Source organism: Saccostrea echinata, unplaced genomic scaffold, assembly GCF_033153115.1.
Source record: "Saccostrea echinata isolate AGI-Se365-2 ecotype Australia unplaced genomic scaffold, CSIRO_AGI_Sech_v1 ptg000030l, whole genome shotgun sequence".
NCBI lineage: Eukaryota > Metazoa > Mollusca > Bivalvia > Ostreida > Ostreidae > Saccostrea > Saccostrea echinata.
In genome coordinates, this window is record NW_026889779.1 from 20,117,895 (window position 1) to 20,177,504 (window position 59,610).

A 59,610-nucleotide genomic window follows, 5' to 3' on the forward strand; every position below is an offset into this window, starting at 1 on the left:
ATATGCTTCAATAATTAAATGATAAAAACTCGTGATGCAATTCATGCCATCTTGTTTACATTTGCTGATTTTTTTTTTAATTTAATTTTCTATTTTTCTGTCCAATGTTGAAAAAATAAATCCTTATTTTCACCTTGAAGGTCACATGCAGGTGAACATAATGTATAGTATTTTTTATAGCCAATCGGAGATCTAGGAATCATTCAATCATATAATAATGTCGTGCGAACGAGATAATTACCTCATGCAAACAAGATATTTAATCGGACAAACGAGATAATATCTCGTGCGAACGACATAATTTTTCCAACATAAAAAGTTAAAAAAGATTATTTTCATGTCCTAAATATTCAGGACAGGTATGGAAATTCAGATTCAACTTTGTCGTTGGGAAAATATTTAATATATGAAAATTCATATTGTTTATTTTACTTATATATAAGATGACAGGTACCCTTATCAACTATAGCATTTTATCAACAAATTGAAACCATCTTTCTTTGTTGACAAAAAAATATTGAGAATAATCATACTATAAAGAAAAAAAGCACTGCATAAATCTTTTATATATATATATATATATATATATATATATATATATATATATATATATATATATATATATATATATATATATATATGACTGCCGTCATGAGAAAAGGGCCCTTATCTTTTGACGTCACAATGCTCAGAAAACGACGTCAAAGTCGCGGTATTGTAAACACGGAACACTGTAAATTTTGTTGACTGCGTTTTTGTAGAAATACACGTGTAGAGAGAATGAAATAAAACTGGATTTCCTGGCTTGAAAAAAAAAATTAAAATCATACGAATTTCGAAGCGGAAAATTTTAATAAATAAAATTTTTACCATTTAGTACATGTATTTATTCAGGTTTCTGTGTAAATATTCTGTATAACATAATCCAAACGTTATGTTGAACACATTATCAGATAGAGCGATTAAAAGCGACGTCTATATATGATGCAAGGCTACAGATATACTAGTATATATATATTTTTTCTTTTTTCTTTTGACTGAGCTATTTGAAAATGCTTATATTCGACTTATACATTGATGCATTAATTATTCTTAGTACTGATAGGTAGTTAGTACATGCATTTATATTTTTTTCAGAGGGAGAGAGGGGGGACACTCAATGCACATACACATGTACGCGTTGTTTAAAAGTAAAAATGCTTCTTTCATTTTGAAAAATATATATTGTAATAATGTTATGACATATTTTATTTTTATTCCATTGCTCATCACATTAATGTGCGCAGTTAGACCAGTTCAAGTGTGTGGCGTCGTTTTCCAAGTGGAGATGGGGGGGGGGGGTTTATAATTAACAAACCTAAAAAGTCTCCAAAGGTATAGATACTGTAATATGGGAAATTTGATGTTCCTATCACAACAATGGAAGGTGTGTGTATGCGGCAAAAGGCCTTTTATAAATAATTAACACCATGAGAATATTCTCCAGGAAAAATTGGGGGGGGGGTTCCCTTTCCCCTTTGATTATACTGCCTAAGGATCAAAGAAAAGTGATGTGCGTATGTCTCTGGTAAATATGTAAATTTTGAAATCGGGCATAATAAACATGTGTACATAGCATAAAAACTTGCACTATCGAATGTTTTCAAAGTTTTTTGTGTCTTTTCCACATTATTTTCGAATTCATTGTATACTTGTACATGTAAGAAAGCTCAAATCGAGAACTAATAAACAGTGAAATTACACGATCCCGAAAAACAATAAAGCATGCACAAATTGCTGATAACTTTCATAATACGAAGTATTTGCTGTAACAAAAGTTGAAGTACACTGTTATCATAAATATCGAAAAAAGTATTATTCTTTGATAACAATTACCTTTTTCTATTTTGTTTAATTTGTTCTGATGAAAGTCAGCTTGAAATTAATTGAACTTGCATTTTGTTTAGGAATTAAGTGCAGTTAAGGTGGACCCCCCCCCCCCCCCCCTGTATGAAACAGAAGAAACAATAGATTAGGTTTTCAAGAAATTTACCTCGGATAAATGGCGATATGACGACAACCTTTGGTAGAAATAGAAAAAGTACTAGTAACAAGCTTAAGTGGTCGTGGGTTTCATTCAAAATGATATAAAAATTCTCAAATTGTCAATTTTAACATCAACCGCAAGCTCAACAAAGACAATCAACAGCGGCAGATCCAGAAATTTCATAACAGGGGGCGCAGTAGAAGACAGGGGCTCTGGGGTCTGCATTGAAGCCTCAAGCGGATGCAGAGCAAGGCCCTGCTGGGGTCCGGGGGCGAATCCCCCGGAAACTGACGAATTCTAACAAATAAGAGGTGTTTTTCCCTTGATTTTAGGATAATACAAACAATTTTTTTATTTAAAAATTCAAACGGGGGGGGGGGGGTGCACGCCCGGCGCTGGATCCGCCTTTGATCATGAAATCTATATCATTGGAAAAATAAAAAAAAAAATAATAAAAGAACCGGTAATGATTTGAGCGAAAAAGGAGACGGGTTTTCACATACAACTTTGTAGCTGCTGATCTGAAGCTCGTTGATCTGCACAAAGAAATTAGAATAGACAACCGGAGAGTTACAAGACGAACTATTGAAAATATAGCTTTATATTTGTTTCTTTCTGTGTACTACTATATTTCATTTGCCAGCTCAAAATATTGCGAACGATGAATTCCTAGCATGCATTCTACTTTTATTTCATGATCGTCTGAGAAATATGAGGATTTATTCAGTCAAGAAAAATCATATTTCCCGAGTCGAATTCGTTGACAAAAAGCATGACGACGACAGGGATATATAAAAATTTATGGCCTTGTCACTTGGCTGTCTGAAACCAATCAGATAACGCTTATATAGAACAATTATAATGAGGTTTAAATAATAAATTCTGTTGCTTCTTCTTTTAAAACTTTGATGCCTGTGAAATATGTAAGGAAGAATTTGATTTTTGTGAATAAATGAAATTAAGAAATGGATTAAAAAATACACACACACACGCGCACACCTTTCAGCGTTTATTAGCTAAAACATTACAGGTGATTGCCGACTATTTTTCTATGTTCGGCAGGTAAGAATTAATATATGATCGGATTTAGAAATATTTATTACAAAACTTCATTTTGAGATTACAGTAGCGGCCATTTTACAAATGTTTGATTTATTGTGTACAAATGTTAGTAACGTCGAGAAGAGGAAAATATTTGAAATTTCACAATAATTAAAGATATCATAGGTAAAAAAAAAAAAAAAGAAAAGAAAGAAAGAAAATAAAGGACAGAGGCATTTATAACAGCTTTTGATATCATATGATTTACTTAAAGAGAAATAAGTTGACAAACGTATTAATTTTCATACACGGGCTAAACTTTTATGAGACAATCCTAAGACCTGATTTTGTGCTTCTATTTTCTGTTTCTACTCCATCAGTAAGGCAGGCGCAGAAACAAAATTGTATGAACAATGAAAATTCAATTTCTTTTTCAGCGTATACAAAAGAAAATGCGCTTGGAATTTTAAATAGAAAACAAATATTTTGATATATGATTTTCATGTACTACGGATAAACCTTTTTGGAAACAATTTTACATATCATGACGTGATATTTGTCCATTAGAATTCATCTCTGATACAGAGAATACGCGAGGTTTTGTTTGGGTTGGATCTTCCCTTACTCCAGAATGTGTAGATTTTTTTTATATTTTAATGTACAGGTGCTTTATATATTCTTTAATTGAGCTAGAATAGAATGCCTAGTATGGAATTGTACAGTACATGCATTTTATTTTCGAATGAACATAATCCGTTTCTAGAGCCTGTCTAGCCCCCCCCCCCCCTCTCCTTTTCCCATGTGACTGGATCTGTAGAACAAAGGCAACTTCAGGGTTTATATTGACAGACTAGTAACTTGGAAGAAGAAATCAAATATCGGCTAGAGTTTATATGTATTATTAAGTTTATTTGAATAATTTAAAACCGAATTTAACGCTTGCGACGTCATTACGTCTTCATGGAATAACGTCAACGTTGTTTTGATGCGCCTTACTAAAATGGTCATAAAACAGTGAAAAAATGAGATATTTTTAAAGGTAATGTATTTTTGCATTCAGAAAGAGTCAGACTATCAAAATTTACCAAAAAGTCATTTTGTGAAATTTTGACCTTAAGGGCCCTTTTCTCATGACGGCAGTCATATATATATATATATATATATATATATATATATATATATATATATATATATATATATTAGGGATGTCAATTTTACTGGACAGGTTAGTCGAATAGTCGGAGGCTTTAGTCGAACGATAGTCGAGTACTCGTTGAAATTAATTTATCCTTTCTTTTCATACTACTAGTACATGTACCCGTTATTGATTTCTTACCTGAAGCCATTTGAATGTGTCTCGTCAATGACTCGTGATTGTTAAACAATTAAAGCGCAACTCTTATAAAAACAAAGAGAGCTTGCAATAAATTTTAATTATGAGATTTTTTGCAAACAATGAATACAATTTTAGAATGATTGATATTAATATCAGAAAGAAAACCTTTCAATTACGGTCATAACTGTCCCCCGATTTCCATGTATTTACAAATTTGTAACTGCTGTTTAATTATTCTTCATGAATTGATAATTGCATTATTCGAGATCTTACGGAATTGCAGGTTGAAACTTTAAAATATGGATCTGACATCTTTTAAAGCATGTCAGTGCATGTTTGCCAAACAAACAAATTCCTGTTGTACTCACGAGAACACTGAACCTGATACGTTAATAAATGAAGTCAGTTCCATTTTTACCCTTAATTTTTAACGAATAACCTACTAAAAATATTTTAATCGAAAGTCGGTATGGTCGAACGATAGTCGAGTACTCGAATATTCGTTGACATCCCTAATAAATAAATAAATATATATATATATATATATATATATATATATATATATATATATATATATATATATATATATATATATATATATATATATATAAAATACAAAAATATTTTCAACAGATTCTCGTACCAAGCTATCAGTAAAAATGTTTCAAATGCATTGTACACATTTTAACGTGTGTACACATGCACTGTACAAATTTCTGAAATTCTTGTTTACTTGATAAAGCTTCATGAGCTGAGACTTGTCATTATATATTGTCTACATATTGATTTATATCGATATACTTATATGAATGGCTGCTCAATACACACCCAAGTATATGGACTTGACCAGTTTGTGTAGATCGCGTATTTACTAAGAATACGTAAGGTAACATCATTTGGCGTCACACAGGTAAATTGAGAGTGGGAATGTTATTTAAATGTTTTCAAAATAAGGTCAGGTGTCCAGGCCATGTTTATGTTCACCAGTCCGGTCACTCAAGCATACATTAATGAACCACATATCTTAAAAGACAAACAAGGATATGCTGGCTCTGTTGATTATGTGAAGTCAGGTAAGTCAGTTTCTTATATATATACTGGTACCCTGTCAAGCGAAAAGCAAGTCCCTAATTTAGGTAAGTAAAATCAAATTTACATGGTAAAAAAATGCAATGGTCATCAAACATATGACAGAGAACACTCAGAAATGTTGCTATTTAAGCATGGAAGGTATTATTAAAATACAGAGAAAATGCAAGTCTGGTAAAAAAAAGAAGAAGTAAATTATACCTTCTCAAGGTTGGCAGACATTTAGAATAGCGGGTTTTTAATTAAAAAGACAAGTCATATACTAATAGCCATTCAATGTGTGCATTATAAATATTGCTTATATATAAATCAATCCTGTAATGCATAAGCAGGAAGAAACCAGGGCACTCTGCGAGCATTCTACTATAGTTGCAGAAACAATAAGTGATCGATATAGGGTGAGGTCAATCATAAAATGAAATTTCTTTTTCTAAACATACCTTGCCAATGAAGGATTTCATATGCATTGCAGATTCAAATTTGGATTATTAACACCTGTTGCTTGAATAATTTGTTCTTTATAACTGTGTTCGGAAAGCTTTAATCTAATGCAATAGCTGTAAAATGAAGATCACATGCAGATTTAAGAATACCCTAATGCAACATATATGCTAGTGTGGTCATTGTTAGGCCTGTAATCTATTGTAAGTGGACTTGTACTATTTCTAAGTCTATCTTTCATCTGGTAAAACAGATAAAATTGCAACAAATGTTCACCATGTAAGCGTAACATAAATATATTTTTGAGCCCCTCATGGCTCCTTTGGGTAGTAGAGATAGAAAATCCGAAATCTTATCCCACAGATACATGACAAAGTCAATCAGATGAAACAAATACAATTGCTACCGCTTAGTCAACAGGAATTAAACGGCCATTTACAAGCAAAAAGAATTTTTACTAAACTTTAAAAATATAGGGAGTGTTGGCAAGAATAGAGTCCACTAATGTAAGTAACCAAACTTTCTTTAATTCGTATACAGTGAATACAGATCAATCGGAAGCTGAAAGGATAGCAAACACCAACATATGTGCATTTCCTCCTTTAAATGCAAGTCTGCAGCATACAATTATAACATTTGCGGATCTAGGAATTTTTCCCGGGGGAGGGGGGGGGGGGGGTCAACACCAACTCAGCAACTGAAAACAAAAAAACATCTGACTACAAAACTTTTTGACAAGCACAAAAAAAATCTTGAAATTGAAATAGGTCTGGGGTTGATAGAGGTTGAAAAGTCTTGGGCTGAGGAAGAGGGACATATCATGTTTAGATTGAACTCAATGATTTCTGCCAAACTTTGGCCGTTTCACAAAGCTAATATATTTAGATTTTTTCAGAGTTTTAAGAAAGAAGCCATCATGTCAAGACTTTTTGTAGAGTCTGTCGACGAATGTCCACCCATAGAAGGAATCATCGAAGGTACATATTTAACATTGCTGCCATTAAATGTCAGTTCAGTGCACCCTGCTTTTCTCCTATTAATTCTGGTTTAACTCAGGTAGGGTACCTTCCTGGATCAAGGGCACTTTATTCAGAAATGGGCCAGGACTATACGAGTTTGGGAAATATAAGATGAACCACATGTTCGATGGAATGGCAGCGGTACAAAGATGGACGTTCCATGAAGGAAAAATCACATATCAACGGAAATTCGTCAATAGTCAAGCGTTTCAAAGAAACCAAAGTGCAAACCGTATAGTTTTCTCGGAATTTGGTACACACAAGGTTCCAGATCCTTGCCTGAATATATTTCAAAGGTATTCATTGTTTGTTTATAATTCTGCAAAAAAGAAATAAGTAGGAAACGATAGCATATTTGTACTAATTCCCTAGCGACCCCAGCAATTTTTAGAGGCTACTACAATGCACTCCGAGAATATTCTCTAGGACTATAAACCTTAGGTACTTGTTTCTATAATCAAAGTATATACATATTGTATATTATTATTATACACTATGGACTAAACTTTTTTAGAAATAAGTGCCTGTGCTTTATACCCAGTCGTAGGAATGACCATAATAAGTTTTTTTTTATGCCCCCGTAATCGAAAATTCGGCGGTATATAGCTTTTGCCCTGTCTGTACGTCTGTCTGTCACTTTGTCCGCAAAAACTTTAACATTGCCCATAACTTTTGATTGGTTGGAGCTATGGCTTTCATATTTCACATGTGTATTCCTTGTGACAAGACATTTCTTTGGGTACCATCATATTTGACCTTTTGACCTTGGAGTTTGACCCAGTTTTGCAAAATTTTACCCAACTTTAACCTTGGCCATAACTTTTGAACAATTGGTGCTAGGGCTTTCATACTTCACATGTGTAATCCGTCTGACAATACCTTCCTTTGGATACCAACAACTTTGACTTTTTGACCTTGACCTAGGAGTTTGACCTACTTTTGAACGGTTGGTTCTATAATTTTATACTTTACATATGTAATCCTTGTGACAAGACTTTTCTTTGGATATCAACAACTTTGACCCTTTGACCTTGACCATGAAATTAACCCAGAAACACTGGAGACTCTGCAAACAGGATAATTATAATTTTCTTCCTTTTTCTTTGATGTATGAAATATTATCATTAAAACAAATAGGTATTTTTATTAGTATATTCTTCAAATGAAAAGAAAAATTCACAGAGATCCTTTCATGTTTCAGATTTTTTTCGTGCTTCACACCTGATGAGGAAACAGATAACACCTGTGTCACAGTCTGGCCTCAAGAAGACAGGGTTTTTGTTTCCACGGAAACGGTCAAAATTCATGAAATTAACCCAGAAACACTGGAGACTCTGCAAACAGTATAATTATAATCTGTTCTTCTTTTTTCTTTGATGTAAGAAATATTATATGTTTTGTCCTCCCCAGAAGTAGAAATGTTTCATCTTTCTGTACATAGGTAAATTTGTCCGACTTTTTGACCATAAACACAGCCACAGCACACACACATTGGGACAACGATGGCACTGTACATCATTTTGGTTTCTGGTTCAAAGGAAAAGACCCAAAGTACACCTTATTCAAAATTCCACCAAAAGCAGGTGATTATGAAATTACCATTCCATTTGTATCACAGGGGCCATTTGCCTCATGTAACATACCCCTTTATGTCTTCTACAGAGGAATATATCAATAGCGTTTGTGTTCCCTGATGTCATTTGCTCAGAAACTAAAATAGCACGAATTAATCTCTGGAGTAAAAAAAATTAAACAAAAAACTTTTGCAGACGTAAAGGACGCATATTCTAATATCGACATTGTTGGGTCTGTGCCTAGCAGATGGAGGTTACACCCCGGCTATGTCCACAGTTTTGGAATCACGGAAGACTTCTACGTCTTTGTGGAGCAGCCCCTTGTGTACGACGTTTTGAAGTTTGCGACTATGAACGTAACCAAGACAAGAATTGAAGAAAATTTGACATGGTTTCCAAAAGAAAATGTAGGTCCAAGTTATATAATATAAATGTTAAGTATTTGAATGTAAACTGGGCTTCAAGCACAATTAAATATTCGGGGTGTATGGTTAGATTTTTAATTTTTAATTTAAATCAGAATATATTAAAGTAAAAAAAAATTACCCCCCCCCCAAAAAAAAATATACAAATCACTTTTCGGTGCAATAATATATTGGATCGTTTTTCAGACATTATTTCACGTGTTGAACAGAAAGACCGGAGAACGCCACAACCCCTCAGTGAAATACAGCGGAGACCCCATGTTTACTTTCCATATAATCAACAGCTACCAAGAGGAAGGTCAAGCAGGACATTTGTTTTATTTTTTTTAAGTTTATCTTTCAGAGGTTGAATTTTAAAAAAAAAAATAATGTTAATATTCAATTATATATTCATATACTTAAAATCTATACTGTCGATACGAAATTGAAATATTAATGTTATCCATTCTCAGATTTTCTTGTGTTTGATGTCTGTGCATTTAAGGACAACACAATCATTAAGACTTTGTACCTGAAGAACTTTACAGAGGAGAAGATAGCCGAAACAGTGAAAAACCTACCAAGACCTAGTGTTCGTAGATATGTGTTCCCATTAAACATCGATAAAAACGTAAGGTTTGATCACTCTATTTTATCCAAACATATAAGTATAACACTATTCCATCTTCATATTTCTTAACGAAGAAAACGAGAACTTTTAACTTTTAAACTTTTAAAAATTAAAATTTTCATGCTATTCAGACTCCATTGAACGAAAACCTAGTTACCCTTCCCGGGTGTACAGCAACCGCTGTGAAGAAATCTGCCACAGAGGTCTACTGTAGCTGGCAGGAGATTGACACACAAGGAAATGGTAAGGTTGATAAAGTCAACTTTTAGGATTCTCAGTATTCAAAGCTACCAGTACTGTCATAGCCAAATTACAAAAACTTAATGTAAGGTACTGAAAATCTATTCTATATTCATCATATTCAACCTTGGTTTAAAGAAACTGAAAAAATATTATAAATAAAATGGAAAAATAAAAATATTTAACATATTCCTCTAGCAGTGTTTGTAAAGTAATACCCTTAACCATGGCAATATTTTGTTCATTGCTCCTCTTTATAGACCTCCCTGTTTTACAGGATTTGAGCTCCCACAGATTAATTATACACACTATAACGGGAAGAAATATAGATATGCCTATGGAATTGGAAAAGATTTTTCAAAGGTACACACAATCTCCTCGTGTCTCTTACATAAAACTAAAGAAGGAATACATTATGCCCACTTGTTCCATTCTTACTTACTTACCATACAACAGAACATTAGCACTAGAGTTGGAACTTTTAATTCCTTTTCAGTTAACGTTACTGCCGTGTTTTAAATTATAATTGAGTTCTTTTAAACATATAGCTGGTGAAACTGGATATGGACACTCAAGAAGTCAAATTGTGGTCGGCAGAGGGGTACTTCGTATCGGAACCAGTGTTTGTAGCTACCCCCGGGGCTACCAAGGAGGATGATGGTGAGGGATTGCAAATTAATTCAATCCGAAGGGAAAATGATACTTTATGATTCTTCGTCTTTGGTAAACCATCTTTCATACGGGCCTGTGACTTAGCCTCGTTAATGATGACGTAAAACTCGTAAGATTGTTGACAGAAAGTAAATACTAACTGCAGAGGAATCGCAAAAGAAACAGTATCCGAATTTAATCAATTAAATAATTTTTTTTTAAATGAAGGAAATTTCCTTCATGTAACATATAAATAGAAAATAATCAAATTTAATCAAATAAATGGGGCATTTTAATATTTTAAGGATTTTTTAAATAGACGATTCAAAATTTTCCAGGTGTGGTCCTCAGCGCAATCAGTCCTCAAGACAAAGACAAGCGGGCATTTCTGTTATTACTCAATGCGCAGACTTTTGAAGAGGATGCTCGTGTAATCTTTGACACCGACAGATTTTCAAGAGATTTCCATGGATTTTTTAAAAATGAGATGCAATGAATGTTAATTTTTTCTGAAATTCAATTTGAAGTAAATGTTGATTATGTTGTATGTTACATGTATGTTATATTTTTGGATATAATTGCTTGGAATACAAATAATTTGAAAGCGTTTCATATTATTTATTCTACACTATACTCCTTGGAAACACTAAGACTGCTAATGCTACATAAAAACTGCACTTCAGTATGAAGTTATATAATAGTATTTCAAAATTCCTTACACTGATCTGAAATATTTTGTAAAAATTATGTTATTTCTCTTTGGTATTTATTTAATTTATTATTATTATTATTATTATTATTATTATTATTTTGTTTTGAATTTTGCGATACAAATAAACTTAAATAGAAAAGAAAGTTAGCAAATCATTCAAATTTGGTCTGAAATGTCGGGTCGAGGCGATAACCGGTACTTCAAGAATAACTTAAGTACTGGCATTTCAAAAATTACCCTACTTACTTTATGGAGAATTTCAAGCAGAATGCATAATCATGTGAATGTACACTATCTTTTATTAGCTCACCTGAGCCGAAGGCTCAAGTGAGCTTTTCTGATCACATTTTGTCTGTAGTCCGTCTGTCTGTCTGTCCGTCCGTCTGTAAACTTTTCACATTTTCAACTTCTTCTCAAGAACCACTGGGCCAATTTCAACCAAACTTGCCACAAAGTATCCTTGGGTTAAGGGGATTCAAGTTTGTTCAAATGAAGGGCCACGCCCTCTTTCAAGGGGAGATAATAAAGAATTAGTGAAAAATTAATAGCATCCTTTAAAAATCTTCTTCTTAAGAACCACAAAGCCAGGGAAATTGAAACTCATGTGGAAGCATCCTCAGGTAGTGTAGATTTAAGTTTGTCCAAATCATGACCCCCGGGGGTAGAGTGGGGCCACAATGGAGGATCAAAGTTTTACATAGAAATATATAGGAAAAATCTTTAAAAATCTTCTTCTCAAGAACAGCAAAGCCCTAATTAGTCATATTTATATGGAAGCATCCTCAGGTAGTGTAGATTCAAGTTTGTTCAAATCATGACCCCCGGGGGTAGGGCGGGGCCACAATGGAGGATCAAAGTTTTACATAGAAATATATAGGAAAAATCTTTAAAAATCTTCTTCTCAAGAACAGCAAAGCCATGATGAGTCATATTTATATGGAAGCATCCTCAGGTAGTGTAGATTCAAGTTTGTTCAAATCATGACCCCCGGGGGTAGGGTGGGGCCACAATGGAGGATTAAAGTTTTACATAGAAATATATAGGAAAAATCTTTAAAAATCTTCTTCTCAGGAACAGCAAAGCCCTGATTGATCATATTTATGTGGAAGTATCTTCAGGTAGTGTAGATTTAAATTTGTTCGAATCATGATCCCCGGGGGTAGGGTGGGGCCACAATGGAGGATCAATGCCTGAAATAGAAATATATAGGAAGGTATCTTCTGATGAAGAACTGCAAAGCCATGATTAGTCATTTTGATATGGAAGCATCCTCAGGTAGTGCAGATTCAAGTTTGTTAAAATGATGACCCCGGGGATAGGGATGGGCCACAATGGGGGATCAAAAATTTTTTTACATATGAACATATTGGAAAATATCTTCTTCTCAAGAAATGAAAATCATGTTTAGTCATTTTGATATGGAAGCATCCTCAGGTAGTGTAAATTCAATTTTTTTTTTAGCTCACCTGAGCTGAAAGCTCAAGTGAGCTTTTCTGTTCACCCATTGTCCGTCGTCCGTCCGTCTGTCCATCCGTCTGTAAACTTTTCACATTTTCAACTTCTTCTCAAGAACCACTGGGACAATTTTAACCAAACTTGGTACAAAGTATCCTTGGGTGAAGGGGAGTTTAAATTGTTAAAATAAAGGGCCAAGTCCCCTTACAAGGGGAGATAATCAAGAAAAGACAAAAATAGGGTGGGGTACTTTAAAAAAATCTTCTTCTCAAGAACCACAAAAAAGCTGAAACTTATGTGGAAGCATCTTGGGATAGTGTAGATTCTAAATTGTTAAAATCATGACCCCCGGGGGTAGGGCGGGGCCACAATAGGGAATCCAAGTTTTACATTGAAATATATAGGGAAAATCTTTAAAAAACTTCTCCTCAAGAACCACTGGGCCAGAAAAGCTGAACCTTATGTGGAAGCATCCTGGGGTAGTGTAGATTCTAATTGTTCAAATCAGGACCCCCGGGGGTAGGGCGGGGCCACAATAGGTATTTCAAGGGGAAATCTGGTAAAGAACAGCATGGCCAAAGCTACTCAGGTGAGCGATGTGGCCCTGGGCCTCTTGTTCAAATGCTTCTATTTCGCATATATGAAGTAGACGATGCATGAACTTTATAAAAATTATAAGTGTTTATACATGTACTATTTTAGATTAATAAAAAAAAATTAAGCGAAATTTATTTTTTGCAGTAAGATTAAGATATATACACTGTACATTATTTAAGTAAATTTGCTGGTAAAAACATAGCAATATATGTATATATTTTTTTAACTGTTCACATGCATATATTTTTAAAGTTTAAGTAAGTCGGATGGGACGTAAAGCGGTGCCCCGTGTCAAGGATTACAAACCCCTTTAGCACGCAAAAAACCGTTTTTCCGGTTTTTGAAACAGAGTAGGCTCACTAGGGGCCGCCAGAAAATCCAATAACAGAGTAGGCTCACTAGGGGGCCGCCAGAGAATCCAATAAAAGAGTTGGCTCACTAGGGGCTGCCAGAGAATCCTATAACAGAGTAGGCTCACTGGGGGCCGCCAGAGAATCCAATAACAGAGTAGGCTCACTAAGGACCGCCAGAGAATCCAATAACTTTAAAAAACAGGTAATAAGAAAGAAATTTGATCGCCGAAATATGGCTGAAACTACCGATTCGGCGCTAGGTGCCTGCAATATCCCTGACTCCAAGTTAAGTTCTCATCTTATTTTGTTACCCAAGTTTACCTCTATTTCCCTAACAGGAGGATACGATTTTTTGGCAGGGTTGTGTGTCTGTCAGATAGTCTCAAAATCAAGCCCAGGCCATACTTCCCTCTTGCTAAAGTAAAACTGTAACGCGTGGTTGTCCAGAAATTGTAGATGTATCAAATTTTGATAAAAGGTCAAAGATCAGGGTCATTGGACATGATGAGATGTTGAAATGATAACATAACAAGGACTCTGATCGAAACCTTCATTGCAATTATTAATTCAAACTTAAATATCAGTATTCTTGTCCTTGGCCTATTAAAGGTGTGTCAAGACCATGACTCAAGGTCATACCCCAAACGTCAAGGTCAGAAGGCAATGAGATTGTAAAATTGTGTTAGGGTCATAATTCTTAAAACTTTTCTTGCAATAACATAAAACTAGTATTTTCCACAAAAATGACCTAAGAGGTGAAAAAATGATCTTATATAAAGGTCAGATCTCAAAGGTGGAGATCGCTGTGCAAAAACATTGTGATTTTTTTAGGTCAATGACTCCCAAACCCTGACTGTAATCTTAACGAGCTGCGCTCAACTTATATATAACTCAAGCAATCCTAAAATCTACAATGTTTATCATTACATATTTGATGCGCAACAATTCATTTTAAGATCTCTGCAAATAACAATGATTTCTTCTTGAATTGTTGCGTGCATCAATTTTCTGATAGCATAAATTTTTCTGTTAATGAGCGCAGTAATTGAATTATTGTGTTTTCTTCAATTGAATTACTGCACGCATCAATTCCATTAATATTTGCAATACAATGTAATTGAACTATAGAGAAGAACGAGTCATCAGACATTAAAACACATTATTTTCTTATTTATATGACCTTATGTCATAAAAATCAGCCATACATAAAAAAGGGAATTAACTTGGTAATAATTATCAGAAGTGGAAAGGGGGGGGGGGTGTTACTTACCAGTCCCAGTTGTTGTCCCACTCCCTGCTGGACTCAATTTTTGTAGTCCTTGACGCATTCACTACTGCACCATCACACAAATCACTGTAGAAAGTTAAACCAACCGTCCCTATTGTAGCTGCAGCTGCTACCCCTTTCGCAAAATTTAATCCATGTCTAAACAAAACCATGGTGCTGCAGATGATGTGGGATTTTATTTTCGAAAAAAAAATACTACAGATCTACTTCCGACAAGCGGAAATACGCCCATGGATAGCAAACAGGCGTGTTCATTACAGCGTTATTCGTGTTCTATCTTTCCTTCTATATTTTTGTCCCGAATATTTTCGCCAAAGCAAGGGGTCATTAAATCTCATTCGTACGAAAGCCCATTGAGCTCATTTTCGTAGGTAACAAAAAAATATTTTCGCGTTATAACGCGAAACTTTCGCGAATAAAAGCGTAACTTTCGCGTTATAACGCGTAACTTTCGCGAATAAACGCGTAACTTTCGCGTTATAACGCGTAACTTTCGCGATTAAACGCGAAACTTTCGCGTTATAACGCGAAATTATACATATATAGTCATGTTACTCAGGAACCTGTGTTCTTGACTGACAGATAAAACAGATAAAAAACATGAACGCAGAGGGGGACTTCTATGAATTTATAAATGACATTTCTTCAGAAGATGTAAAAGAGAATTGATGCGAGAAATGGATAGATTAGTGTTGATTTTGCATTTAATCTCAAAACCCTATACTAATTAATTAAATGAATATTTCTTTAAAGATTTTCTTGTTTTTCACTTGTTGAATCCAAGAAATTCTGTAGACTAATTTTTTTTCTCAGGAAGATCTCCACTCGTTGCTTTCTTTGAATAAATTGTCAATGTTTTCGTAAGTAATGGTATGACCAAATGGTGCAACCTTAAAATACAATATTAATGTTGTATTTCTTCAGTGAGTCTATCGGAAATGAAATATTTGATACGAATATTTGTCATCCAATTTTCACATTAGGTTACTCATGTGATGTGACACAATTGTTCCGTGAAATACAAATTTACCTCATTGTTGTCAATTTTCTGAGATCTTTTATTTCAAATTCTATATAGAATGTTCAATCTAATTAAAATTAGACTTGTATTTTCGCTCCTCTACTATACGCTTCAACACTTGTATTGAACAGCATTGAGAAAGACAAAATGTGACGGCAAAACAGATTTAGAAAGAGGAAAGACACATTCAATGGCGAGAAAACATAAAATTTCAGCTCGTGATAATCCAAGTTCAAAATAGTCTTTCGTTTTTCACTGTAATGAATAAACTAGATCATTAAAAAGTAAAGCAAACTGTAGACTTATGCAAATGTCTCTGTTTTACAGGGAAAGTTTCGCGTTATAACGCGAAAGTTTCGCGTTTATTCGCGAAAGTTACGCGTTTATTCGCGAAAGTTACGCGTTATAACGCGAAAGTTACGCGTTTATTCGCGAAAGTTTCGCGTTATAACGCGAAAAATATATTTTTGTTACCTTCAAAAATGAGCTCAATGGGCTTTCGTACATTCGTCTGTCTGTCATAAAAACTTTTACCATGGTCATAACTTTTGAATGAGAAGAGATGGGGCTTTCATATTTCACTTGTACATAACCTGTGACAAGAGCTTTCAGATGCACTATGATTTTTGCCCTTGGCCTTGAAGTTTGACCTACTTTTAAAAATTTTAAACATTGTTTATAACTGTTGAATTAGAGAAGAAAGGGCATTCAAACTATGAATTTTAACCCCTGACCTTGAAGTTTGACCTACTTTTTAAAAAATTAAACGTTGTTTATAACTGTTGAATTAAAGAAGAAAGGGCATTCATATTTGACATATTCGTTTCCGATCATTCTATGATATTTGATCCTGTAACACTGACCTTCAAGTTTGACGTAATTTAAAACAAGAGGCCCAGGGGCCACATCGCTCACCTGAGCACTATGGCTAGGAAAAAGCAGAAATCAGTTCAGTCTTGAAAGGCTGAAAAGTTTAAATATAAAAGTGGTTGGGGGGGGGGGGGCATGAATTGAACAAATTTGAATCTACATTACCCGAGGATGTTTCCATTTAAATATGACCAATTATGGCTTTGCTGTTCTTGATAAGATTTTTAAAGATTTTTCCTTTATATTCCTATATAAAACTTTGATCGCCCATTGTGGCCCCACCCGACCCCCGGGGGTCATGATTTGAACAATCTTGAATCTACACTATCTGAGGATGCTTCCACATAAGTTTCATATTTTCAAGCACAGTGGTTCTTGAGAAGATTTTTAAATGATGCCATTAATTTTTCACGAATTCATAATTATCTCCCCTTGGAAGAAGACGTGGCCCTTCATTTGAACAAACTTGAATCCTCTTTACCCAAGGATATGGCAAGTTTGGTTGAAATTGGCCAGTGGTTCTGGAGAAGAAGTGGAAAATGTGAAAAGTTTACAGACGGACAGACGGACTACAGACAAAATGTGATCAAAAAAGCTCACTTGAGCCTTTGGCTCAGGTGAGCTAAAAAATATCATTGCTGCTAACTTTTGAAGGAGAGAAGACAGGGCATTCATATTTTACATGACCATTACCTGTGACAAAATGTTTCCAAATGTTCTATTATTTTTAACCCTATGACCTTGAAGTTTGATCTAATTTTCAACAAATTTAACATTGCTGATAACTTTTGAATGAGAGAAGATAGGACATTTATATTTGACATGTGCGTTGCCTGTCTCAAGACCTTTCGGAATTTACTCTGGTTTTGACCTCCTGACCTTAAAATTTAAGCTAATTCTTTTTTTTTTCAATTTTTATTTTACATTGGCAACTTTTGAATGAGAGAAAATAGGGCTTTCATATTTTACATTACATTACCTATGACAACACCTTTCAGAAAGTTGTATCTTTTTTGACTTCATGACCTTGTCCTAGAAGTTTGAAGGACACACAAACAAGAAAATTACAATATGCCCTAAATAATTCCATCCCACACCCAAGAAGACATCGAAAGCGTGGGACCACAATTCCTTGAATTTGCTTGTTTTTATAATTTGCATCCTTTTTCCAAATGTATTTTTTTTTACTTTAAATTTAGTATGAAAATGTTCATTGAAAGACTAATTGGTTCCAATTTCTTATCGCAGCATGGTCAAATCCTGAAATTTTTTATCATTTTTTTTTTTTTTTTTTTTTTTTTTTTTTTTTTTTTTTTTTTTTGCTGATGAAAAAGTAAGAACCTACCAAAACATGCCTATCACCATTTTTGAGATGTGTCCATCTCTACACTTGCCACAATAATTTTTACCTTGTCAAAATGATTTTTTTTTTCGAACCTTCTAGGGAATATTTCTCTTAGTACATGTACTTCATTATCTATCAGTAATACTAATCATACATGTTCAAATTGCATACCATAGGTTTATCATGGCTCTTTCTACTGCACTTAACATTTCTTTCTTGTTGGCATAGTTCGTAAGATCAAGAAAATCGATCTCGAGTTTCATGGACACAGCCGCAATGCCGGTTGAAAAGGGGAATAACTCAATTTTCTATCAAAGTAGTCCCGATCATCCAGACGCTTGTCTTTATACCACGCTTCGTAATAGAGTCGAAGCGTCTTGATTATCAAGACTTTATCAAAAGAAACCCAGTTATTCCCCTTGTCACTCATCCAAGAAACTTTGTTATAAATCTAATCAATGAACTTATACAATGTTTAAAATGAACTTAAATTTGTTGACAAGACAGATAACTCAATTACAAAAAAAAATAATAATAAAAAATAGAATTTTGCTCTAAATTTTAATTTTTCATGCCTGAGAAACGAATTTTTTTTCTGGTTTAATTGTACATTTCATTCAGAATGATGCTATGCTTCCAGGAAATTCAAAATATGATACTATTGGAAAGTGTTCTTGTGTGAACACAGATTTTATACAAAATTTCAAAGATTAAATTTCTCATCATATTTTTTATTACTCATCACTGAAATTATAGTTGAATCCACACTTTTCAAAAGTTATGTTCATTGTTGACCGCCACCTTGGGGGGGGGGGGGGGGGGGGGGAGGGGTAGAATTCCCACAGTGACCTTTGTGACTTTTATGTTTGTAACTTTGTAGTTTGACTTCAAAATAACCATAACATCTTGTATTTTGAATGCCAAAGGATGGGGCTACCAACACAGTAAATTTGTAGCAGCATGCCCTAATGTTTGGTAGTGTAAAAAAAGAGAAACATTGGTCTTTTAGTTTACCCCACAAAGGGAAACAACTTTTGCAAAATGTGGATTGGACTTTTTCGGTATTTTCGTTTTTTCTTTGGTATGTTCAGTTATAAAATGGACAAACAATATTTCATATAGAATTTGAGATTTTATTATTTTTAATATAAAGTTTAGTCTCTCATCACTTAACGGTACTTAAACCTCTTTCTGACTCGCTTTCCTCTTCTGTAGTTGTACTTTTTCTTTAAAAATCTAATCCTCTTCAAAATTTTTTCGAGTTTGGATGGATAATTATCTTCGATGAATCTCCCCTCAAATCTGAGCTTTCTGTTGAGTCTACCTAACTCATTAGCGTTAAAACCAATCAGATAGGGAGGTCCTTTAATTAAATCTACAGGATGAATGTCTCCATCTCCTAATATATCTAAAATAAAAGAGAAAAATTATGTCCTATATTACAAGAATGATAAAATCCAAACTAGTTTTAGTTATTTCAGTCAGATTGACAAGTATGGTATGTAAAACTCGGCTATAGCGAAGCTCTGGGGACCTGCAAATTTACTTCACTGTATCTGTAATTCATTATATCAGTATAACAAATTCCTAGTATACATAGTGAATTTGCAATATAGATTTTTTCACTCAAGTATGACCACCAAATGTGTTTAGAAAATTATAAAATACATATCAAAAGTTTTTGGATGAATTGAGTTTCAAATGTAAATACTTACAAAATTAATACATGTATCAGCTTCATGTTTTTAAAATTCAGATCTTTGAAAATTTGCTATAAAAGATGTAAATTTCATTATGTTTAACTTCTGGGGAACACAAAATCAGTTGGCAATAACCATAAATTCGCTACATCCAGGTTTGTTATATCCGTAAAATATTACAAGTTCACCAGGGATTGCAAAAATCTATATCCGTAAATTCGCTATATCCGTGTTCATACTAAACGGGTTTTACTGTAGTATGTAAATTCTAGCTTTAAATCTACTGACCTATGTAATCATTAGCTCCTTGTAATGCCCAGCGTACAGAATCTTCTTTATATTTGAATGGTAGCTTATTTGAAACTGCTTTGTCAACTCTGGGTAAAGTTGCTATTGGAAATCAAAACAGAAAAGCTTTCTCAAAATGCAAGTCAAACAAATCAACCAGAGTGGTTGTTCATTTCACTCATGTTCACCTCTGTCAAACTTGAAGTTTAGCTCAAATTGATATATCAGTGGAAATACCAAACAAAACATAAGCTGTGCTATAATGTAATGCATAGTTATAAACAGATATTGCTTAGACTTTTCACTGATAATTTTCTTTCATCTCAGATATACATGTATACATTATTATTTAAAAAATTGATCTGAATTTAAGAAGAAATTTCCTTGAGATTTTAAATAAGTATAACCAAAATCTTGTAAAATCCAAGACAATAACATAGTGCAGAGGTGTGAGAGAAAGAAGACAACTCTAGGTAATGAAAGCCACATTGACTGTAATCTTTATCTTACTCGTATGTGTTCATGGTAAGTATTAATTTAAAGTATGGTATTAACATATTCAGATAAATAAATAACATATGAATTAATAATTAATCTACTAAAAATATTCAGATATTCAGTAACAGATAACTTGTAATCTTTTTCTATTATTTGTCTGTTAATAACTTTGAAAGATATACAATTGAAATCGTTTCTTATGAATTAATTTGGTACATAAACACTCCAAACGTTTGATGTCTTTTATCCTTTTGTTTTTCTTTTTTTATACATTATATAACCATTTAGATACTAACGTCCAGATCTAGTTTTAGTGACAAACTGGAATCTTTTAGGCCATAGTCTTCTGTATGGCGACTGAGGTTCATATTTTCTGTCCCCCACTCCAATTGTCACAGCATCCTGTTCTGGTTCTTGGAAATTAACTGGACTTCCATGAAACAGCTTAGAGACTACAAAGCTTACTGCTTGGTATTCCTGTTGCTTGAATAGCCCTCCAGTCAAATTGTTAACATTTATGTTTGCACATGCTTTGGAAAGTGTTCCAAGTTTTCTCATCAAAAACATTCTCTGGATTCTATGGATGTTTTGTTGTCATATCTGTATGAATAATGAAAAAAAAATCTTAAATAAAGTTGTATTAAACTGAAAGTTTACTAAATTGTGTTAACATTTACATCAAAATCGTATGAATGATACATACAGAAATCCTCTTAAATTTACATTTTTAATTTGACTTACTGTGCTTGGTAAACAAAACAGCATGATTGAAGGTGTACACCATTTTCCACAATAAATACACTGTTATTTTAATGTATCAAAACTTTTCTTGGAATTGTTTTTATTGGGGGGGGGGGGGGGGGGGTGTTAAATAAGAGAAAATGACACAAATCAGAGCCAACAATGACACAATATTCAATCCATTACAAGTATTGTCCATTCTAATGCAAATTCAGAGAGGTGTTTATATATCATGATAAAAGTGTAGACAGACACTGGAAACAGAGGCTCTTACATGGTACACTGTATTTTGACAGTCTTCATTCATTTGTACAAATTCAGCATGTCCTAAATATGAAATTCTAAAAGCTGCAGAAGTTGCTCCTTCAATATAATTGTCATGTGACATTTTATATAGATTTTTAACTTTTTTTTTCTTTCTTTCTTTCTTTTTTTTTAAAGGCACTGTACAGTATTTCCAAGGCTCTTAGGGAGTATTTGGGTCTGAAGTTTTATTATCACATGCTGGGATTAATAATAGATTATAGTGATTCATAAAGATATGAATAGGGAATAAGCCTTCAGTCTTATTCTCTATTCAACAGTTAAAAATAATATCAGGCAAAAATATTTCCCCTTTTTTTTTACTTTTCAATTGAATGGGTACCAAAATGGGTCAATTAAACCCGACATGTATGGCATACGTTAATGAAATGTCTACAGTACTTAGCATACATTGTATGCTATTAAGTACTGTAGATAAATTTCATTAACGAATTAAGCTGATAATGTGAAAAAAAACTGTATTTAAATAACTCAGTGCAACTATCTGAATAGCTATAAAGCTGTATACCAAGCTACATAAGGGATTGTGCAAATCAAAATACATACAACACTCAAACATGCAACGGGTTGGGTAACAGTGTTAAAACAATAATTCCATGTAATGGTTGTAAGTTATAACCATGTGATTCATTAAGTTATTATTTAGACAAATGTTTGCAATACTTTTTGGTGTAATGTGTTCAACATATTGTGCACATTTTCTGAGAAAATTCGAAATTATACATGCTTTTATGATGTAAACATGATTTTCTACAGTTGTAAAAGTTATTATTCTAAAATACTGTAATTTCTATATGATGCAATTATATCTCGGTATGAAAGCATTCTTCAAATTACCTGTACAGATCTACACGATGAGAGTCATGCCACTCATTGTTCATTTGTTGTTTGTTCTACTTTGCTTCCGGCTGAAGTGAAGGTCGTTGATTTTACCCACAATTCTGTACTTTCTAAACACCCCTACTCTCACATGGGGAATTAGCTCAAGTGGTAGAGCGCTCGCTTAGCATGTGAGAGGTACCGGGATCGATACCCGGATTCTCCAGATTTTTTTTAACTTAAAAATGAATACGTAATTTTTACAAATAAGATCATTCACTGTTGATTCCCATTAACAAATTTTCAATATAATAATTCCTCTTTAACGATTTTGGTTAATATTTCCTCCTTTTTTTTTTACATCGTTGTTCATAATAAAAGAAATCATTATTATCTCATGCACTAATCAATGTATTAAAAAATGCAAGGCATTTGTTCACTTTCAAAACTGTCTCAAAATTATAAAGGGATAGAGTCAAAGATGAAATCAACATTTCTGCAGCACTAAATCTGTACTTATTTATGGGGTAGTGGGTAGAGCTTAGCAAGGCGGAAAATGCCCTTTCCAGTTCCTCATTTAGGAAGTAATTTCTTGAAATCAAATCAAATTCTAATAATATATTTTCAAAACAGGAATCAATATAAACAAATTTAAACAGAATAGTTTATCAAGAAAAAGGAAAACAAAAAGCTCCAATTAACACATACTGTTGATCTTACAGTATTACACTGAACACATTAACAGTGGTTTCTCTGTAACAATTATACAAATATAACATGGATCTACGGCTACTGATTGACCACCATGCTATACCACGGATTCATGAACCTCGTTAATGTGAGTCACAATGGCACTAGACGTAGCAAAATCCATCCCACAATACGTACACTGATACTCATTGTTTCTGTGCTGAGCCCTATGATTCTGTAGATGCCATTTGGACATAAACTTTCTTTGACATATGTTGCATTCCACAAGATCTCTTTCCTCTTGGTCAATGGACTCGTGAGTTTTCACGTGCATCAAGTAATCCTTTTCCATGGTACATTTATATAGGCACAAAGAACATTCAAACCATTTTCCATTAGCAAAGTTAATTTTTCTCTTCCATCCACGCGCATTTTCCCGTTTAGCATGATCTCTTTTGGGGGGCAATTTTGCTGAAGAGAGTCTTCTACGTGCTGATTTCTTTCTTCTCTTCCTGCCAATTTTCTTTTTCTTGTTGTAGTATCTCGATTTCCAATCTCTCTCAAAGTCTGAGGCGGAATCAGAGGTAGGGCTGGATTCGGAAGAACTCACCTCTTTGTATTTGCTCTCAACACTGGGTTTTGTTTTTAAGGTTTCTGTTTCGCCATTTACGGAATCGGATAAATCCCCGTCAGCTGTTTCCGTACTGGAACAGTCCAACAGGTCCTCGGCACAATGAACAGGAGGTAGTTCAATGTCCCCCTCCGTTTCCACATCACGAGTGAAAGATAATTTGCGCTTGCCAGTTTTACTCACTTGTAAAGCAGAATTTGTTCTTTTAGGTTCAAAATCTTCCTTTATGTCCGAAACATTGAACGTCTGCTTGCGTTTGTTTTTACCCATTTCTGAATCCGATTTCTTTGGGGTGGCGGGATTAAACGACAGTACCTGACTATCTTTCGATTTAATTTGAGTTGGTTGTTTTGTTATAATAGACACTAATTTATGACTTTTCCCAGAATTCTGCGCTGTAAGGGTATTATTATGCATTTTCGGCGATGAATTAATTTCAGTTTGTACGGAGATACTTCTATTGTAATTATTATCTTTAGTCGGACTGTCACAGGGAACGGTGGATTTTTTAAGAATCTGTGGTTTTGTGATTTGGCGCAGGGTTTTCTTTGGACTAACTGAACCATTATCTTCCTCCTCCTGATGTTTGAATGAAATACTCTGTCGCAACATCGTTTGAATACGATCTTGAACTAATGGAGAAATATATTGTTTCTTGTTTGATAATTGCTTATCACCAGTAGAATTGGGTTTCTTTTCTGTAATTGAAGTTTTTAACATTAGAGATTTAACAGGCCGATTTGGGGATTCTACAAGGCGTTTTATAGGTGATTCCTGAGTTGTTTTTGATTTGTCTACCTCTACTCGAAAGACATACTTTCCTTTCATATGAAGTGTCATGTGATGAAGCAAGTATTGGGATGATGGAAATCGCGAGGAACACATCCCACATGTAAAGGGCACTGGGTCGTCTGCTGCAATAGTTTCAGGATTTTCTTCTTCAATGAATTCTGAATTTTTTAGCCTCTCAGATTCTGAACCTTTTTCTTCCTGATCTTCATTATTTACTTTCTCCTCGACTGATTTCCTTGGTGTTTTCTTGCGCCGTTTGGCATCCAAGAATTTTCTGTGCTCATTTTCATGAGGGCGAAGCTTTTCGTTCGATAGGAATGGTACTCCACAATACCGACATTCCAATAAATCATAAGGATCGATGTCCTCGTTTTCAGGAGAATAATGATCGAACAAATGCCGCAGTATCCGATCAATGTTGGAACCATTAACGCTAGGAAAAATATACCCACAAAATGCGCATTCAAGTTTATTCTCCGACATATCATCTTTGTATACTTCACCAAGATGACGGACAATGTGGACTTGCAAATTATATAATGATTTAAATTGTGATGTGCAATATTTACAAAAGAATCTTGAGTTTTGATGTTTGTCTCTCTTTTTCATTTCTGAATCCCAATCTCCTATTTTCTCAGCATTTCTCTCTTCTTCAGGGTTTTCCAGAAACTTTGATTCTCTCTCCTTTTCTTGATTATCCACGTGTTTCTGAAGATGGCTTGATAAATCTGTTTTCTTAAAAAACCATTTCGGACAATAACCACACCTGAATACCTGGTGGGATATACGGATATTGTAATCCTTTTGAAGCTGGGCAATTCTGTCTAACCCACTTTCTGCTGCACGTGACGCCTTTGTGTCCCTGCGAGGTCTCTTACTGGGAACTTCGATGCTGTCCTCTTCCTGATTTTCATTATCTGAAGCGCAAGATGACTCACCATTCTGTGCATCTTGTACAGGAGGCATATAAATAACACTACTTCCATTTTTTCTGTCTCTCCGTTTAGATTTTAATTTGAACTTCGCTTTCTCTTTCAAATTTCTCCCAAATTTCCCCGATTTCTTGTAAACAATCTTTCCCGAATCATTTGGTAAAACGTGCTTGTTTCTGATATGACATGCAAGGGTTTGCTGTTTCTCGAATACTTCACCACAATACCCACATGCATAAGTTAGCTGCCCTTTTCCCTTGGACAATGTCAAAGTACACTTAGTGGCAGGTCTTTTGCGACGCACTTTGTGTTTCGAACGATCATCCTTCTCAAACGAATGAACTTGGCCAGATTTACTTACTTTGTATTTAAGTTCGTTACTGTGTCTTGTTTTCACGTGAATTGCAAGATCCTGACATTTTAGAAACTTTTTATCACAATGCCTACACGTGTACCTTTTATTGTGAAGTGACAACATGTGCATTTTGAATCGACTTTTAGTGGTCAGAGTACAGCTACAAAAGTGACACTTATATTGACCATCTTGTATCGTATATGCTTTCATCTTCTCGCTCTCTTTCATTGGGGTTTGTGAACAATCTTCTTTATCCTCGACTTGTATACTCTTGGTGTCTTTATCATGTGACACAAGAGGAGGTATGTCTTCCTTGCATTTTCCGTTGTTAATGCCAATATCGAACTCTGTTTTCAGTGGACCCCCTTCCAAACATTTTTCAACATTTTCTTTCGATGATTTCTTCATGCTCTTCTTTTTCTTTAAGTGAACTGGTTCGTTAACTTTATTAACATCGTTCTTAACTTTTCTAGCTCTGAGGGACCGAGAAGTGATATTGTTCTCACATACATCATTTTCATCTTGCTTTTGCGGAAATTCGTCTAACTCATTTTCTTTCTGTTGATCTGAAAGGGAGAACACATTTTCAACCACCAAGCTGGTTTCGTTGTCCTCCACATTTATAAGAGAACTGGAAAAGGACAAATGTTTGGAATCTGCTGCAGAGTTATGGCTGTGTTGAGAATTATTCGCAGGCTCTGCTACATCTATTTCTGTTGCAGGCTGATGCTCTGGTTCTCCTACACAGTCTTCTGTTGCATCTTCTTCCCTTTGATGAAAATCTACATGTTCACTTCGCACATCCGTTATAAGTAACTTAAATTCAGTACCGCTGCTTATGTCCAAATCACCGTTCTCCACGTGATTTTCAACATTATTCTTTGAACAAGGTGATGCACTATTTTTTACAACTTTTTCGGCTATCTCTACGTCCATTGTCTGAGTACTATCTTGTGTTTCTTCCTGTTTATCGTCTTCAAAGTTTGACAATTCATTGCTATTTACAGCTTCCAACTGTGCAACATGACACATGACTGAACTTTTTTCGCAATTACTAACGAAATCATTCGTTTCAGAATTTAAGTCTGATCTTACAGTATTTGGTGAACTGCTCCTGCTAAAAGAATTTACAGCTTCTGCCTCACTTTCATCGTCGCTGTCGTCAGAATTTTCACTCTTACTTTGCGAGTGATCGTCATTATTCAAAGAGAAGGGATCCGATTCGCCATCGCTCTCTACATCAGAATCAGAACAGCTCATTTCCTGGTCAGATGAAGAAACATCCTTTTCGGACGATCCCAGTGGATCTACCGCAAAAAGTTTTTCTGCCGCTTCCTTTAGTTCAACAGATAGTTGACCCATGCGAATAGAATTTTCTTTGTCCAAAGTATCGGAATGATCGTCATTGTAGTTGAATGAATCTTCCTTGTCTTCTTCGAGATCTTCCAAGCTTAAAAATTTGTCTCTGGTTTTGCTACATTTCGACGACCCCTCTTCGTCCGATGACGCGTCTCTTTCTGAAGATCCCAGGGGATCAACTTCAAACAACTTTTCTGCGGCATGCTTTAATTCCACCGACAGGTGGTCCACCAGTCTGTCTACATCCGCCGGAAGTTCAGGCGTGTTCAAAGTGCTCTCTGCAAAAAGATGAAAATAACTAACAATGAAAAATAGGATCACTTTTTGAGTCATCAATTTTCTATTCCCAAAAATATTTTGTTATTCTCGTCAATCAGTTATATATATATATATATATATATATATATATATATATATATATATATATATATATATATATATATATATATATATATATATTTAAAATCTTTATCAGAGCTGGATTACTGTTATAGAGTGTCAATAATGCATCGGTGCTGCGTGTATACAGTGAGGTAACGGGTAATATCTTATTAAGAAAAACAATTTGATTCAACATATACTGGTAATTAGTACAAAAATTGTTTTAAGACAATAAGACTTGTTCTTTTCAGAAACGTTAATAACTTAAAGGCAGAGGGTTATTTTTCACCAGGAGTGTAGAACATAGCTTAGAGGAATGATCAAATATATTCACATGTTCATTGCAAATGTTATTTTTAATTGACAAATATGTTTAAATAATTTAACCTTAATCGTATGATAAAATTCATTAACAGTGCACCAAATATTTATTGTAATTACAACAACAGCAGTTTGCTTTATCACATTTTATCACTTGTACTTGTCAAATTGATCTGTGTCAATATAAGACATTTTTGATATACACAAATATTAAAAAAAATGCATGTACACTAAGTCAAAATAATAAATACTATATTTCAGTAGTTTAATTATTTTTATTTATATATTACACCCTTATATAGATCAAGCATTATGATTCAATACAAGGACAAAGAATAGAAATTGAACATATAGATTCTAAAAGTACATACTTTCTGTAGTGTTTGGCTGTGTTAAAATCTGTGTTATTTCATTATCGTATAATTCGTCCTCCAGGGACCGGAAGTCGATTTCAGTTGACTCGGTTTCCATAGTATGTTATTTCCGGTCACACATTTTCTGAAATGATTATACAATACATAACTATTGATACATTCTATAGCAATTACAAATAGCCCATAAAAATATGTTGTTGAAGTATTGTTCAGTACTTGTATATATACAATCAGTCTGTATGACTTGCCTAGTGTCATCCTTGGCGCCTTTATAAATACATTAATACATTTAATATCCTGTTTACAACTCCACTTGTATCTTTCCCTCAGTTGTCTTCTGTTTTATTTCATCAAGCAATATGTTTAGCTGAAATCAAGTTTGTTTGTCAGAAAGATTCAACAATGGATGAAAGTCCCATTGAAATGGAATTGCCAACTCCAGTGCATACCAAGTATGTAAATGTAATTTTTAAAAATATATATATAACAACAAATTACTTTCTGTCGCTCAGTCATTACAAGTGTTTACAAGGAAAATTTGCGTATTCGGGTAAATTCATCCTAATACCTTATGATCCAATTAATTTATTCATTTAATTACTCATATGTATACTTGATGCTAAAATTGCGTTTATAGATATTTTACTTTATTCTATAAATATAGGCTATGAACAAAATATGTAATAATGACCGCGCAAATTAATTAAACAGCGGTTCCGAACAACTAATACCTGGAAAAACAGTATAATTTTATATAGCGTTCTTATACTTCACATCAATCGGCCTTCGTTAAAGGAATTCGCCATCGCGTTGTCAGAGGATGCACACAATATTTTCAGGTATAGCGCTACTTTTTATTTTCCTCAATTCAACACAACACAACACAGTACATTCTTTTTAATGTTTTTACTGAAAGTCGAACTCGCAAATTTCGACGCGACGATAATAATTGCGAGCCTTCGCGCGCCTCCTCAACAACTAGGACATGCGCTCATCGACCGGAACGGCATAACTTCCGCGATGCCGACATTGTCAATATATATGATCGTTACACACACAGCCAAAGTCCGATCTTGAATATATTTTCGATATCCCATTTCGATATCTATATTCCGTATATTGTGATTCCGCCTATTTCTGGACAAAATTACTGTCTGTCACCCAACCGACATCCATGTTTACTTTCCTCATTCTTGCTGACATGTTACAATAAAACACTTTGCCGATACACTTGTTTATCATTTATTTCTGATCGTACCGAGGGATTTATTAAACGCTTTCAGAATGTTTTCAGCCAGTTAACATATAATTATCGTTAAATTTACCTGATAATTTTCGAAAGAATGTGAAATCCAGGTAATTTCCGTGGAATTTTCCGAGTATTTTGCGAGCGTAAAATCTGTCGATCGCTGTGCAGTGTTTTCAACGGGAGATCACTCTTCGTGTCATCTGTAGAGGCGATGCACGGGGGGAATGTGGGTCATCCATTCTATTTTTATGTGACAACTTGGCGGTTGTCTTGATCTCAGAGAGCGCATCATTTGATTAAGAACAATATATAATAGTACTGAAGGACAATTTTAAGTGATTATTTGAATTTTCTTACATTTGTTTTCATTATCATCTGACTTTATAAGAATTAATGCTCTCGTTGTCAGGTTTTAACCAGTCTATTGCTAAGATTTAAAAAAAAAATTATACGGCATGTCTTAATTAACACATGTATGTCAACTTATACTGTGCCCTACATTCATTTTTAGTAATTTATTTGTTGTGGTATTTTTTATTTTATATGTTAAAATATTATTGCATGCATTGAATTATTCTTCATAGAATCTTTTAGGGGTCTTTAATTTTTACGAAAAATTAATTCTCTGTGTAACAAGCTGTAGAACTGTAGCGTTATTGTTTTATATATGAATTAGTCTTTGACTCACTGTAACACTAGGCTATTGCAGAACTGCAGCGTTATATTGTTTTATATGTTAGTCTTCGATCCCGTAATGCAAATATGGTGCAATCTACAGAGTAAGATTTTCTGCGCACGGTTAGGAAAGAATTTCTCCCCTTTGGTCACATTGGTCAATCAACTACCTTTCACTCCTTAATTCTAGACTTATTCTTTAACCAACCTGTATATTTTATCCACCTCCTAACCCTTTATAGTCGTCTCTACAGAGCAGTAAACTCGCTTGTTTTGACTTTTTGTCGGATGGCAGAAAATTCAAATATTGCACCATATTTGTTTGCATTACGGGATCTGTAGCGTTATGGTCAAAGACTAACATATATAAAACCATAACGCTACAGTTCTGCAGCTGTTGCGTAACATACATACACAAACAATTAAACGAAATAGAACACAATTCGGTTGTTAATGCAAACCCCTAAACTTCGTCAAAGAAAAATTAATATCAAATTTATTTCTCTTTATGAGCATCTATATGTCTGCGAAGTAATTCACGTCTAATAATTTGCAAACTGCTTTGAAAGACTTCTGAGAAATGCAAAGTGCGAACCCTTTAAAAAAAATAGTTTCATGTATTTCAACGTGATATTTTAGAGTTTTCTTATTATTCAAAATATTAGCAGAATTTATAGTAATTATAGAACATATATGTATCTCACAGATTTTACATCCCCCTCCCCCTTTTCCGTCTAATCACTGAAATATTTCAAAATAAGTAAAATGACTATTGACTAAATATTGGAAGAAGAGATGATTACAGCGTTTACCCAATAAGTTATCTGGATTGTATTTTGAAAGTCTATATGAACTGAATAAGTTTGCTCATACTGAAACCATGCATAATCTGATTTTTAAAAATACTTCGTTTTGATGGGCCTTCTCATGCCTTTTGGACTTAGAATGCAAATATTTGGAAATATGTTATAGTTACTAATATTTTATTAATATTTAAAACAGAGATTAAAAAAAATCAGTTTATACATTTTTTTTTAATTTGGTCTGATACTAGATAACACCAGTTCTAGTATTACAAAATAAATCAATCAATCAATCCAAATATGTGTTGTGCAGGGGCGTCGGCAAGTATTTGACATTGGGGAGGCGAATTGGATCGAAAAGGGGGGGTCCTAACCAAGTTTTTTAATGACATAAACTAAATAATTAAAATTTCCGCCAGAATCTTGATATTTTCCCCATTAAGTCAAACACCTAGACCACAGGAGTTCGCATACCTATCAATTTTACCGAAATTTTTAGTAAATAAAAAAAAATACGTAATACCTATAATAATAACACTTATAGGTATTACGTATTTTTTATATTTACTGAAAATTTCGGTAAAATTGATAGGTATGCGAACTCCTATTCCTAGACGTATTTTCTGATCGACAACGAACAGGCCTGTTACATGTATACGCGGAGTAAAGTGTCAGGAAGGGGTGGGGGCGCCATTTTTTGCCCAATTTTTCCACTTTTTCTGAGAATAGTTTTTTTTGCTTAAGTTTCGATAGGTAAAAATTCATTTATTCAGACGCTGCTTGCCCAACCTCCCTTTCATACACACCTTTTGTTGCTGTTAGGTCGAACTCAGGCAAATTCCAGCATTTAATAAGACATAAAGTTGAGGAAACAGACTGTGTGCATTGATCAGACATGTAAGTCAATCTCTTTTTCTCTCTCTTTCCGGGAAAATGTTATCCGTTCTGAATAGTGTGTTGCAACTAGACTCTTGATAACTTCCGGTTTAGAGTTTGGTGTAACGTCAGTCTGAACTTATGTTATGAGGTTACAATGATCGTTGACCCTAAAAGAACTCTAAAATAATAGATAATTGTAGGATGTAACTGCGCAAATCATCATGGCTTGATTATTTTTTTTAATTGGATTATTTTATCCAGGACTGATCAATAAGGTACAGTAACAAGTCCGGGTAAACTACTAGTGTTTTATATTGCAACTGCTCGATGGTTATTGAAATATATATATATATACGTGATGTAAGCAGCTGATAAGCACTTTGTGTTAATTGTTTTAACTGTAACACCAACAGAAATGTCTTTTCTTTCCCTTTGACCTTTTGGTTGCCCCCCAAAGAGACAACTTTTGCGAAGTGTGGATTAGACTACTGTGTATTTTAAGAAATTTGTCCCAAAGTCAGAAACGACATAAATGTAATACATTGAACCACGTTATCTAAAACTCGAAGGGACGGAGAAAAAGCTTTGAGATATCTGAGGATTTGAGATATCGAAGGTAAAATACTTAAAGAATAAGTGGTTGGGACTTCCAAATCACTTCGACATCTCCATGGTATTCGAGATATCTGTGTTCAAGATACCAAATTTCAACTGTATATACAGTTACAGCAAATTCAATCACCATTATAAGAAGTCCCCTCCCTCTTGCATTAGAGTTAAGTGTCTCATCATTCAGGGGTGAGACTGAAATGCATCATTTTTAAAATGACGATTTTTAGTCATAAATAAAATTTTTATTATGACTTAAACTCGTCATTTTTAGAAAACGACGAAAAACAGTCAAAAAATTTAGAGTGTTTCTAGAATACCGAGTTACCTCTCTTTGAAAAATGTTAGATCCACCAACTGAAAAAAGGACAAAAAACATCGTAAACAAACTTCATTTCTCTAATACAGTTGACTACAATACTGTTTATGTTGACAGTACAAATTTCCCAAGCAAAAATAAGAGTGGAAGAGTTATTTGTCAATTTATTTGCATTAAATAGGAAAGAAGACAAAAATGACGATATTCCGTCTTTTTTTCAAAATGGAGGGTCTGAAATATCTCGTTTGTTTTACGGGGCACGTATTCTTCCAGACAATGTACTATATGTTTTTATAGGGCTAAAAGCCATGTAAAAATGGCGAATTAGTTTTACCAAAATTCGACATTTTACCGCTAAATAATAACTTTCACCTTCCATGTTGATGTTCTAACGCACGTGGTCGGCAGTAATTAGTGACCCGGATGAAATGAAACTTGCGTAAACACTCTTCTTTCAGCGGTGAATTCAAATTTCGCTTTTATGTAACCAGGATAGAAGAATTAAGTTGAAAAAGAAAATATGAGGATAGTAAGTCATATTGACAAAAATGACGAAAATACGTAGTTAGTAAATATGACAATTATCCATCATTTTTCAGAAATGGCGGATTTCAGTCTCACCCCAGACTGCTCATACATAATAAATTAAATCATGGATTCTACATTACATAGGGTCTCTTAAAATTTCTTTGTGCACCAGTTATTCTTGAGACAATGTAATATTGTATAAAAGTTTTAGTGAGAAAATCTCTGTTGGTCTAAGAAAGGGGTATCAAGTCATGAACTCATGGTCCATTTAGTTTCTACTCATCATTTTTGAAATTAATGACTTAAACAGGGGTTGACACGCAAAATTTGGCCAGAGTCTCAAGTTATGTTTTCTTTTTCAGTATCTTGCTTTAATCCATAGCGGACCTTTTGAAAAATGAAGGTATAATTGGTAAAATTTAAATGGAATTGAGTACTATGTCCCATCATTTTTCCTTACCACATGGGTATTTATTTATTCTAAATATTTATTTTACATTTACAAAGTTTTCCTTTTACATGTATTTTGCTCTAATTAAACAATTTTCCTTTTGAATATACTTCCTGTTATGAATGATCAAATCATGTTACTTCTGGTAATTTAATAGTACACTACAGTATTACTATAATACTTTTACTTGATACATTTCATGCTTATAGATTAATAACTAAGGCATTTTGATGAATATGCAGTGACTGAGTCTAACTATAATACATCATGACCTAGAACAGTCTGTGTTCTAAGTGAATGAATGCTTAACCATCTTTGTTGTAAGTTAAGTCAGTCTCAATGTTTCTACCATATGTTTGGTATAATCTCTTGGTTAGAGGCTCAATATTTGCTAGGATTATCATGGTTATTGACGATAACGTTCTCCAGTCCCTAGCCCTATCTAGTATGATGCCCGTTTTCTTTATTTGGGTGATCTTCTGTATTTCAGTGCCTCTCCACTGTCCACTAGGTGCTTAATACCATCCACAAGGACTGTATAGGAAATCCTGAATAGAGAAGTTCTAGCTATAAATGTACCTGCTATCTCTTGCCCCTGCATTCTAGCAAAAGACCCACATCTATCGCATGCCACCTCTCTTTTCAAGAAGTAAGTACTATTACGTCTTCTGGTCAGTGATAGATGCTAGCTCTAAGTAAAGTCCGTGACAGTTTTGGATTGGTGCCTGGGAAGCTGAGTTTTTCTTTCCAGATCTACTGTAGATATGACATTCTCCAATTACATAGTTTTGTTCAGTATTCTAGTTCTAGTTGTTGGTACTTTAGCTCTTTGAATACAACTTAATATACAACCAATACATGGCATGTATTGGTTGTATATTAAGTTTTTTTCATTGCCTGTCACTTGTACAGTATATGCATTTTTCTAAAACAAATCAATTTATTATTTACCCGGTAATATAAATTGTTCAAAATAATTTTTATTTGGTGAAATGATGCACATTAACACTCTAGAACATTGTAAAAATAAGTGGCAAAGTTAGCTGTATGTATTAACTCCCTGTCTTCATTAACATTTTGAAATTAATTAAGGAATGATATGTGGTAATTTTTGTCAGGCATGAACAAATGCGCATTGTTAATTTTGTCAGGAACACACTATATGAATATAGAATTACCAGTGTATATTTTTGGAAGCATCTCTTGTGTATGTACCTTTCCATTTTAGATTTAAAAAGACATGAATATATAGATTTTCTGTTCATATCTATGCATGATCATATAAATAATGAACATTTATTTGATTATAAAGTTTTCAGAATTAATTTTGTCAAATTCATTTTGTAATACTGCTTAATCAACATACCCGGCATTTTGAAGGGATTTATCACACAATAATGAAAACTGCAAGACAGTTTTCTGGTTTTGAGGCTTCATATTGCTGTTGATAACTATGCTATAAGCGAGTTCATACATTCAGATGTAGAGATAGTGACTAATGAATATTAAATTTAATGACCTAGATAAGAATAAGCATGTTATAGACATTTTGTAATGTAAATAAATTTAACGCATCAATTTAATATTATATATGGAAGCACTTAATTGTATGAATATTTTTAGAAATGCATGCAAAAAGTGTGCCTTTATAATATTGAAATATACATTAATTCATACATCTTATATTTTGCATAAGAGACCTTGCATTCATACAGTATAGAATTAAAACATTCCATATTATTTACATTGTTGCCACAGATTGGTTTGAACATATTTTATTGTAATTTATAATTACAAAGGGATTGGGCACAAATTCTGAAAACTTATTATGCTCTCTCCCTACATGTAAATTACACATTTAAATCGTCACAGTTAAACATGAAGTTTTAAAGTATACAATAATTGCAAAAGTTTACAAATCGATGCATTTTGCAGATATATAGATACACTTAATTTTGTACAAATGCATATACTGATACATTAATTAATGCTAACAAGGAAATCTACCAGAATGTTTAATAAATGTTTGAACAAAAGAAAAGAGATGTTCATTTTCTGCAGCATTCAGTGAATCTACCCCCATAATAAGACATGTGTATCTAGAATTGTAAAAATTTAAAAATTCTTTTCTGGCTTTCTCATACTCTGGACATACAAAAAAATAATGATAAGTATCCTCAACTTTACCACACGAGCATAAAGGACTTGATATTATATTGCCACAGATACCACAGTATAGTAGACTATGAGATATTACTCAAGGATTTGACATAAATATATGTATATATAACCAGTGAAAACAGTTTTTAAAAGCTCTCGGTAATAGGAATTTATAAGTGAGTGAAAACTATATATATGATACGTGTACTTACCGTATTAGTATTGATTGTCTCCATACCACTTGGAGATGGGGACAGGAGCTATAAAATTTGAGGAAATTAGCTATTTTTTGTACCGTTTTGTTATATCAGAACATGGATATTGGTGTAGCAAAGCCACTGACAACTGTATCATCTTATTTTTGTGTCAATCTGATAGAAATTTACATTTTTTTTTCTTCCATTCCCCAGAAATTAGGGTTGGCAGATCCATAATCCAAGGGAAAAAAATGTGGCCTTATGCATAGTAATATAATAGGTTTTTTTTTTTTTGTGAAACACTGCAAACAAAACAAATTGACAAAAACCATTGGCATTATAATTAGTAATTTTGGTACATCAATCCCAGAAAAATCCAGATAATATTGTGTGTGTATGGATTCATCTTTATAATGTTTTAATTTGTGACTGAAACACAGAAAATGGAATAATTAAGAACACATACACATATTTCCTTATTGGTCTAAGTACAAGTATATACAGATGATTTTTCTCCCATACACAATGTTGACTCCTGTGTTTGACCTTGAGGGTTTATTTTCTTTGGGTCACATGATTTAAGTACAGTATTCAAATGTTTAATTAAAGCACTTAGTAAAATATGTGTTAGTTTTCTAAATAGTAATATTTATTTATGTGTGAGATTTGGAGAAGATTTTCTTTATATGTGTCCTAATTTGTAAAGCCTACATGTACCTGTGTACATACATTATAGGTGTACTTGGTAAGTATTTCACTCTAAAGTACAACCTTGTCATATCTTGACATGTAATTTATGTATGACCATGCAACCAATTTTACAATAGTCAATTATTTATATATAAATTCTTTATGTGTACTTTTGTTATTTATGGGAACATTTGTCAATAATTCAAAAATAATACACTGAAGAAAAAAAGACAGGTAGAAAAAGCAATTAAAATAGATCATGACAGAAGAATTAAAATTTTAATAAAATAAGGAAACCAAGTATGAGGAAAAAAACTTCATAATTCCAAAAATACAGCTATGTTTTCCCTTTTACATGTACCTGTTCCAGAGGGATCCTGGAGCAAGGAAATAAGAGTGTTTTACAAATAAGTTTCCTATCCGTGTAGTTACTTGTCAGGTACAGGTATATATGACTCAATGGAAACAGAAGTGTAAACTTGATGTTGTGATTTCAGAACCAGGATGTTTGAGAGTGGTCAGGCTGGGTACAGGAGACTGTTAGCAGACCAAACCTTCCTCAATAAAGACACAGACGAAGAATTTGTAAGTCAGAATTATTTTTTTTCATGGTTTACATTTTAGGGGGTGACATTTATGTGCCTCTAGGAAGTATAAAATGCTTAGGAAAATTATAAGGATAAAAAGTAATGTGTAAGATAAATATAACAAGGTCTTGTATTAAAAATTACATTTACATAAAGATGTACGTTATAATTATTGTAAAATTATCAAAGACAATACGTGGTTGGAATCAAAAGCATGATTAACATTTTTTAAGCACTGTGCTAATTGTACATGGTTAGACAATTCACATGGGCAAAAAAAATTGATGATGCAGCTAGGTATGTACATTTAAGCAGACATTTTCCAGATGAGTGACCAGGTTAAAGTTTTTGGAGCAAGTCCATTCCCAAGTAATTAATTTATTATAAGCCCTGTGATGACTAAATGCGTATGGATGATGCATGTAAGGATGCACACTACCAGACATGCTTCATAGATTGGATCTGACCTACATTTTCTGGATGAGTGACCAGGTTGAAGGTTTTTGAACCAAGTCCATTCCAAAGTAACTACAAGTGCTATATTGACCAAACTTGCATGGATGATGCATCTAGCCCAGGGGTGCACATTACATGTACCAGAACATTCATTTTTTGTGGGTCTAGATAATATTTTTGTTGAGGTGAGCTTCGAAATCTTTGATTACCTTTTTTTTTTCTTTAGAAAGTTACAATGAATAATTTTTTAATAAATAATAGTATTTTTATTATTTTGTTTAATTTTTGTATCAACATTTAACAATAAAATTAATTGTCAGGTACAGATAGTTTAAAATAAAGAACACATTACATTATAAATGACAGAACAAATGTATAAAAAAAAATGTTTAATTGCTTGAAAAATCTGAAAATATTGGCAAAAAGCCCATTCAAAGCTAATTTTAAAAACATTTAGAATTACGGTTAAATTTAAGCTCTAATGAGACTGAAGACGGAAACTTCAAATTGTCATTTTATGTAAAGAATTTATTTTTGATTTGCATTTGTTGATGATGATCTTCATATCATAGTATAAGATACATGTACAGTGATACATTGAATGGGCCTTGTTTTAAATGTACTTAATATTATTATCATTATACATTTATAGAGATGTACCTTTATAATACCAGCTTGTCAGCAGCTTATAATGGGAATGAGTACAGGTGTGTCATTGTCCCAATTATCAGTTGAACTCTTTCATTAAACAACTATATAACGGAGATATGTACATTATAAAGATAAACATTGTACTGAATTTGAACTACACATACTAAGTATCCGTTATACATCCCATGCTGTTGAACATTATCAAAGTATAAGTACTAGGTACAGGTGTATACTGCACTCATTGTAAGTAGGATCAACGCACACTTACCATGAATATATATACAATGTGTACGTTATCAGATGTGAATAAGTGCAATTAGACCACATCAAATCAGCAAAGTCAAATCATTAACTAATGTTAATTAAGAATTAATTTTATAACTATTTGTACAAGCTCTTCATAACATTTATCCTACTAATGTGATTTAAGAAGGAAAAATTTCACAAGATTTAATTAAATTCCTGAGTGATCAATACAAAGGCTATGCATGACCTTTACATTAATATTTTATTTTTTGATCTATGTGTGCCAGATTATTTTTTTTTACTCCATCAGTGTAGTGTGTGTATATTTACTTTAGTGCATTCAATCAAGATTAAAAGAAGATAGAATTTACAAAAAATCTTACTTTGACAGTTTTCTTGAATTAAAGCATGATAGAACATTGCACCAAAATTACCAGTATGTGGTCACCTGCGTGGCGCAGTGGTTAGAGCGTTTGCTCTAGAGTCACGATATAAGGAGGAGATCCTTACGTGTTGGTTTGAATCCACTGCAGGACATGGAGGCCAGTCTTTTGGATGAGACCGTATAAATTGAGGCCCCGTGTCGCAGTAGGTGCTGGCATGAAAAAGATCCCGCACTGCTCAATGGCCCTGAGTGCCAAGTATAGGTCAAAATTTGCAGCCCTCCACTGGCAAGTGGTGGCGTCTCCATATGAGTGAAAAATTATCAAGAGGGACGTTAAACAACAAACAAACAAACAAACCAGTGTGTGAATCCCACTCATACAGTATTTAACATGTCTATATAAGTAAGAAGATGAAGTACTTTTGAGCAGTACACAACAATCACTGGTGACTGGTCAAAATACTTACATGGATATATATTAATGGTGGTACAAGTATACATCATTGGTGTTCTAAGTATTTTAAAATTCACCATTCTTGTGATAAATTTTTCGTCTGATACACACAGATCAGTACCTAAATCCTCTGTTGACAAATATTTATGGATACAAAGATGACGGTTATAAGGAGGGCAGGGTTTGACACTAAGGTACGTCTGACTGACCCAGTCTAGTAAATGAGTAGTCCAGTCGTGTAAAATGTACATGAACTAGACCGATTGGTCATATTGATAAAGTAACTGTTAAACCCCATTTCAGTCTTCCAAAGCAGTATTCAAAAAACTCTTTGAGAAATTTTCTTATTCTTGTAATCACAACCATCGCTCTGTTTACGAAGAAAAAAATTCTGGTATGACACAATCGCTGTTTTTAGCCACAGACACCTGAAGTGTGCATCTACCCTCTCCCCTGGAGGGTCTTTATAATCTGTTGTATCCCTCTGTTGACAGGTGTGTTATTGATACAAGAATGACCATTATAAGGAGGGTCTTCTTAATTTGTTGTATCCCTCTGTTGACAGGTGTGTTATAGATACAAGAATGACCATTATAAGGAGGGTCTTTATAATCTGTTGTATCCCTCTGTTGACAGGTGTGTTATGGATACAAGAATGACCGTTATAAGGAGGGTCTTCATAATAATTTGTTGTATCCCTCTGTTGACAGGTGTGTTATGGATACAAGAATGACCATGAAAAGGAGGGTCTTTATAATTTGTTGTATCCCTCTTTTGACAGGTGTGTTATAGATACAGGGATGACCATTATAAGGAGGGTCTTTATAATCTGTTGTATCCCTCTGTTGACAGGTGTGTTATTGATACAAGATTGACCATATAAGGAGGGTCTTTATAATCTGTTGTATCCCTCTGTTAACAGGTGTGTTATAGATACAAGAAAGACCATTATAAGGAGGGTCTTTATAATCTGTTGTATCCCTCTGTTGACAGGTGTTTTATGGATACAAGATTGACTGCATAAGGAGGGTCTTTATAGTCTGTTGTATCCCTCTGTTGACAGGTGTGTTATAGATACAAGAATGACCGTTGTAAGGAGGGTCTTTATTATTGGCCGCAGCAGCGGCCGATCTATTTGTGGTTGTGTTAGAATGTGCACATGGGGAAATGAGACATTAATTTTTTATTGCTTCATTGTAATAATTCCTCATTCATAACAAACATAAAAGTTACGAATAAAAGCCTTAAAAATTTGCTTAAAACTAAGTCTAAATAGTTGTTATTATACATCAATTTGTTTTTCATTTCTCGTCAGGTATTTATTAATTTAATGATTTTACAAAAAGTTGTTTCATGAACTGCTCCCTAACATGGGCGTGCGTAAGATATAAAAAGAAAACGTATTGAGTTTTCGGATATGAAGTACAGTGCCTAAAATAATTAATAAATTGGAATAAGAACTGAATTTGGTTTTGAATTTACACTGCAGTTGCAAGTTTTTTTTTTTCTGCACTTCACACACATATTTATCACAACACTGATCGGCATTATCACCTGACAAAAATCCAGAGTATCAGCACGTGAAGCTTAAATGTGTCCTTTTTGTCAACATTCAGTCATTCATAATCAATTATTTTAGATATTTGTTGTATTTTTCATTGAATCAAATAATTTGATGATAATACATTCCCATTCTTAATTACAGTCCGATTTTCATATTAGTGAATTTCTTTTTATTTGCATAAATATTTAACAATCCGCGATCACTGTAAACTAGTGTAAAAATGCACAGAAAAGTAAAGCAAGTGTAAAAATGTATCATATACTTTTTCAGTTTGGATTTTTTCTTTGTACTCTTTCTTGTGGAAATTCTTCAAAATGAAATATATCTTTGTGGCCGATTTGATGCTTTAACTTTTAAATTTTGCTTTAAATTTTAATTTAACCTGTAATCTGTTGTATCCCTCTGTTGACAGGTGTGTTATAGATACAAGGATGACCGTTGTAAGGAGGGTCTTTATAATCTGTTGTATCCCTCTGTTGACAGGTGTGTTATAGATACAAGAAAGACCATTATAAGGAGGGTCTTTATAATCTGTTGTATCCCTCTGTTGACAGGTGTGTTATAGATACAAGATTGACCATTATAAGGAGGGTCTTTATAATCTGTTGTATCCCTCTGTTGACAGGTGTGTTATGGATACAAAAATGACCATTATAAGGAGGGTCTTTATAATCTGTTGTATCCCTCTGTTGACAGGTGTGTTATGGATACAAGAATGACCATTATAAGGAGGGTCTTTATAATTTGTTGTATCCCTCTGTTGACAGGTGTGTTATGGATACAAGAATGACCGTTGTAAAGAGGGTCTTTATAATTTGTTGTATCCCTCTTTTGACAGGTGTGTTATGGATACATGAATGACTGCATAAGGAGGGTCTTTATAATCTGTTGTATCCCTCTGTTGACAGGTGTGTTATGGATACAAGGATGACCGTTGTAAGGAGGGACTTTTTATGGTCCTGGTCTTTCTTACTGGGGGCCTAATTCTATTGCTGTTACAGTGGCGCCCACAGATGGTGTGCTATCTAAGGAAAAAACGCTGTTCACTCAATCAAGCTGACACAATTCTACTACAGGTATTGTTTTAATTGGAAATTTTTTTTTTATTTTTTAAAATATTGTGAGCTAGTATTACCATCTATTGAATGTAAATTTCTTAACCATTTAATGATTTGCAGAATGCATATCCATGTATAATATTTTTAAAGAGGCATAGACACACTTGCATTGCTTGTTTTGTTTACAATTTTATTTAATAAATAACTTTGGTTTAATGATTTGAACTTACATGAAAAACCTTAATACTCTTCAGGGCTCTAATTGGCGACTAATTTAGTTGCCATGGTGCCTAAAATTTTTGATTGGCACCTAAAAATTTTTCATTAGTCGCCATATTGGCAACCATTTTAATTTGGCAATTGTATAATTATATAAATTTTAGCGAAAGCAAAAAGAAATTTAAAGAAGAGCGAATTATTTTTAGCAATGGACATATCATGTGTTCTTAATCACATCATGGGTCCCTATATTGATTGCTATTAAATTTATAAAGTTGGTGCCTTAAAGAAATAATTGCCTGGTGACTAAAAATTTGCATTGGTGACTAAATCTTTTTGATAAGGCGCCAGCTGACGCCTAAATTTTTGAGGTCCCTTAGAGGCCTGCTCTTTGGCAATGGCATATTCCATAACCTCACACCAAACACCTGTGTTTGTAAACGTTGGTATGAGCTCTGCTATTATTTATGTTCTACTAAGTGTGTTCAATTTGCTAACAATGCTCACATCAGTGAACACTTACACTTCTATTTTGACTTTTCTTCATTAAACATAGTTTTAATATCTTTTATTAATACACCTTAAATTTCCCATTTTCCTTGAATATGAAGGATAGAATTTTAGCTTGTGAAAGTGCAAGGATGTATGACAATCGAACACCCCCGAAATTTATAGTTATAATAATTTTCAGATAAATGAAGTTTCTGAACAGGTTTCATAATAAATTGGTTTGAAACGCCTCTTGCAATATGCATGTCATGAAATTCTATAGAAAATTTTGGTATAAATGTCAAATTTGTGTCTATGCATCAATGCCCCTTTAAAATACCAAACAAATAATTTTACTATATTCTTAATAGAGAGGACTGATGCTATATTCTTCAAATATGTCATGAACGGTATTGTTAGTTTTAAGTAATGTTCTTTTTCTTTGTTTTTACAAAAGTTCAATTTAATTAAACATTAATTAACTTAGTCTGTTTAATTGATATTCTTTAGCATAATTTACACTCCACGTTTTTAGGATACGTACAAGCAGTTTAGCCTTGCCTTCATTAAGGAGAAGACATTTCCACGACCGTAAGTACATCGATCACAACCTGTAACATACGTATCAAATATACACATCACTCAACACTATACAGCAAGTTAAAATCTTAATTACAGTTAAAAATTTCCATATATTTAAGGTGTGTGTGTTATCCATGTGTACTAGTGTGCTAGTTAAGTATTTTCAATGTAGATTTTTGAATAAATTAATTAAGGATTCTGGATAAAATATAAATTTATTAAAATATTCCTTTTGGAATTTTCTCTGCATATTCTTTTATACATGTGAAGACAACATGTACATCCTTTCTATAACTTCTATATAATACAAAACATTGTCGTATAACCAGAGTTTGTTTTATTTTACACACAGATGTCAAGTTCTGTAAGTTATATGTCATAGCTGTTATGTCGACATGACTGCCTCATTGTCATGTTGACATGACTGTCTGGGTGTAGTATACTAATGTATCTAGTCTGATTCTAGCACTGAAACATTCATACTACATCAATTATCATTGTATACAAGTGAAACAGAACTAAGTGAACAGAATCCTTTATAATGACTTTAAAAGCGGTTATGGTTTTGTAAACAAATCATTGTATAGTATTTGTAACATTACAACATGTTAATGGCAGAGTGCTGCCCTTTTCATTGAAATTTTCTTTTTGGTTGGCTTTTCAAACATAAATCATTCCATATTGAAAGAAATGCACTCTGAATGACTTCAGTTTAAATGGTGAGACGTTTGATAGTTTTACTTGTAACTCAGAATCAAATATGGCTGACCCGATTGAACTTGGAGGCTAATCCGTGGTGAAAATGTATCTTATCTCTCGAGATAGATCAGATCTTGTAAGGGTGACCAGAAGCAGATATATTTGAAATCATTACCCTGTGATAGAGTGTAATAGATAAGTGTGTAAAATAAAGGCTTATGAACAAAAATTGCATGGAAAAAAATAGAGTAGGAGTGACGGCAACCTAGTACTCGGAACTTCAGATATTTTTATGCCCCCAGATCGAAAGATCCCGGGGGTATATTGTTTTTATCCTGTTTGTCTCTCTGTTGTCAACTTTAACCTTGCCCATAACTTTTGATTGGTTGGAGCTATGACTTTCATATTTCACATGTATATTCCTTGTGACAAGACCTTTCTTTGGGTACCATCATATTTGACCTTTTGACCTCGACCTTGGAGTTTGACCCACTTTTGCAAAATTTTATGAGACTTTAACCTTGGCCATAACTTCTGAACAGTTGGTACTTGGGGTTTCAAACATCACATGTGTATTTTTTGTGACAAGGCCTTCCTTTGGATACCAACAACTTTGACCTTTTGACCTTGACCTTGGAGTTTGACCTACTTTTGAATAACTTTAACCTTGGCCATAGCTTTTGAACAGTTGGTGCTTGTGGTTTCAAACTTCACATGTGTATTCCTTATGACAAGACCTTCCTCAGGATATCAACTTCTTTGACCCTTTGACCTTGACCTAGGAGTTTGACCTACTTTTGAAAAACTTTAACCTTGGCCATAACTTTTGAATGGTTGGAGCTAGGGCTTTCATACTTCACATATGTAATCCTTGTGACAAGACCTTCCTTTGGATACCAACAACTTTGACCCTTTGACCTTGACATAGGAGTTTGATCTTTCGAAAAACTTTAACCTTGGTCATATCTTTTGAATAGTTGGTGCTAGGGCTTTCATACTTCACATATGTAATCCTTGTGACAAGATCTTCCTTTTGATACCAACAACTTTGACCTTGACGTTTTACTTACTTTTAAAAAGCTTTAACCTTGGCCATAACCTTTGAACAGTTGCAGCTAGGGCTTTCAAATTTCACAGGTATATTCCTCGAGACAAGACCTTTCTTTGGATAACAACATTTTTTATCTTTTGGCCTGGATTTTGACTTGCATTTGAGAAACTTTAACCTTCGCCATAAGCTGCCATATGTAGGCATCAGTGTTTCACAAACACATCTTGTTTCTAAGTTTTAATGAAATAAGATAATTAAAATGATTTATTTATAATAAAGTACAACATTCTGCCTTTCAACAAACCTTTTTTATGGATTTTTTAAAAATAAAAATATAAGTTTATTAGATTTTGAAGTGAGGCACATAGCGTTAGGTCCCTTCTCCCCTATTTTACTATATACCAGTTTTTGCTCAGGATTGTCTCATGGCCCTGTGCACTGATTCCTTTAAGAAATAGATGAACTCTATTGATATTAAGGTTACAAGGTCAAGGGTCAAACTGGACATAGGAAGAAGATATTGACCACTCAATATCTTGAGAACCCTTTGCTTGACACACATGAAACTTGGTACACTGGGTCCCCTGAGGAGTAAATGACCACTGTATATTTTGAGGTCAAAAGGTCAAGGTTAATCTACTCTAGAATTGGAAATATCTTGTGAACTACAAGGTCAAGTGTCAAACTGAACATAGGAAGTATTGACCACAAAATATCTTGAGAATCCTCTGCTTGACAGACATGAAACTTGTTATATTGGTTTTCCCAAAGGAATAGTTGACCACTGTATATTTTGAGGTCACAAGGTCAAAGGTCAAGGGTCAAACTTCTTGAAACATAGAAAGATGTTGTTTGCTCAATATTTAGAGAACTCTTTACTTGGCAGAAATTAAACTTTATACAATGGTTTCCCTAAATATGACTCCTATTGATTTTGAAGTCACAAGATCATAGGTCAGGAGTCAAACTGGACATAGGAAGATATTACCGGTAACCTCTTACAATCATAAGAATCCTTTGCTAGACAGACATCAAACTTGGTACACTGGTATTACCTAGGGAGTAGATGACCTCTGTTGATTTTGAGGTCACAGGGTCTGGTCAATGGTCAGACAACATAGACACTAGACATAGGAAGAAATTTTACTGCTCAGTTTCTTGAGAACTGTTTGCTTTACACACATCAAGTTTGGTACACTGATACCCTATAAGATGTACCCCTTATGATATTGAGGTCTGATAGAGGTCAAACTTAGTATTATGTTTGCTGCTGAGATGACCAATTATTTTCACTATCATGACAGACATTCATAATTTGTTCCCATTTTAATATTGCCACATGGGGGACATATATAATTCTCCAACACTTCTTGTTTCATTTACATCCTCTTATAAAGTTATGGTGTATGATATTTCAGGATTTCAAAGTAATCAGATTAACTTGCATCTAATAGTAATGGGCACTTGTATCACATTCAAGGGGTGCACTGTATTAACTTTGTTTGCTTATTTACTTAGGGGTATCTTTATCCACCATTTGATATGATTTTAGTGAGGAAAGCACATTGAGTTTAGATAAGAACCTCTCTTACTTTATAACCAAAAATATCATCCTTTAAAAGATACTGTCAGTGTGTAAAGAATATTGGCTGACATGTTGAAACCATGTTTTGATTCAATGAATCAAATGCACAGCTGTATGTAATATATTGTCTTCATATTCACTGTAGAGTAAAAATATGGGGAAAAAAATGTTTGTGCTATGTTTGCACTAATCATCTTGCTTTGTTTGTCAAATGGTTATTTAGTCAAGATAGTTTGGAAAGATTTATACGTACTAGATACATGTAGCTCTGCATGAACATTCAATAATTTGTCAAATTCATTGAGTTGATTGACTTTTATATTAAATCAATATGATTTGATCATTTAGTCTTGTCTTTTTGTATTTGGTTTATACTGAACATTGACTGTAAGTTTTGGTAAAGTTGTTCTGAGGCTTATTTTTAAGTAAAAAAACAAAATACAATACATTTTCTAAAATGGTAACTTGTAGTGGTGTTAGTACACAATGTACTATTATCAAATTGGGCAAATTGTAAAGTTTACTATTTAAATTACATCATTGACATGGTTTCTGCTTGAATACCTGGTAATCATTTAATTAAAATTTGTTATTAATTGATATATTTATATAATACAGGGAGGATTTTGTATCCAGTAACAATGCAGGTGAAGATTCTGATTATGAAAGTCCATCTGACACAAGTCGACTCACCAATTCTCAGGTAAAAAATAGGGCTACTTTCTGATGCTATATACATGTTGATTATAAATAAACAATAAAAATGATACTCAAAATTATCAAATTATATGTACCGGTATACATTTATTTCAGGATGTAGTTCGACTACGCTACTTTGACCATCAGCATGTACGATATATTTGGGACAGGGGCAGTCAGATATTCTCAAAACTCAAGTAAGGCTTCATCTGCTTTTATTTACATAGACAGAATATTGGTTTGAAGTTATTCCTAAAGTTGATAGTGATTTTTTTTTCAGAGATCTTTCAGAAGGAACTAAATGTGTGAAGATTCAGGAGAGTTTTCATGGATTAACAGCAAAAGAACAAAAACAAAAGTACGTGAAATTTTTATGTAAAGGTTGTTAAAAATTACTGTCAGACATGAATATAAGTCATATATATGGTAAACATTCCGGCCTCTTTATAATTTTTGCTTCTTTCAGGGAAGTTGTATATGGGGAAAATACAATTGAAGTGGAAGTTAAATCCTATTGGAGACTCTTTATTGAGGAGGTAAATGCTTCATTCTAAAATATCTTACATTAGTGCCATTAGTTATAAACTTCTAACTCTTGAAACTTTAAATTCTACTGAAACAAAATACAAATCAAGACTAAATATCCATTATGTCTTTGAGAATTTCAACTTCTGAACAGGCCCCAAGACCATAAACTGAGAATAGACTTTAATCAAAATTTTGATGTTTAATATCTTGAGTTTTCTTTAATGTATTTGCTTAAAAATTTACAATTTTATATAACATTTAAATTCAAATATATGATGAAAATTTTATTTCAATATCAAAATTATTTCAAAAGTTATATTGGTTTGAAATTTTGACTTAAGTCTGTTCTCAGTTTATTGTCTTGGGACCAGGTTTGGGGCTGAAATGGTTTTACCAATAATCCTGATTTAGAGGGACTCTATTACAGGTGATGAACCCGTTCTATGTGTTCCAGATTGCCAGTATCATTCTATGGCTGTTTGACCAGTACTATTATTATGCTGCCTGTATTTTATTTATATCTTTGGTGTCTATTGGAATTTCCCTGTATGAAACCAAAAGAGTAAGGATGTTAATGTGTCTCTACTTTCCATATACATCTTTAATACTGAAAAATAATTTTTTAAGTAGTGCCCTTATGTAATTGTTGATTTTTCACAATTTGTGAAATTTTAACATTCAAGTACTAGTGGTTTACCTGTATTTGAAAGCATTACTAGGGGATATTTGTCCTTTTGTGATTACCAGTGTTGAAGTTAACATGTAACATCTTTTTCTTCTTAGCAAAGTGTGACTCTTCATGACATGGTTACTACACATGCTCAGACCATCAGTGTTTGCCGTGGGGAGGAGGTTTATGAGGATGTACCCACGGGGGATCTGGTACCTGGTGATGTCATTGCTATCCCCCAACATGGATGTGTAATGACATGTGATGCTGTGCTGGTCACAGGCACCTGTATTGTTAACGAGAGCATGTTGACCGGTAAATTTCCCAGTAATCCCTTAGATACTTTTTTTTCACTAAAATAGGTTGTTGCATTGTATTGTAATGGCTGTTTTCAAACAAAAGATGGATTTCAATTTGAAAGACATTGAAAATTACCATTCACCGAGCCAGCGACCATTTTTTCTTACTTATTGTCTTCAGGTGAAAGTGTCCCTGTGACAAAGACCCCCCTGACTCATCAGGAAGATGAGGAAGTATACTCCCCTGATATCCACAAGAGACACACCCTCTTCTCAGGGACACAAATTCTGCAGACCAGGTTCTATGGCAATTCAAAGGTCAAGGCAGTCGTAGTTCGCACAGGTAAAATGGGTTTTCAGTAATGTATTCACACAAGCAAATCAATGCATACAACACTGATGTGTTTCTCTTTTTTTTTTTGTTTTAAGAAACTATACTAAGCTATTTGAACTGTAAAAGAAAATAAGGATTTGAATGATATCTAGTGACAAATTTGGAAAATTAGGGGTGTATTAAAAATCTTTCAATTTTCAGGCTTCAGAACAGCCAAAGGAGAACTAGTGCGAGCCATATTATTTCCCAAACCTTTGGACTTCAAGTTTTACAGAGATGCAATGAAATTTATCCTATTCCTTGGATGTATGGCTGCTCTGGGGATGACCTATAGCATTGTAATCTATGTAAAGCAAGGGGTCAGTAAAAAAAAGCAGTCTGACTATAAACTAGTGAAAATCTTACAGGAAATTCTCTCTTTCTATATACATGTATATACAGAATATGAAGATAAGAAAAACAAATCTTTTTTGACATGATGTGCAGCTAATGTTTTTACATAATCATTTGTATCATGCTATGTTGATCATATTGTAATGCATGTACTTAGTAAGATTGTATTATCTAACACTGTTTTAAGAGATACATTTGACAGAAGTAGATATAGAAATGCTTTTCAGATTTGTCTTGTGCTGCTGTTGTAGGTTTACCCAATAAGGATTGTTGTGAGAGTTCTGGACATCATCACCATTATTGTCCCTCCAGCTTTACCGGCAGCCATGACGGTGGGGACCGTGTTTGCTCAAGGTCGGCTGAAAAAGAAAGGAATTTACTGCATCAGTCCTCCTCGAATTAACTTCTGTGGGAGGCTGGATGTCTTCTGCTTTGATAAAGTAAGCATTGTTATTTGAAGTATTGACACAGAATAAATTTTTGGGAATTTTATTAGAAAATATGTAGAAGTGTATTATTAGCAGAGAATAGAAGTTAAGAAAGAAGGCTAGAGTAAGAAGGGTGAAATCTGTATTACCATGAAAATTAGTTTATACACACATAAATAAAACTTGAAAAAATCTTTGTAATATGATCTTAATTCTAAAGCTTATATTTGATTCATAGGGAAGAGATATGCATTTCTTCTGCAAAAATAGAATAACATTGCTCTGAATTTGTTTCTTATTTCTTTTGCATAGACTGGTACCTTAACAGAGGATGGATTGGACATGTGGGGAGTACTGCCAATTAAAAACCAGGGGTACAAGTTTAATTCATAAACATCATTTTGGAAATGCATTTGTGGTGTTCTTAAAATGACCATTATAATCATATTATAAACCCTTTTAAATCATCTTCTGTAAATAGGTTTTGTGGAGTAGAGGAGGATCCCTCTAAGTTAGAGGTGGGGCCCTTCATCATCTGTATGGCTACCTGTCACTCCCTGACTGTGATAGATGGGGAACTATCAGGGGATCCTCTAGACCTCATTATGTTCAACTCCACTAAATGGGTAACCTGTACCAACATTTAAAAACTGATTCAGTGTTCCTTTGGCAACCTTTCTTAGAGAAAAAAAAATCACATTATCAATTGAACTATGATATGGAATAAGAATTTGTCACCAATAATAAGGTCTCTTTGATGGTATAAAGCCTGTCTTATATAATCTGTGTAGGTTTTGGATGAGCCAGGTAAGGACAGCAGTAAATTTGACACCATTATGCCTACTGTGGTTAGACCTTGTACCAAGGACACCTTCACTGCAGAAGTGAGTAGAAGTTCTCTTAACAGCTTATATAATACATGTATTTAATATCTAAAGTATGGTGTGATGAACAGGTTGATATATTTAATCATTTTATATTGTTGTTTTAAGAAATATATAACAGTGATAATATGCTGTATTTTCCAGAACCCTTTTGAAGTGGGCATTATTAGACAGTTTACATTCTCCTCGTCTGTGCAAAGAATGAGTGTTATCACACGTACACTGAGTGAGGAGGGGATGGAACTCTACTGTAAGGGGGCACCAGAAAAGATTGCCTCCCTTTGTTTGCAAGAAACTGGTAAGTCTTACCTTACAAGAACCACTAAACTTTACATCTTGGAAATAATTAAAGTGTTTCCAGTGGCTAATTAAATTTATTTCCTTTCAAAATTGCAGTTCCGCATGAGTTTCCAGATATCCTTCACCGGTACACCATTCAGGGTTACAGGGTCATAGCATTAGCTTACAAAAAACTGGATCCTAAACTCACCTGGCATCAGGCTCAGAGAATCTCCAGGTAAAAGAGGCACTGAATGAGTAAATTACTCAGGAACTAACACCACTGTCAGCATTCCTGGAAATAAAGTGAAATTTTTTTTCTTGCGTGGATAGATTGTGAGTTTAAGCTAACATAGATGTTGGTTTTTTGTTTCAGGGATAAAGTGGAATTTGACATGAATTTTTTGGGAATGATTGTTCTACAAAACAAACTTAAACTACAAACAAAACCTGTCATCCACAAACTGGGGGATGCTAAAATTAGAACTGTAATGGTTACAGGTAAGGTGCTATAGTCTTAATCATTGCAAAATTATTTATTAAATTGTAGATGTACCGGTAGTCAGGAAGATTGTTTCACATGTATGAACATTCAGTGGTGATGATTTATGCTTCCCTGCTTTTTAGCTCACCTGAGCCAAAGGCTCAAGTGAGCTTTTCTGATCAAAATTTGTCCATTGTCTGTCGTCGTTGGCGTTGATGTTGGCGTTGTCATCGTCGTTGTCGTAAACTTTTCACAATTTCATCTTCTTCTCCAGAACCACTGGGCCAATTTCAACCAAACTTGGCACTGAGTATCCTTGGATGAAGGGGATTCAAATTTGTTCAAATGAAGGGCCACGCCTTCTTCCAAGGGGAGAAAATTGCGAATTCATGAAAAATTTATGGCATCTTTCAAAAATCTTCTTCTCAAGAACAACTGTGTTAGAAAGTTTGAAACTTATGTGGAAGCATCCTCAGGTAGTGTAGATTCAAATTTGTTCAAATCATGACCCCCAGGGGTAGGGTGGGGCAACAGTGGGCTATCAAAGTTTTACATAGGAATACATAGGGAAAAATCTTTAAAAATCTTCTTCTCAAGAACAGCAAAGTCTTGATTGGTCATATTTATATGGAAGCATCCTGAGATAGTGTTGATTCAAGTTTGTTCAAATCATAACCCCCAGGGGTAGGGTGGGGCCACATTGGGCAATCAAAGTTTTACATAGGAATACATGGGAAAATATTTAAAAACCTTCTTCTCAAGAACAACTAAGCCAAGATTGGTCATATTTATGTGGAAGCATCCTCAGGTAGTGTTGATTCAAGTTTGTTCAAATCATGACCCCCGGGGTAGGGTGGGGCCACAGTGGGCGATCAAAGTTTTACATAGGAATACATAGAGAAAATCTTTAAATATCTTCTTCTCAAGAACAGCAAAGTCTTGATTGGTCATATTTATATGGAAGCATCCTGAGATAGTGTTGATTCAAGTTTGTTCAAATCATGACTCCCACGGGTAGGGCGGGGCCACAGAGGGCGATCAAAGTTTTACATAGGAATACATGGGGAAAATCTTTAAAAATCTTCTTCTCAAGAACAACAAAGCCAATATTGGTCATATTTTTATGGAAGCATCCTCATGTAGTGTTGATTCAATTTTGTTCAAATCATGACCCTTGGGGGTAGGGTGGGGCCACAGTGCGCGATCAAAGTTTTACATAGGAATATTTAGGGAAAATCTTTAAAAATCTTCTTCTCAAGAACAGCAAAGTCTTGATTGGTCATATTTATATGGAAGCATCCTGAGATAGTGTTGATTCAAGTTTGTTCAAATCATGACCCCTGGAGGTAGGTAGGGCCACAATGAAAGTTTAAACTTGTAGGGAAAAATCACAGTTAGTCAAAAAAAATGTGTAAGCATCCTTAGTTAGTGTAGGTTCAATTTTGTTGAAATCATACCCCCCAGCCTCCTCCCTTTTAGGGGTAGATCGGGACCACTTATGCATTTAAGCATTGCAATACTAAACTGATTTTTGCTTTTTTCGCAGCCACAGTGCTCAGGTGAGCGATGTGGCCCCTGGGCCTCTTGTTATTTGTTCTTTTTACTATAGGTGACATGATACAGACAGCTATTAGTGTAGCTAGGAATTGTGGGATGGTTCCCCCAAAAGACCGCATAATTATTGTCGAGGCTTCCCCTCCTGATGCTCACAGTCCGGCCAGTATAAAGTGGGTCATGGCAGAGACACCTGACGAAGGAACTGATACATATACTGACTCAGACTATAATGAGGTCAGAGTTCACTTCAGTACTAAAAGATCAAAGTTTAAAATTTGAAAAAAACCTTATAAGCTAGATTTCAAAATTGTTTTAATGTGATTTTCTCGTATGTTTCTACGGTTAGTGTAAAAGTTTGGCCTAATTACCTGTATAATGTTGTTCATATACTTAGACAATACTTTTCGGGGAAAGAATGACTTACTTTTTTGTTGTGCTGTAGTGTGTTCACGTAGATTTGGAGAATCCTCACAAGACTCAGAACTTCCACTTTGCTGTCAGCGGGCATTCTTTTGGAGTTCTATCTACTCATTTTCCTGAATACATTCCAAGGGTAAGGTTATCATAATGGATTGAATAAAAGAAGACATCCAGGTTGAAAGTCATTACTAATGATATGTGTATATATATATACCTTTACATGGAAAAATAGCTAAAATTCAATAAACAAGTGGAGGATAGATGATTATAGGAAGTCATCACTATATTTACCTTAAAATCCTTGAAGAGTCCACTTAGTGAAATAGTGCCAGGGCTTACTCTTTAATTTGAATCAATAAAGAACAATAACTCTGGACTGGAAATGTTACAGATTAAATTTGTTTGTGGTTGCAGGTAGTAGTGAAGGGGACAATATTTGCTAGAATGTCTCCAGATCAGAAACTTCAACTTATTGAGGATCTACAGAATATTGGGTAAATGTTTATGTAGATTGAGAATGTGATAGATGTAGGCTATGCGACACTAAAACTACTTTGTTTGTATTATAAAGTTTTAAATGAATTTAATTATATGTATTTCCTATTTTCCCATGGCATTTGTGGCTTTAAATTTTATTCTTTTTTTGAATCACCAGAACTTAAGTTAAGATGAAAAATACAACTATTTGCAGAGTAATTTTCTATATCAATTTATACCTCTGTAATGAACCAAATCAGCTTAAATAATTGGAATTGATGTAATGTTAGATGAGGCCATTTGTCTGAATGCTTTAATTCTTTATCATCAGGTACAATGTTGGTATGTGTGGAGATGGTGCTAATGATTGTGAGGTAGGTAAAGTTTGATGAGATTTGTTTGATTTTCTCCTTAGATGTCTCAAGTCAAAGATTTCTCCTATTTGTAACATTGAAATAAGTAGAGTTACAATAGTGAGCAGAGGGAGGGTAAATGTGCTGAAACTCTGAAGGAACAGAGATCAAATGGGAAGAGAATGCTGAGCAAATGTAGAAAAGGGTAGTAGAACATTTTAAGGACTGAAAGAGAAGTAAATATTTGCCTAAATTATTTTAATCATCACTGTTTCTTTATCAGGCCCTGAAGGCAGCTCATGCTGGGATTTCTTTGTCTGAAGCAGAGGCTTCAGTAGCTGCTCCATTCACATCACGCATTCCAAATATAGAATGTGTTCTACAAATCATGAGGTACATCTCTTTACTGCCAGTATGTCTATGTCATTCTAAATCGTACAGTGTATAGTAAGAGAAGGAATGATTTTCTGTTTTGATTTCAGGGAAGGGAGAGCCGCCCTTGTGACATCATTTGGTTGTTTTAAGTATATGGCTCTCTACAGCTTTATACAATATGTCTCTGTTCTTATTTTATACACAGTGAGTATCCATCTCAAAAAATAAATTAAATCTCATATTTATTGATGTTATAGAAATATTTTATAAAGATTGGTACAAACAAAAGCCTTATAAACTTGACATTCAGCTATAAATTGTACATATATTGTATGTAAATGATATGATGTTTACATTTACAGTTTGACGCTAACCTGGCAGACATGCAGTTCCTGTACGTTGACCTGGTTATCACTACCAGTGTGGCTGTGCTCAGTAAGTCTGCTGCTTTGTTTCATTAGTATTCATCAGATTATAGAATTTCTGCTGTATATACTGAATATTCATACATGATGGAGCCCAGTTTATAAAGTGTAGGTGCTTTCATCTTGGAACAATTTTAAATGCCTCCTATTCAGAAATAAGCTTCCACAGATGAAGGTTTTTTTTTTTAAAAAAAAAAAAAAGATTGTTCCAAACCCTGTGTATCTTTTTTATGTTAAATCTCATTTATATTGTAAATCTGTAGTCATTAAATAGCATAAAAATTATATCTGAAAGCAGTCTGTGTTTGTATTTTATCAGTGGGATATTCCAGTGCATACCATAAACTGGTTCCCCAGCAGCCCCCAGGAAGTCTTGTGAAGCCTAGTAACCTTCTGTCAATCATTGCACAAGTCATCCTTGTCATCATCTTCCAGATCGCAGCCTTCCTCTATCTTCACTATCAACCATGGTGAGACTCTATTTCTACATTATAAGGGAGGTAACTCCTGATTATGATAGTCCAAGAAAAGTACAGTATAAATGGAAGTGCCTTACCATTATATCATTAAATTTTATAGAAATGTTTCCATTAGACTTATCAGTGAATGACACTAGATTAGTTATTCCTCTTGAAATAGTTCATATCTATATATGCTTGTTCAAATTATCTTCTTGCTGATCAAAAGTACATCGGTTTGTAATGTGAGGATACCTTATTCTCTGTAAGTTATTTGACTATTTCAAAAATGTTTGCAGGTATATCCCAGTGAAAAAAGATCTGAACGCTGACAATACTTACTGCTGGGAAACGTCTGTGATATTTCTTGTGTCAACATATCAGTACATTGCATCAGCTTTTGTATTCTCCAAGGGACCACCCTTCAGACAACCAATTTATAAAAATGGTAAGATTTTGCCGTGTATGATCATCATATATGATTCAAGAGAAGGAGTTGATGTTATTGAAGAGATGACAGAGGACATTAACTGATATGATGCTGTGTTTTTTTTACAGTGCCATTCCTACTCACACTGTGTGTGTTGTTCGCTTTTTCTACATATATTCTCATGTTTCCTTTGGATCCTATATTGAAGTTTTTTGCAGTAAGTTGTGGATTTCTTTTTATCTTTTCTTTTTAAGAATAGTGACTTTCTAAAAAGAAAAACACAAAAAAAAAACTGTGGAAGGAGTCGTTAAACATACTGGAGACATTTCAGCTATAGTCAGCTTGTTAGAATTTAAGCATTTGTTGAATACTGACATGGATATATATGTATATACTTTTTTTTTTATATATAGATTATGCCACTAGGGGAGAGGACAGTAGAGTTCCGCTCCATTCTCCTTGCTCTCTCTGTTGGTTTTATATTTGTTGCTTGTCTTGTAGAGGTAAGAATAAAAAAAAAATTTGAGAAAATAAGTTTGAAGTGAAACACAATAGAATAGTGTTTCATTTGGTCTCAGGTTTTATTTTTCTTTCATCAAATTTTATGCTAGGTTTTAAAAAAAGGGGGAAAAACTAAATGTCAAATTTTATGCTAGGTTTTAAAAAAAGGGGAAAAAACTAAATGTTATAGTATAAAGTTTAACATTTTTGAAGTTAATCCATGCAAAATAATAAATATAAGAAAAGTAATGTTCATACTGTATATTGTATCTTTGTTTTCTTTTCTAATATATACACTTTAAGATGTAAAGTGCAAGAACATTATTTTTTAGTACTTAATAATGGATGTGAAGTGTACACAGATGTGTCTCGATTCTTGTTCACACTGCTGTGATAAAGGAGACGAGAAGAAGGACCACTTCAGAAAAATTCAAAATGAAATACAGCTCAGTAATTGGCCACCTGTGGGTCATGTGACTTATGCTGCCTTGAATGAGCCTCATGTTCAAATAGAAGAGGAGTTCATGAGATCTCAGGGTGAAATACTAGTGAATTGATGCAGGACATTTGTAGGAATAAAATTAAAACATGAAATGCAGGTTAATGATCTACACAAGATGTTTGAAGTCTTCCAGTAAATGCCATTATCCTTTCGTACCTAGGTGCTGTTGTTAATTATTTTTATGAGTAGGCATAACCTACACAACTTGTCATTGTTTCCATATCCTTTATCTGTAAGAGGATACAATACTCTAAAAACGTTCTTTATTTATTTGTTCATCTAGCTTTATGTTTTATTAGAGTATTTTTTTCATATCTGCCTTCTAGTATAGGCTGGATAAATATATACATGTAGAGGGATATACTAGTACATATATTTTCATTATAGAATAAATTTTTAATGAAAAAAAAATGAATGATGGGTTCCTTTATTAAAATTGCAATACATGTATTTTATTTAATTTTTTTTCTTTTTTTTTTTTTTTTGGTTATTTTTTAAATAATGAGCATGATTTTTTTTGGACACAAATCTCTATTCAGTTTGTAAATTATAGTATTTCTAAATACATGTATCTAGAAAATATCTGTTTATTTATAAAGAATGATGTAACACAGACACAAGGTTTGGCATATGAAAATCCTGTAGTTTCCCTGTAAAAAAAGTCAGAATCTATTAAAACATCACTGAGCTTTTTCTGAAGACAGAGTGATAAAAGCGAGACTTTTTGCACCACTTTTAATGGAGTACACATTCTAGGAACTTACTGTTAATAACTATTTTGTTGCATTTTGAAATTCCCAATGTGAAATACACCTTCTAATAGAACATACATGTGCATACTTATTTCGCTACAGTATATACATACATGTACACTACCTATCTTTTATTTTTTAAAAAATTTTTTCCCTAGAGGGGTTTTTTGTTTGTTTTTATAATGAAAGTATCTCTCCAAGATGTGGTACATAAGATTAACATAAATAATTAACATAATTTCTCTGGACAGATATTTCCAGTTGATTAGATGGATCCAGCATTTTAAGATTTTAATAAATGGGGGAGGGTGGGGAGAAATATGATTATGAGGTTGTGTCACATTTATCTTTAAATGCTTAAGGTAATAAATAGCACTCTCAGTTTATTATTTATGAAATCACATTGTTTATGAATGTAGAAAAGTCAGTCCATCAAATCAGAGCTATTTTTATCTTTATGGACGGTGAAAACTGTCTGATAAAGCACCTGCTGGTTTACTAGTACAGTATTGATATTGTTCTGTGAAAAATTTTGAGTCAGCATTAGTCCATAGCATATTCTATGTCATAGTAGAATCGTTATAACATTTCTTAGTCAGTCTTTGAACAAATATACAACAGTTTTAGTATATCTTATGATTTGTCACAGAATGCTTGTATTTACTGATTTAAAATCACCAGGTTTTCATGAATATTCTACTTTGAAGTTTTTGTTGACAAGTCATGATATCATGTTCATGTATTATGTGAGGATGCTACAGAACTGTAGTTTTTCAAAACAATTTATGTTGGCAGACCATCTGTCAACATGAATTTGTTGGAGAGCTGAAGTTCTGCAGCTGATGCAGTGTATGATATGAGTATGTCATATTGGATATACATGCATTTTTAGCTCAACTGAGCTGAAAGCTCAAAGTGAGTTTTCTGATCACCTGTTGTCCGTCATCCGTCCATTCGTCTGTAAACTTTTCACATTTTCAACTTCTCAAGAACCACTGGGCCATTTTTAACCAAAGTAGGTACAAAGCATCCTTGGGTGATGGGGATTTTGAATTGTTTAATTGAAGGGCCAAGCCCTCTTACAAGGGGAGACAATCAAGAAAAGACAAAAATAGGGTGGGGTAATTAAAAAATCTTCTTCTCAAGAACCAGTGGGCCAGAAAAGCTGAAACTTATGTGGAAGCATCCCGGGATAGTGTTGATTCTAATTTGTTCAAGTCATGTCCCCCGGGCTTTGGCAGGGCCACAATAGGTATTTCAGGGGGGAAAATCTGGTGAAGAACAGCAGGGCCAAAGATACTCAGGTGAGCATTGTGGCCCATGAGCCTTTTGTTTATGTATTACGAGGGGAAAATTCACAACAGGAATTTTCATTTATAGTCAGTACCCATGGTAATTGGTGTTGTCCACTTTGTAGATGGGAAACTATTAGTACACAATAATACTCTACAAGTTTCATGTATTGTCTGTGTCAGTGG

At 33.8% G+C, this 59,610-nt stretch overlaps 4 protein-coding genes and 1 non-coding gene across 6 annotated transcripts; 3 read left to right on the plus strand and 2 right to left on the minus strand.

Annotated features, from left to right (window-relative positions):
• The first annotated feature begins 5,373 nt into the window (after positions 1–5,373).
• LOC133196926 (beta,beta-carotene 15,15'-dioxygenase-like) lies at positions 5,374–15,526 on the plus strand. Its single transcript, XM_061332771.1, has 14 exons — positions 5,374–5,476; positions 6,701–6,910; positions 6,990–7,248; positions 8,154–8,295; positions 8,394–8,535; positions 8,722–8,933; positions 9,138–9,249; positions 9,404–9,561; positions 9,693–9,804; positions 10,079–10,164; positions 10,350–10,461; positions 10,791–10,941; positions 13,684–13,771; positions 15,440–15,526. Exons 1-14 carry the CDS (start codon positions 5,374–5,376, stop codon positions 15,524–15,526), a joined length of 1,974 nt encoding a protein of 657 aa, XP_061188755.1.
• Positions 15,527–19,205: 3,679 nt separating this feature from the next.
• LOC133196517 (large ribosomal subunit protein mL51-like) lies at positions 19,206–22,558 on the minus strand. The gene is made up of 4 exons (XM_061332391.1): positions 22,482–22,558; positions 20,876–21,179; positions 20,082–20,183; positions 19,206–19,501 (listed from the first exon to the last, which is right to left on the minus strand). The coding sequence occupies exons 2-4, from the start codon at positions 21,144–21,146 to the stop codon at positions 19,263–19,265; spliced, it is 612 nt and encodes a 203-aa protein (XP_061188375.1). The 5' UTR covers positions 21,147–21,179; positions 22,482–22,558; the 3' UTR covers positions 19,206–19,262.
• Positions 22,559–22,616: 58 nt separating this feature from the next.
• Trnaa-agc (transfer RNA alanine (anticodon AGC)) lies at positions 22,617–22,689 on the plus strand. Its single transcript has one exon. It is a non-coding gene; the product is annotated as a tRNA-Ala (tRNA).
• Positions 22,690–23,066: 377 nt separating this feature from the next.
• LOC133197487 (uncharacterized) lies at positions 23,067–28,410 on the minus strand. The gene is made up of 2 exons (XM_061333550.1): positions 28,296–28,410; positions 23,067–27,500 (listed from the first exon to the last, which is right to left on the minus strand). The coding sequence occupies exons 1-2, from the start codon at positions 28,393–28,395 to the stop codon at positions 23,272–23,274; spliced, it is 4,329 nt and encodes a 1,442-aa protein (XP_061189534.1). The 5' UTR covers positions 28,396–28,410; the 3' UTR covers positions 23,067–23,271.
• Positions 28,411–28,650: 240 nt separating this feature from the next.
• LOC133197488 (polyamine-transporting ATPase 13A3-like) lies at positions 28,651–57,760 on the plus strand. Of its 2 annotated transcripts, none has more exons than XM_061333552.1 (31): positions 28,651–28,750; positions 37,356–37,443; positions 42,110–42,277; positions 43,503–43,558; positions 47,503–47,587; positions 47,698–47,780; positions 47,864–47,941; positions 48,050–48,119; positions 48,539–48,673; positions 48,895–49,096; positions 49,262–49,423; positions 49,616–49,773; positions 50,059–50,247; positions 50,548–50,609; positions 50,717–50,861; positions 51,027–51,119; positions 51,264–51,417; positions 51,516–51,636; positions 51,775–51,899; positions 53,492–53,673; positions 53,882–53,992; positions 54,274–54,353; positions 54,668–54,710; positions 54,973–55,082; positions 55,172–55,268; positions 55,427–55,499; positions 55,809–55,959; positions 56,247–56,395; positions 56,506–56,594; positions 56,791–56,880; positions 57,211–57,760. In XM_061333552.1, the coding sequence occupies exons 1-31, from the start codon at positions 28,701–28,703 to the stop codon at positions 57,433–57,435; spliced, it is 3,624 nt and encodes a 1,207-aa protein (XP_061189536.1). In that variant the 5' UTR covers positions 28,651–28,700; the 3' UTR covers positions 57,436–57,760. The 2 variants fall into 2 exon arrangements, with proteins under 2 accessions (XP_061189536.1, XP_061189537.1); XM_061333553.1 differs by lacking the exon at positions 28,651–28,750 and adding an exon at positions 32,054–32,179.
• Positions 57,761–59,610: the final 1,850 nt, after the last annotated feature.

Excerpts from the sequence above, each read along its gene's own strand:
- LOC133196926 (XM_061332771.1), top strand. The coding sequence starts at position 5,374 with ATGTTTATGTTCACCAGTCCGGTCACTCAAGCATACATTAATGAACCA. Across the intron at positions 8,536-8,721 it reads CAAAATTCCACCAAAAGCAG|ACGTAAAGGACGCATATTCT; the intron begins GTGATTATGAAA and ends AAACTTTTGCAG. Across the intron at positions 10,165-10,349 it reads TTGGAAAAGATTTTTCAAAG|CTGGTGAAACTGGATATGGA; the intron begins GTACACACAATC and ends TTAAACATATAG.
- LOC133197487 (XM_061333550.1), bottom strand. The coding sequence starts at position 28,395 with ATGGAAACCGAGTCAACTGAAATCGACTTCCGGTCCCTGGAGGACGAA. Across the intron at positions 27,501-28,295 it reads ACAGCCAAACACTACAGAAA|AGAGCACTTTGAACACGCCT; the intron begins GTATGTACTTTT and ends ATCTTTTTGCAG.
- LOC133197488 (XM_061333552.1), top strand. The coding sequence starts at position 28,701 with ATGGATGAAAGTCCCATTGAAATGGAATTGCCAACTCCAGTGCATACC. Across the intron at positions 49,774-50,058 it reads TAATCTATGTAAAGCAAGGG|GTTTACCCAATAAGGATTGT; the intron begins GTCAGTAAAAAA and ends CTGCTGTTGTAG. Across the intron at positions 53,674-53,881 it reads CTGACTCAGACTATAATGAG|TGTGTTCACGTAGATTTGGA; the intron begins GTCAGAGTTCAC and ends GTTGTGCTGTAG.
- LOC133196517 (XM_061332391.1), bottom strand. The coding sequence starts at position 21,146 with ATGTTTTTGATGAGAAAACTTGGAACACTTTCCAAAGCATGTGCAAAC. Across the intron at positions 20,184-20,875 it reads CACTAAAACTAGATCTGGAC|CAACTTTACCCAGAGTTGAC; the intron begins GTTAGTATCTAA and ends GATTTCCAATAG. Across the intron at positions 19,502-20,081 it reads AGGAGCTAATGATTACATAG|ATATATTAGGAGATGGAGAC; the intron begins GTCAGTAGATTT and ends CTTTTATTTTAG.